The 70278-nt window shown below is 45.2% G+C and overlaps 7 protein-coding genes and 3 pseudogenes across 7 annotated transcripts in view; 3 read left to right on the forward strand and 7 right to left on the reverse strand.

Moving 5' to 3' along the window:
• The window catches only part of LOC147098327 (histone H1-like), a 674-nt gene extending 93 nt beyond the window's left edge, over positions 1 to 581 (forward strand). The window contains exon 1 of the mRNA XM_085969997.1: positions 1 to 581. This exon is cut by the window's left edge and continues 93 nt beyond it. Within this exon, the coding sequence (XP_085826123.1) occupies positions 1 to 564 (564 nt within the window). The 3' untranslated portion in view covers positions 565 to 581.
• Positions 582 to 5293: 4712 nt separating this feature from the next.
• LOC147098328 (histone H2A type 2-C-like) lies at positions 5294 to 5715 on the reverse strand. Its single transcript, XM_085969998.1, has one exon. It carries the CDS (start codon positions 5706 to 5708, stop codon positions 5319 to 5321), a length of 390 nt encoding a protein of 129 aa, XP_085826124.1. The 5' UTR covers positions 5709 to 5715; the 3' UTR covers positions 5294 to 5318.
• Positions 5716 to 6013: 298 nt separating this feature from the next.
• LOC147098329 (histone H2B pseudogene) lies at positions 6014 to 7104 on the reverse strand (annotated as a pseudogene).
• Positions 7105 to 31667: 24563 nt separating this feature from the next.
• On the forward strand, positions 31668 to 32293 carry LOC147098330 (histone H1-like). Its single transcript, XM_085970000.1, has one exon. It carries the CDS (start codon positions 31668 to 31670, stop codon positions 32271 to 32273), a length of 606 nt encoding a protein of 201 aa, XP_085826126.1. The 3' UTR covers positions 32274 to 32293.
• A 5747-nt stretch (positions 32294 to 38040) lies between these two features.
• Positions 38041 to 39048, forward strand: LOC147098331 (histone H3-like). Its single transcript, XM_085970096.1, has one exon. It carries the CDS (start codon positions 38068 to 38070, stop codon positions 38476 to 38478), a length of 411 nt encoding a protein of 136 aa, XP_085826222.1. The 5' UTR covers positions 38041 to 38067; the 3' UTR covers positions 38479 to 39048.
• Positions 39049 to 39206: 158 nt separating this feature from the next.
• Positions 39207 to 39677, reverse strand: LOC147098332 (histone H2A type 2-C-like). Its single transcript, XM_085970095.1, has one exon. The coding sequence runs from the start codon at positions 39646 to 39648 to the stop codon at positions 39259 to 39261; it is 390 nt and encodes a 129-aa protein (XP_085826221.1). The 5' UTR covers positions 39649 to 39677; the 3' UTR covers positions 39207 to 39258.
• Positions 39678 to 39859: 182 nt separating this feature from the next.
• On the reverse strand, positions 39860 to 42161 carry LOC147098333 (histone H2B 1/2-like). The gene has a single exon (XM_085970098.1). The coding sequence runs from the start codon at positions 41034 to 41036 to the stop codon at positions 40662 to 40664; it is 375 nt and encodes a 124-aa protein (XP_085826224.1). The 5' UTR covers positions 41037 to 42161; the 3' UTR covers positions 39860 to 40661.
• A 12698-nt stretch (positions 42162 to 54859) lies between these two features.
• Positions 54860 to 55973, reverse strand: LOC147098334 (histone H2A type 2-A). Its single transcript, XM_085970001.1, has one exon. The coding sequence runs from the start codon at positions 55730 to 55732 to the stop codon at positions 55352 to 55354; it is 381 nt and encodes a 126-aa protein (XP_085826127.1). The 5' UTR covers positions 55733 to 55973; the 3' UTR covers positions 54860 to 55351.
• Positions 55974 to 56584: 611 nt separating this feature from the next.
• LOC147098335 (histone H2B pseudogene) lies at positions 56585 to 57121 on the reverse strand (annotated as a pseudogene).
• Positions 57122 to 66664: 9543 nt separating this feature from the next.
• On the reverse strand, positions 66665 to 67347 carry LOC147098336 (histone H2B pseudogene; annotated as a pseudogene).
• Positions 67348 to 70278: the final 2931 nt, after the last annotated feature.

Consider the following 70278-nt stretch of genomic DNA (forward strand, 5'->3'; position numbering starts at 1 on the left):
AAGCCAGCCGGTCCCACGTTGGGCGAGCAGATCCTCAAGGTTCTGGCGAGTGGCAGCGATCGCAAGGGGATGTCGCTGGTGGCGATAAAGAAGGCTCTGGCTGCCAACGGCGTCGATGTGCAGAAGTTAAGTTCCCAGATCAGGTTAAGTATCAAGAGGAAAGTGGAAAACGGCTCCCTGGAGCAGACCAAGGGCACGGGCGCCTCGGGTTCCTTCAGGCTCGCTAAGGAATCCCAGCCGAAAGAGGGAAAGAAGGTGAAGAAACCAGCAGCCAAGAAATCTGCAGTAAAGAAACCAGCAGCCAAGAAATCTCCAGCCAAGAAACCAACAGCCAAGAAATCTGCAGTAAAGAAACCAGCAGCCAAGAAACCAGCAGCCAAGAAAACGAGCACCAAGAAGGCACCAACGTCAAAAAAGATTGCGAAAACGGCGGCTGGGAAGAAGGCAGCGGTGAAGAAACCCAAGAGCCCCAAGAAGGCCACAAGCGGAAAGGTGAAGGCAGCCAAGAAGGTGGCCAAGCCCAAATCAGCAAAGTCTCCCAAAGCAGCGAGCAAAAGAAAGTAAAAAAGACAACTTGTAAACATCTGAACCCAAAGGCTCTTTTCAGAGCCAGCCACGTCTTTCCAAAAAGAGCTGATCGCGGAATCAGATGATCCATGTCCCGGGGCCGCGCTCAGATTCCAGATTGAAATCATTTCAAATGATCCCCGGCTCCCTGGTGACTCGCTGACATTCGCTGCACCCACCCCTCCCCCAGTGTCTGCAATAAAACACAGAGAGAATGGGATGTCCGGGCCGTCCTCACTCTAACTGGGGGGGTGGGGTTGTTCGGCTCCAGTCTCAGTTCAGGGTCATTTTCAGTTCACAGGTTCAAGGTGAGAGTCTCTGTGAGACTCTGACACTGGCAGAGATACCCCGCGTCACAACTCGAACCCCAACACATGAGATTCTCCTAAACTGCTGAACCCGTCTGTGGAGAAGTGTGGGGAGATGGAATAAGGTCAGAGATTGACATGGAAGGAGATGGGTTGACTTGTGATAGAAGGGACAGTTTACAGGCGGGACTATTACTGATTGTTAATTGTAACAGGATCTTATTTAAAAGATTCTGGTTTCAGGAAACCCTTGAATATGAAGTCCGAGTCTGTAAGGGTTTGTGCGGAGCGCTGTGTTTCGGTTCTACTGTCGATAAACGGTTTGAAATTGGTGGTTGCAGAAAGCTGGAGGTGGAGCTGGAAGATCAGAGGCCGCTCTCTGCTCTGTCTGTCACTCTTTAAACTGTCTCCACCCCTCCCGCTCTCAATTCAATTCAATTCAAATCGCTTTATTGGCATGACAAGGTACATCTTATGTTGCCAAAGCATCGAAAAACATTCATGGTTGTACACAAAAATACAGATCTATCCATACAGTGTATAAACATACATATCCCTGAGTGTATAAATATACATTCATATAATTTGTATATACTCTTTTCTTATATTTAGTGGATGTCCCTCTGTTTATGGCAAGCTGTAACATAGTGTGCCGCTAAGGTTACACAATTTCTCTCTTCCCCTAGTAGGTATGGGAGTTTTTGGTCGTCATTCAAATTTCTGAATTCCGGGCATATTTTTGTGAATTTTGGGTAGAAATTCTCCCTTATGCCCTGATATTTTCTACAAGCTGTGAGGAAGTGCATCTCTGTCTCCACCACTCCCTGACTGCAGTGAGAGCATATCCTGTCCTCTCTTGGTAGCCGGGTCTGCCTGTGTCTACCTTTTTCGATCGCCAGGCTATGTTCACTAAGTCTGTACATTGTCAAGGTTTTTCTCAGTTTGCTATCCTTTACCATGGTCAGGTAATCAGCCATGTTGTATTGTCTGTTTAGGGCCAAGTAGCAATTGCGTTTGCTTTGGGTTTTTGTTGTTTCTGCCCAATATGACAGATATTTTTCCTTTTGCTTAGCGACGATTGTGTTGGGTCGAATTCTTTGTGTTACGCTGTCACTGTCCTGGGGCTGGTTCTTGTTAGTAGTGTTAGTAGTTACTTCACTGAGTCCCAGGACTAGTTGACTGAGGGTATTCTTCTTTATGGTCCTCTCTTTGCATTTCAGGGCTTCGTAATGATAACATTGGGGATTGCTCATTTCTAGGTGTTTCCAAAATTTGGTGGCTCTTTTTTGGATAGTGATTATTAATGGATATTGGCCTAGTTCTGCCCTGCATGCATTGTTTACGGTTTTCCTTTGAGCCTTGGCGGTGTCAAGCGGATCTCGGGTCTGATCTACGAGGAGACCCGCGGGGTGCTGAAGGTTTTCCTGGAGAATGTGATCAGGGATGCGGTCACCTACACTGAGCACGCCAAGCGCAAGACGGTCACTGCCATGGATGTGGTGTACGCTCTGAAACGGCAGGGCCGCACTCTCTATGGATTCGGCGGCTGAACAACTGCACTCTTTCAATCAAACACAACACAAAGGCTCTTTTAAGAGCCACCCACAGCCTCACAGAGAGAGAAGTGACCTGGGAACGGGAGCTGGGGTAGATTTTTCTCAAAAATAGATTGTGGTCAGAAAGATTATTAACAGATATGTGATGTGTTCTGTAATCTTTGAATTTCGCTTTCGGTTGCCCCAGGTTTATGGAGTTATTTCCTCAGACGGAACATTCCCTCTCGGTGTAAAGCCACATCGCGTCTACACATTTGTTCATTGTGCAGTTATACTGTAACGATTATAATTTTTATAATTCGTTGGCTGGTCGGACATAAACCGTTGAATGGGTTACTGAGAAGAATCCAACTTGTGAATTATTTGCAGCCAGACGGTGGTGTCCGGCCCTGATACTGACAGGGTTTGTGAAATTGAAATTTCACTTCAGTCATTCGGGGACCTGAAATTACCGCAGTTTGAGCCGCTCTAACCCGACCTTACTTCTGATTGGGGGTCCGCTCCACAATCCCATTTCGTAACCAATCACAGAGCCACAGATTAGATAGTAATCACATCATTGGTTGAAATTGTCGACCAGGCGAAATGTTTGAATTTTTTTTGATTTTGAAAAAGCCCGCCAATTCCAGTGCCGGAAAGAAGCGAATTAATCTAAAGTCTAGTTTCAAGGGAATGATTTTAAAATCTCGGTCCTTTTGTTCTGTTATTCTGCGCTCACCGTCAGTAATTCCTGGCGCTGTTGTACGAACAGGCTTAATTTGTCAGCCTTTATCTGTAACCGACGCCAATAAGTCTCCATTCAGCAATCTAAAATGTGCCGAGTATCAGATCGCTCACTGCACAGTTACCCAATGACAGATTATTGGCCAAGCCCTTCTCACAGGCTCCACGGGGACAGAGAGAAGCGACTGAATTCTGATCCTCTCCCCTGAAAGCGGCGGCTAACGTCACAATGGGACGGGCGGAGGGAAATTCTGAATGGGCTGGAGAGGAGAGGGAGAGGAATCGAGTGGAAGAGCGGGAGATTGGCGCGGGTCCCTTTCCCCGCTCCTGTCAGCATCAACAGCCCAGAGTGCGGGCAATGGGAAGGGCCCTAAAGCACCAAGCCCAGGAAGTTACATTTAAAACATTCAATGATTCTGGTAATGATCATTTCAATATGTGCAGAATAAAATCGATTCGTGTCTAAACGGTTATTTCCTGCACTAAAATTGACGGGCTTCTTGAAATGGGCGATTAGTCAGAGCTCAGCCAATCGGAGCCTGAGTTTCCAGCGTTTCATTGAATTGGGTTTAAAGTGGGTGGGCGCCGGTCTCCAGCCAATCACTGCTCGGGGCTTTCCCTCACTGAGTATAACAAGGGGGACACACAGCAGACTCCGCATTTACAGTCTGTGTGTTTCAGATTACGTTGAGATCTGTTCAGAAAATGGCCAGGACCAAGCAGACAGCGCGCAAATCCACCGGAGGGAAAGCTCCTCGCAAACAGCTGGCGACCAAAGCGGCCCGGAAGAGCGCTCCAGCCACGGGCGGAGTGAAGAAACCCCATCGCTACAGACCTGGCACTGTGGCTCTGAGGGAGATCCGCCGCTACCAGAAATCCACCGAGCTGCTGATCCGCAAACTGCCCTTCCAGCGCCTGGTGCGGGAGATCGCTCAGGACTTCAAGACCGACCTGCGCTTCCAGGGCTCGGCCGTCATGGCCCTGCAGGAGGCCAGCGAGGCTTACCTGGTGGGGCTCTTTGAGGACACCAACCTGTGCGCCATCCACGCCAAGCGAGTCACCATCATGCCCAAAGACATCCAGCTGGCCCGCCGCATCCGCGGGGAGCGCGCCTAAACTCACCCTGCCCGGCTCCAGACTTCAGCAACAAATACAACAACGGCTCTTTTAAGAGCCACCAAATCAGCAAAAGATCTGCGATCGCCCCAAGGCAAACTGGACTGTACACATCGTGCAGGTCTTGCACTGTTAATGTAATTGGGATTTATAAAGTGGGGGCAGTGAATGTCTGGGTATGGTCTATGTTTAAATGTGAGTGATCTGCCCAGTAAACTGACTGCACCCGCCCTGTAGGAAACTATAAGTGGGAGCACTGATCCAACTCCACATACCGGGATTGATCATCGAGAGAGAACGAGGTGCCTGAAGTCTGAATCACTTTTAAAATCAACTTTAACGCGGGGAGAGGTAGTTACTATTTGGAATATTTTATATTAACCAGAGCTGTAATTCTGGTTCGATGCTGTCTGCAAATTAAAAGGGGAAATGTTAGTATGGATCAATGTGCTCAGGATGTATATGGAATTATTGGCCCAATAAGGAACGGTTAGCCCATCAACCGCTCACTGGCTTTATAACCTCGGAGAAGTGCCGGGCTCGCGGGCCACACACATCAGTGCCGCGGGGGGGTGGTGGAGGAGTCCGGGGAGGGAGGTGCGGGCAGGCGGCCGCCGGGAAAGCAGCCGGCCGCCGCTCCACCTTAATGCGCCGGCGCTACGTGCTGCAACATCCCGTTGAACAATCGTTGGTTGCGGCTGCCACGGGCGAGGCGGCCGCAACTGAATTTGGGCGTCCGGGCAGCGCTACCGGCTAACGCCGATGGTAGGGCCCAACGCAATTTCGATCGCGGTTATAATTCCGGCGCAAGGCCCTCTAACGCCTCTAATTGGGCGCTAACCCCACCGAATTTCTAGGCCAGTCTCTCTGTATTGAATCACTGAACTGAATATTCGGTAACAACAAACCCGCTGAAGTGTTTGTGGATTTACAGTTCTACATGTCCTGTTTATAACCGAGAATGGCTGAACAGCAAACAACCCTTTCACAGATAAAGTGGGTGGCTCTGAAAAGAGCCTTTGGGTTATTAGAGTGAATCTTGTCCGCTTTACTTGCTCTTGGAGCTGGCAGTGCTGGTTTTCTTGGGCAGCAGCACCGCCTGGATATTAGGCAGCACCCCGCCCTGAGCGATGGTCACCTTTCCCAGCAGCTTGTTGAGCTCCTCGTCGTTGCGGATGGCCAGCTGCAAGTGTCTGGGGATGATGCGGCTCTTCTTGTTGTCGCGGGCCGCGTTGCCGGCCAGCTCTAGGATTTCAGCGGTCAGATACTCGAGCACAGCAGCCATGTAGACCGGGGCTCCAGCACCCACACGCTGAGCGTAGTTGCCCTTTCGCAGGAGCCTGTGAACCCGGCCCACAGGGAACTGCAGTCCGGCCCGGGATGAGCGAGACTTGGCCTTGGCCCGAGCTTTACCGCCGGTTTTTCCTCTTCCAGACATTTCCACAATTCACTGGTTCAGCGAAAGAATGAAAGTCTCCTCCCACATCTGCCATTCTTATACCTTCTGGAGGAATGCAGACAGCGTACTTGTGATTGGTCAATCTGTGGTGAATTTCATTGGTGTTTTCCGGTGACCAATCACAGTCTGGTTTTCCCGCCAATGAAAAGAGGGGGAAAATAACTACTCAACGATTTTTTTAATTCAAAAAGCCCGCCAATATTTTCCTAAACGAGTGAATTAAATTAATAAATCACCATAAGCCAAAGACTTGAACAATTTTATAAAATTCATTTTATCTTATTTCATCTGCAAATTCTAGGCTGTTACAATCAGGATTAATTTCGGGTTCAATATTGAGTTTACACGGCCCGGATTAAATTCCCAACGGGACACATTCCAGCTCAATCGGTGTAAAAGTGAGGATTCACAGATTATCGATCGATCCTTTGCACAGGCGCTGCTGCGGGAGTGAAACCAGAAATGGGATTCCTGCTGTGAGAAGAGAAGAGGGACAGAGTGTTCAAACTGCCCCGTTCTAATCTCTAACAACTCCCATTCTGGGTTGTTACAATGCAGCAAATCTCCGGTTGATAAACGGATGGACTTCCAACTTGCTTTAGAAAAATGCAAAGGTCTTGACAGAGAACGAGGTGACTGAAATCGGAATCTCATACCTAAAACAAGCTTTTAATTAGTCGGCTGGCGCTGCAAATAAACGGCTCTGAGAGCAAAGGCAAAGTGCAACCAAGGACCGTGTTTGTGTTTTAGTGGGCGGGAAATACAACATCGACGCTAAGGGCGATCCGGTCAATGAAACTGCTTATCTGAGAATTAAAAACTACATCTACAGCTGGAACTTCAAACGTTCTTAAACACACTTGTTAAGAAAATAATTACAGTAAACTGAATCTACAAGGCGATGCGTTGTGTAGCTCTTTCAGAGAGATAGTGGGTGGCTCTTAAAAGAGCCGTTGTGTTTGGAGTTTGTTCTTTCAGGACAGCGTGCAGTTTTACTTGGAGCTGGTGTATTTGGTCACCGCCTTTGTCCCTTCCGACACGGCGTGCTTGGCCAGCTCCCCGGGCAGCAGCAGGCGCACGGCGGTCTGGATCTCCCGGGAGCTGATGGTGTGCCGCTTGTTGTAATGGGCCAGGCGGGAAGCCTCACCAGCGATGCGCTCGAAAACATCGTTCACAAACGAGTTCATGATGCTCATGGCCTTGGAGGAGATGCCGGTGTCGGGGTGAACCTGCTTCATCACTTTGTATATGTAGATGGAGTAACTCTCCTTCCTCGACTTTCTGCGCTTCTTGCCGCCCTTCGCTGCCGGTTTAGTGACGGTTTTCTTGGCGCCCTTCTTGGCACCTGTCTTCTTTTCATCCACCATTCCCAAGCTCGATTTCAGAAACAAAAATGACGCAAACCCGCTCCGCGTTCGGAATATATAGGCAGCCCCACAGTCCTATGCTAATGAGGGATGGGTGAAGGCAATGATTGTGATTGGCTGGTTAGGAATGATGTCAATTTCCATTCTTCTGCATCTCTCTGATTGGCTTCTTTATGTATCCAATCAGATTGAGTGTTTGCCACCAGCACGCCCCCTGCAGTCAGAAAGGTCATTGCAAGTGCGTGTGTGACATCTGCCCATTCATAATTTCCCAGATCATTTTCCAGGGCCGCAAACACTACTTCCGGACGGGACAGCCATTTCGATAGACTTCCTCCAATTTGTGCACTATATTCACGCATTGCGGTGTGGTATCCGCCACTTTAGTTCTGCATCTGCCAATCTCTAATACTGTGTGTGTGGGCATAGTTCTGTATCACTCAGTCTCTGGTGATTTATGTAAGTGTAGGAACCATTCTCAATCTCAGTCTCTGTTACCGTATGTGAGTGTGGAATCCTTTAGTTTCCTGTCCGTCACTTTTTTTTATTCGTTCATGGGATGTGGGCATCCCTGGCAAGGCCAGCATTTATTGCCCATCCCTAATTGCCCTTTGAGAAGTTTTTGGTGAGACAGGTTCTTGAACTGCTGCAGTCCGTCTGCTGAAGGTACTCCCACAGTGCTGTTAGGGAGGGAGTTCCAGGATTTTGACCCAGCGACGATGAAGGAGCGGCGATAGAATAGACAGTGCTTGATGGCTGGCACGGACACGATGGGCCGAAGGGCCTCTTTCTGTGCTGTATAACTCTATGACTCTATGACTATGACTAATTGTCAGGGTGGGATTCTATCTTGTACCGTGTGTCAGTGTTGGTATTGATTCTGAATCTGTCATTTTCTGGTAGAGTGTGAGTCTGAGATTCATTCTACATCTGCCTGTCTCTAGCACGGTGTGCAAGTCTGAGATTCATTCTACATCTGTCCGTCACTGGCACTGATTGTGAGTATGGGAGTAATTCTGTATCTGTTAGTCTCTGGTACTGATTGTGAGTGTGGGAGTCATTCGTAGCAAGAGGGTTTGAGTACAGGAACAAGGATGTCTTGCTGCAGTTGTACAGGGCCTTGGTGAGACCGCACCTTGAGTATTGTGTGCAGTTTTGGTCACTTTACCTGAGGAAGGACGTTCTTGCCATGGAGGGAGTGCAGCGAAGATTCACCAGGCTGATACCAGGGATGGCAGGAATGACGTATGAGGAGAGAGGGGATCTCATCGAAACCTATAAAATTCTGTCAGGTCTGGACAGACTAGATGCAGGAAGGATGTTTATGATGGCTGGGGAGTCCCAAACCAGGGGTCATAGTCGAAGGATAAGGGGTAAGCCATTTAGGACTGAAATGAGGAGGAACTTCTTCACCCAGAGAGTGGTGAACCTGTGGAATTCTCTGCCACAGAGGGTGGTGGAGGCCAGTTCATTAAATATATTCAAGAAAGAGTAGGATATATTTCTTGAGGCTGAAGGGATCAAGGGATATGGGGAGAAGGCAGGGACGGGGTACTGAATTTGGATGATCAACCATGATCTCATTGAATGGCGGAGCAGGCTCAAAGGGCCGAATGGCCTACTCCTGCTCCTATCTTCTCTGTTTCTATGTTTCTATGTCTCTGGTACTGATTGTGAGTGTGTGAGTCATTCTGTATCTGTCAGTCTCTGGTACTGATTGTGAGTGTGGGACTCATTCTGTATCTGTCAGTCTCTGGTACTGTGTGTGAGTGTGGGACTCATTCTGTATCTGTCAGTCTCTGGTACTGATTGTGATTGTGGGACTCATTCTGGATCTGTCAGTCTCTGGTACTATATGTTAGTGTCCAACTAGTTCTGAATCAGTCTATCTCTTGTACTGTCCTTCAGCGAAGTATTCTGCATGAATCTGCTACTCACTCGGATTATGAAAGTGGGAATCGTACTGCATCTATCAGTCTCTGCTACTTGATGTTAGTTTGAGATTAATTCCATTTCTGCTAGTACCTGGTACTGTATGTGAGTGTGGGACTAACTCTACCTGTAAATCAATTGTACTGCATGTAATTGTGGCCTCATTCTGTATCTGCCAGGCCCTCTGATGCACTGTCTGTCAGTCTCTGTTCTGTATGTGTGTGCTAGAGTATTATATATCTTTCAATCTCTGGTCCTGTATGTGAGAGTGAGATTCATTTTGCACCAATCAGTCTTTAATGTGGGGTTCACTTTGTCTCTATCATTTGCTGGTACTGTGTACGAGTGTGTATTAATTCTGGGTCTGTCACCGTCTGATAATCTGTGTCAGTGTGAGATTCGTTCTCTTTCTCTGCCAATCTATGGTACTGTATGTGAGTTTGAGATTTATTCTATATCTGTCAGTTCCTGGCATGGCATGTGAGTTTGGGATTTATTCTGTACTTGTCAGTCACTGATACTGTATGTGAGATTTAGATTAATTCTGTCTCTGTCATTATCTGGTACTGTATAAGGAGAGATTGGGTTGATTGTGCTTATATTCACTAGAGGTTAGAAGAATGAGAGGGGATCTCATTGTAACTCATAAAGTTCTAACAGGACTGGACATACTAGATGCAGGGGTCACAGTCTAAGGATAAGGGGAGAGCCATTTAGGACTGAGCTGAGGAGGGATTTCTTAACTCAGAGAGTGGTGAACCTGTGGAATTCTCTGCCACACAGGGCAGTTGAGGCCAATTCATTAAATATATTAAAGAAGGAGTTGGATATATTTCTTGAGGCTAAAGGGATCAAGGGATATGTGGAGAAAGCAGAGACAGGGTACTGAATTTGGATGATTAGCCATGATCTCATTAAATGGCGGAGTGGGCTCGAGGGGCCGAATTGCCGACTCCTGCACCAAAATCTAAGTTTCTATGTATGAGAGTGTGAGATTCATGCTGAGTATCTGCCATCTCTGAAACTGTATGTGAATTTCAGTTTAATTCTGTCTGTCACTGTCTGGTACTGTATGTGAGTGTGAGATTTATTCTGTGTGTCTGTCGCTGATACAGTATGTGAGTGTGAGATTTATTCTGTGTGTCTGTCTCTGATACAGTATGTGAGTGAGATTTATTCTGTGTGTCTGTCTCTGATACAGTATGTGAGTGTGAGATTTATCCTGCAACTCTCAGTCTCTGATAATCTGTTTCCGTGCGGATTGTTTCTGTATTAGTCAGTGTCTGATGCTCTATGTGACAGTGAGGTACATTCTGTGTCTGTCAGTTTCTGGTACTGTGTGTGGGAGTGAGATTCATTCCACTTGGACTGAGCCCTCACCCCATGATGCCGAGAATTTGAACCCGAGTCAGCTCGCTAGGAAGGGCAGCTGGGCTCATCACTGTACCACCATCGCCCTAATTTTAAAATGAAAGCCTCTGTATTTACAGATCACTCGCCAAAGGTCTTTGGAGCTTTAGTCAGGACGAATAACACTTGCAATCATCTTAATCTGAACGTAAACAAGATGTTCAGTTTATATCTCTCCAATTTAAAATAGTTGCTGATGAATGGTTATCTTGTTGCAGTATAGGCTGGCGGCCAGGAGATGGCACCAACCTCTAATAGTTTGGAGTGTGCGGATTGTGTCCACACATCCAGGCCGCCGTGAGTCCGGTGCTGCCCAGGGAGCTGGCCAAGTACGGGGTGTCGGAAGGGACAATGCCGGAGGCCATTGCAAATACATTTCACAACGCTCTGAAACAGCATTAATTTAGTCGAATAATTCATTCCGGCCATCGTCCTTTTATAGAATCACAGAACTTTAATGTGAGCGCGGGTTTTTTCTGTATCTCTCAGTTTCTGGTATGTGAATGTGGGTTATTTCTGTACCTGTCTATTTCTGGCATGGAACAATGGGTAAAATGCTGTAGCTCTCAGTCTCTAGTATGTTAGTGGGGGTTTCTTTTGTATTACGAAGTCTCTGGTATGTGAATGCGGTTTTTAGCTGTCATAAATTCATGGAGTCAAAACGGCACAGAAGGAGGTCATTCGGCCCATCGAGTCCATGCCGGCTATCTCAAGAGCAATCCGGTCAGTCCCATTCCTCCGCTCTATCCCCGTAGCCCTGCAAGTTTATTTCCCTCAAGCGCCTATCCAGTCTCCCCTTAAAAACATTGAGTGCCTCCGCTTTCACTACTTCCGTCGGCAGCGAGTTCCAGGTCCTCACCAATCGCTGCGTAAAAAAGTTTTTGGTCACATCCCCCCTGTCTCTCTTGCCCAAAATCTTAAATCTGTGTCCCCTCGTCCTTTGACCATCAACTAGTGGGACCAGCCTTTCCCCGTCTAGCCTGTCCAAATCCATCATAATTTGTACACCTCGATCAATTCACCCCTCAACCTCCTTTGCTCTCATGAAAACAAATCCAGCTTCTCCAACCTGTCCTTGTAGCTAAGATCCCCCATTCCTGGGACCATTCTGGTAAATCTCCTCTGCAGCCTCGCAAGTGACTTCACATCCTTTCTAAAGTGTGGCGACCAGAACTGGACGCAATATTCCAGTTGTGGCCTAACTAGCACTTTATAAAGGTTGAGCATAACTTCTGTACTTTTGTACGAATACCTCTATTTATGAATGTAAGAAGTCACACAACACCAGGTTATAGTCCAACAACTTTATTTGAAATCACAAGCTTTCGGAGCGCTGCTCCTTCGTCAGGTGAGCAGCGCTCCGAAAGCTTGTGATTTCAAATAAAGCTGTTGGACTATAACCTGGTGTTGTGTGACTTCTTACATTTGTCCACCCCAGTCCAACTCCGGCATCTCCACACCATGTCTATTTATGAAGCCCAAGATCCCATATGCTTTGCTAACCACTCTCTCAAAATGTCCCCCCACCTTCAGAGGGACCTATGCACGTTAACTCCCAGGTCCCTCTGAACCTGCACACTCTTTAAAACTGTGCCATGAAGTGTATATTGCCTCTCCCTGTTCCTGCTGCCAAAATGCATCACCTCACACTTCTCTGTATTAAATTCTTTCAGATTCTGGTATGTGAGTATGGATTTCACTCTGTACCTGTCAGTCTCTGGTATGTAAGTGTGTTTCTCCTCTGTATCGTTCATGCTCTGGGATGTGAGTGTGTACACTGCAACTTTCATTTCCTCGTATTTGAGGGCGATTTATTTCTGTACCTTTCAGTTTCTGATGAGTTACCCCAGGTTTTGCACTGTACTTGTCAATTTCTGTTATGTGAGAGTGAAATTTAATCAGTACCTTTCAGTTTCTTGTATGTCAGTGTCTATTTGAATCTGCATTGTCAGTTTCTGGTATGTGAGTGGGATGTTGTGCTGTACCTGTCAGTTACTGGTATGTCAGTGCTTTTTCCTTCTACCTGCCAGCTTCAGGTAAGTTATGTTGAGTGGGATGTTGTTCTGTACCTGTCAGTTTCTGATATGTGAGTGGGGTTTTGTCCTGTACCTGTCAGTTTCTGGTATGTGAGTGTGGTTTCGTTCTGCACCTGTCAGTTTCTGGTATGTTTGTGCGATTTTGCCCTGTACTTGTCAGATTCTGGTATGTTAGTGGGATTTTGCCCTGAACTTGTCAGTTTCTGTTATGTGAATGGGGTTTTGTCCTGTACCTCTCAGTTTCTGGTATGTGAGTGTGGTTTCGTTCGGTACCTGTCAGTTTCTGGTATGTTTGTGGGATTTTGCCCTGTACTTGTCAGTTTCTGGTATGTGAGTGGTATTTTGCCCTGTACTTGTCAGTTTCTGGTATGTGAGTGTGGTTATATCCTGTACCTGTCAGTTTCTGGTATGTGAGTGAGGTTTTGTCCAGTACCTGTCAGTCTCTGGTATGTAAGTGTGGTTATATCAAATACCTGTCAGTTTCTGGTATGTGAGTGTGGTTACATCCTGTCCCTGTCAGTTTCTGGTATGTGAGTGAGGTTTTGTCCAGTACCTGTCAGTCTCTGATATGTAAGTGTGGTTATATCAAATACCTGTCAGTTTCTGGTATGTGAATGGGGTTTTGTCCAGTACCTGTCAGTCTCTGGTATGTAAGTGTGGTTATATCAAATACCTGTCAGTTTCTGGTATGTGAATGGGGTTTTGTCCAGTACCTGTCAGTTTCTGGTATGTGAGTGGTATTTTGCCCTGTACTTGTCAGTTTCTGGCATGTGAGTGGGGTTTTGTCCTGTACCTGTCAGTTTCCAGTATGTGAGTGAGGTTTTGTCCTGTACCTGTCAGTTTCTGGTATGTGAGTGTGGTTATATCCTGTACCTCTCAATTTCTGGTGAGTGTGTTTTATCCTGTGCCTGTTAGCTTCTGGTATGCGAGTTGAGTTTTGTCCTGTACCTGTCAGTTTCTGGTATGTGAGTGTGATTTTACACTGTACTTGTCAGTTTCTGGTATGTGAGTTGGGTTTTGTCCTGTACCTGTCAGTTTCTGGTATCTGAGTGAGGTTTTGTCCTGTACCTGTCCATTTCTGGTATGTGAATGGGGTTCTGTCCTGTACCTGTCAGTTTCTGGTATCTGTGTGGATTTTGTTCTGTACCTGTCTGATTATTGTATGTTTGTGCGGGTTTTGTGCTGTCGCTCTCAGTTTGTGTTATATGAGTAAAGGTTTTATTCAGTACAGTACCAGCAAGTTCCTGGTAAGGGAGTGTAGATTTTAGTCATTAGCTGTCACTCTCTGGGATATGAGTGTAGCTTTATTCTCTATCTCTCAGTTTCTGGTATGTGTGTGTGGGTTTTTTATGTATCTGTCAATCTCTATTACATGAATGTGGATTTTACTCTGTGTCTGTCAGTCGCTGCTGTGTGAGGTTGTGTTTGACTCTATAGCTTTCAATCTCTGGGATGTGAGAGTGGATGTATTTCTGTTAATATAGTCTCTGGAATGTGCATGCGGATTTTCCTCTGTAACTGTCAGTTTCTGTCAGAATTTGTGTTTTATTCAAGTGTGTGAGTGTGGATTTCACTCTGGATCTGTCATTAACCGGGATGCAAGTGTGGGTTTTATCTGAAACTTTCAGTTTCTGGTGAATGACTGTGGATTTCACTCTCTACCTGTCTGTATCTGGTATGTGAGTGTAAGTTTCTGTCTATCTGTCTGTGTGTGGTGTGGGAGTATGGATTTTACTCTGTGACCTTCTACCTCTGTTGTGCGAGTGTGGATTTTCCTCTGCATCTGTCAGTCATCAACCTGTTACCGGAAGTGATTGTGTTTCATTCTCAATCTGCCGCTCTGTGAGTGATCATGTACTTACTGTCTGTGAGAAGGAGCTGCCTGCAATGCTCCTTTTGTTCAGGGTGGAGGAATGATCACATTTATTCTGCCTCACTGAAGTATTTTGCTACGAGAATAATAATATGAGAACAATATTAGTTATAAGTTATGGACAGCTGCGGGTAGAATATAAAAATGCTGTTATAATTAATGTGTCTATTTATAATAAAGTAAAATACCTGGAGAGAAGAAACCATGATACAAACAGTGTCATTGTCTGACCTCACTGCAGTACAGCGGCACTCAGATTCTCTACACCAGGTGTGTAGGCCGGTTCTATAGTAAGTTATCAGCATCCAGACACAACCCAAACCCAGCACCGGACCTATTGGCACAGTCCAGGTTTTTATCTCCCATTCCCATGGGACTACCTGTAAATTTCAAGGATTGCTTACTGGAATATAACCACAGGTACCTGGGCTGTACAAAAAATGTTTTTAATCTATTGAAAACGAGTTGAGGGCCTGAGTAGTTAACAGAATGCCTCAGAACTCGAGAATGGCCTCTCCCTTCCCCGACTCACTCCATGTTCCGGAACTGCTTCCTGTTCCACTCTGCCTCTTTCAATCAGTCTCCCGACTGCCGCTGAATTTATCCCGAACCAAAACCATTCTGCGGATACAGATCCAATGTGATGTGCTGTTGTTTGCTCCCTTATTCCCTGGTGTGTTCAGCGATCATCAGCCGAGCACAGAGGAACCGGCCCCCGCTGGCAGAGCTGGGGGAGGGGTGCTCACATGGGCCCTTCCTGTCGCTTTAAACACTGTGCGGGGAGAGGGGGAGGAGCAGACTTCTGTTTAGAGCACAAGCGCAGTGTTTGCGTCTCTTTCGTGTAGAATTAAAATATTTCGCTGTCAGAGAAACGCCCTGCTCCTTGTGAAATCCCCAAGTGCATTATTCCCGCAGGATTTGTAAATTGTCCAATTAAGAAACGGTGAGCCCATCAACCGCTCATTCACTTTATACTCGGTGCTTAACATCCGTTCATATTCGGCTCTTACAACAACCTGTTCAATGAGGCCCGGGCTCACGTTAAGGTTCCGTTTGGTTTGTTATTCTCTGAAGCCGATCCCTCTCTGTACTGAATCACTGATCTGAATACCCACTGCAATGTTTGTCGATCTAGATTTCTACATGTTCGACACTGTCCTGTTTATAATCGAGAATGACAGCGGGTTATTTCTGATCAGGAAATTCCCAGCTTAATTAAAAAGATTTAACATGTTCAATTAGATCTGGGATAATTGTGACCCATAGAACAGAACAGGAACCAGCCCTTTCACAGATAAAGTGGGTGGCTCTGAAAAGAGCCTTTGGGTTATTAGATTGAATCTTGTCCGCTTTACTTGCTCTTGGAGCTGGCAGTGCTGGTTTTCTTGGGCAGCAGCACCGCCTGGATATTAGGCAGCACCCCGCCCTGAGCGATGGTCACCTTTCCCAGCAGCTTGTTGAGCTCCTCGTCGTTGCGGATGGCCATCTGCAGGTGTCTGGGGATGATGCGTGTCTTCTAAGGAGATGGTACTCAGTAAAATAATGGGACTTAAGGCAGATAAATCCCCCGGACCTGATGGCCTACATCCTAGGGTCTTGAGAGAAGTGGCGGTAGGGATTGTGATCATTTTCCAGAACTCCCTGGACTCAGGAAAGGTCCCGGCAGATTGGAAAACTGCTGATGTAACACCCTTATTTAAGAAGGGAAGTAGACAAAAAGCTGGAAACTATAGACCAGTTAGCCTAACATCTGTGGTTGGCAAAATGTTGGAGTCCATTATTAAGGATACAGTAACAGAGCATTTGGATAAACATAATTTAATAGGACAGAGTAAGCATGGTTTTATGAAGGGGAAGTCATGTTTGACAAATTTGCTCGAATTCTTTGAGGATGTAACACACAGGGTGGATAAAGGGGAACCAGTGGCTGTAGTGTATTTGGACTTCCAAAAGGCATTTGACAAGGTTCCACACAAAAGATTACTGATCAAGATAAAAAATCACGGTATTGGGGGTAATATACTGGCATGGGTGGAAGACTGGCTATCTAACAGAAAACAAAGAGTTGGGATAAATGGTTCATTCTCGGGCTGGCAATCAGTAACTAGTGGTGTTCCGCAGGGGTCAGTGCTGGGACCCCAACTCTTTACAATCTATATTAACGATTTGGAGGAAGGGACCGAGTGCAACATATCCAAGTTTGCCGATGATACAAAGATGGGAGGGAAAGCAGTGAGTGAGGAGGACATAAAAAACCTGCAAAAGGACATAGACAGGCTAAGTGAGTGGGCAGAGATTTGGCAGATGCAATATAATGTTGGAAAGTGTGAGGTGATGCACTTTGTCAGAAAAAATCAAAGAGCATGTTATTATCTAAATGGAGAGAAACTGCAAAGTGCTACAGTACAAAGGGATCTGGGGGTCCTGGTGCATGAAACACAAAAAGTTAGTATGCAGGTGCAGCAGGTGATCAGGAAGGCCAATGGAATCTTGGCTTTTATTGCAAGGGGGATGGAGTATAAAAACAGGGAAGTCTTGCTGCTGTTATACAGGGTATTGGTGAGGCCACACCTGGAATACTGCATGCAGTTTTGGTTTCCATATTTAAGAAAAGATATACTTGCTCTCGAGGCGGTTCAGAGAAGGTTCACTCGGTTGATTCCAGAGATGAGGGGGTTGACATATGAGGAAAGGTTGAGTAGGTTGGGACTCTACTCATTGGAGTTCAGAAGAATGAGAGGCGATCTTATCGAAACATATAAGATTGTGAGGGGGCTTGATCGGGTGGATGCAGTGAGGGTGTTTCCACTGATGGGTGAGATTAGAACTAGGGGGCATAATCTTAAAGGCTGCCCTTTCAAAACTGAGATGAGGAGAAACTTCATTCAGAGGGTAGTAAATCTATGGAATTTGCTACCCCAGAGAGCTGCGGAAACTGCAACATTAAATAAATTTAAAATGGAGATAGACATTTTCCTAACAGATCAGGGAATTAGGGGTTACGGGGAGAGGGCAGGGAAGTGGACGCGAGTCTAGGTTCAGATCAGCCATGATCCTATTGAATGGCGGAGCAGGCCCGAGGGGCCGTATGGCCTAATCCTGCTCCTATTTCTTATGTTCTTATGTTCTTGTTGTCGGCCAGCTCCAGGATATCAGCGGTCAGATACTCGAGCACAGCAGCCATGTAGACCGGGGCTCGGGCACCCACACGCTCAGCGTAGCTGCCCTTTTGGAGGAGCCTGTGAACCAGGCCCACAGGGAACTGCAGTCCGGCCCGGGATGATCGAGACTTAGCCTTGGCCCGAGCTTTACCGCCGGTTTTTCCTCTTCCAGACATTTCCACAATTCACTCGTTGAAAGAAATAATGAAAATCTCCTCCCACATCTGCTCTTCTTATACCTTCTGGAGGAATGCAGATAGCGAACTTGTGATTGGTCGCTCTTTGGTAAATTTCATTGGTGTTTTCCGGTGACCAATCAGTCTGTTTTTCCCGCCAGTGAAAAGGATGTGGAAATAACTGTCAACAGTCAGACCGCCAATGATTTTTAAATTTCAAACAGCCCGCCAATATTATCCTATACCAGCGAATTAAGTTAATAAATTCACTATTAGCCAAAGATTTCTCAACATTTTTATACCTTTTGTCTTATTGAATCTCTCCCTTGCAATTCCAAGCTGTTACAATCAGGATTAATTTCGCATTCAATTTCAAACTGTAACGGGCGGGAATCAATTCCCATTGATTCTGTAACGGGACACATTCCAGCTCAATCTGTGTAAAAGTGAGGTTTCACAGGTTATCGATCGATCTTTTACAAAGGCGCTGCTTCCAAAGAGTCCTGTTGTAAAAAGTGAAGAGGGACAGTGTTGAAACTGCCCCCGTCAGGACTCTAACAAAATCACATTCTGGGTTGTTACACTGCAGGAAGGCTCGGGTTAACCGACGGAATAACTCCCAAAGGGCTTTACAAAAAAAATGAAAAGGGTCTCGACCAAGAACGAGGTGCCTGAAATCAGAATCTCATCCACAAAACAAGCTTTTATTCGTCCGGTCTGAGAGCAAAGGGAAATTGCGAGCAGGGACCGTGTTTGTAGTTTACTGGGAGACTTCAACAGCGACACTCAGGTCGAAACGGAATATAAAACTGCTTATCTGAGAATTCCAAACTAAATCTACAGCTGGAATTTTAAAAATGTTCTCAAACTCATTTGTTCAGGATATAATTACAGTAAACTGAGAAAAAAACAGCCAAATCAGTCGAAAGGGACACGCATTTGTGTAGCTCGTTCAGAGATTGTGGGTGGCTCTTAAAAGAGCCGTTGTGTTTGGAGTTTGTTCTTTCAGGACAGCGTGGAGTTTTACTTGGAGCTGGTGTATTTGGTCACCTCCTTTGTCCCTTCTGCAGGGCAGTCTGGATCTCCCGGGAGCTGATGGTGTGCCGCTTGTTGTAATGGGCCAGGCGGGAAGCCTCACTCGCGATGCGCTCGAAAATATCGTTCACAAACGAATTCATGATTCTCATGGCCTTGGAGGAGATGCCGGTGTCGGGGTGAACCTGCTTCATCACTTTGTAGATGTAGATGGAGTAACTCTCCTTCCTCGACTTTCTGCGCTTCTTGCCGCCCTTCACTGCCGGTTTAGTGACGGTTTTCTTGGCGCCTTTCTTGGCAGCTTTTTTCTTTTTGTCCGCCACTCTCCAACTCGATTTCAGAAACAAAATGACGTAAACCCGCTCCGCGCTCGGAATAAATTGGCAGCTCCCACAGCCCTATGCTAATGAGGGATGAGTGAATGCAATGATTTTGATTGGCTGGTTAGGAATGATGACAATTTCCATTGTTCTGCATCTCTCTGATTGGATACATAAAGAAGCCAATCAGATTGACTGTTTGCCACCATAACGCCCCCTGCAGTCAGAAAGAGCCGAGGGAGAATCATCTGCCCATTCCCCATTTCCCAGACCATTATGCAATGCCCCAAGCACAACTTTTCAGACGGGACAGCAATTTAGATGTACTTCCACCAAACTGTGTACTATATTCACGCCTTGCGGTGTGGTCCCCGTCCCATTAGTTCAGTATCTGCCAGTCCTGTACATGTAAATCTTTAATGTGGGGTTAATTTTGTTTCTATCATTTGCAGGTTCTGTGTACAAGTGTGTATTTATTCTGGTTCTGTCACCGTCTGATACTTTGTGTCAGTGTGAGATTAATTCGCTTTCTCTGCAAATCTGTGGTACTGTATGTGAGATTGAGATTTATTCTATGTCTGTCAGTTCCTGGTATGGCATGTGAGATTGAGATTTATTCTGTACCTGTCAGTCACTGATACGGTAGGTGACAGTTAGATTAATTCTGTCTCTGTCACTATCTGGTACTCTATCAGAGTGTGAGATTCATTTTGTGCCTATGTCAGTCTTTCCTACCGTATGTGAGTGCGATATTTATTCTGTACCTGTTAGTCTCTGATAATCTGTGCCAGTGTGGGCTGATTCTTTATTAGTCAGTCTCTGATACTCTACATGACCGTGAGGTACATTCTGTATCTGTCAGTCTCTGGTATTATGTTTGAAAGTGAGATTCATTCTCTATCAGTCAGTCTTTAATAATCTTTATCAGAGTGGGATTCATTTTCTCTATCATTTTCTGGTACTGTATATGAGTTTTGGATTCATTCTGTACCTGTCTGTCTCTGATTCTGAGTTAGTGTGAGATTCATTATTTCGTTGTCAGTCTATGATTCTGTATGAGAGTTAAATTAATTCTGTAACTGTCAGTCTCTTATACTGTATGCATGAGTGAGATTTGTGCTACATATATCAGTCTCTTGTGGTCTAACTTGGAATTAGATTCGTTCTGTGTCCCTCAGCCTCTAGTACTTTGTGTGAGAGTGAGATTCATTCTGTATATCTGTCTCTGATACACTTGTCATTGTCTGATTGTGTGACTGATGTGTCGAGTACTGTATGTGACAGTGAGGTCTCTAGATTTTGTGTGAGAGTGAGATTCATTCTGTACCAGTCAGTCTTTAATATTCGGTGTCAGTGAGTAATTCAACCTGTACCTGTCAGTCTCTGGTACGTGGATGTGGATTTTACCCTGTACCTGCCAGTCTCTGATGAGAGAGCCTGACATTCAACTGTGCTTTCAATGCCTCCAATGTCTGCAGCTCTGCTACCCCGCCTGGTGGACTATTCTGGTCATTTCTCATCCTTTGTGTGAGGAAGTTCCCACCGCCATCTGCAGTAAATTAATTCTTCTGTAGTTCATATGAATGTTCAATCTAATTGTTTTTAAGTGCGCAGTCTCTTTAGCAGGGTGTGCAGACCATTCAAATTTTTGTTGAGTATCTGGGATGTAAGTGTGAGTAATATTCTGTATCTGTCAGTCTCTGGGACTGTAAAGATCCGGACATTACAACAGGTACCTGGGCTGTACACCATTGTTTTCAATCTAATGAAACTGAGTTGAGTACCTGAATAGTTAACAGAATGTCACAGAGCCCGGATTCTGATGTATCTGAGGGAGCAACAATTTATCTCCCGATCACCAGCAGCATGGTTCTGGAGAACTGAACACACCAAAACAAAGTTTTTGAAATGTGTTCTTTCACAAGCCTCCCTAATCTCTGAATTACTACATTCTGCCACTTCAATGCTGCTATCATGTGGTCTGTAGAAAACTTCCATTTCAGTTTCAAGTCCTCTCTGACCCTCAATTTTAACCATGGAGTCTTCATTGATTGCTTTCCCTTACCTATATCTTCTCTGACTAATGCTGAAATAGTATATTAAATCAATAAGGGTACCCCTCCTCCTCTTTCAGTTGCCCTGTCCTTTCTAAAGACATTCTAACCTGGAATATTAAACACCCAATCATGACCAGCTAGCAGCCATGTCTCTGTAACGGCCACCATCTCCTCCCCTCTCAGCTGTATTTGAGCTTCTAATTCACTCAGTGTATTTCTTATACTCCATGCATCAGTCGGTACATTTTTTCCCTGTGCAAGAGACCCTCTCTGTACCTTTCATTTCTAGTTATGCGAGCGTAGGTTTTATTCGGTACCTGTCAGTTTCTGATATCTGAGTGTGGGTGTTTCTTTGTACCTGTCAGCATCTGGTATATGAATGTAGATTTTATTCTGTACCTGTCATTTCTGAAATGTGAGTGTGGGTTTTCCTCTGCTCTTGACATTTTCTGTATGTTAGTGTGGATTTTAATCAGTACCTGTCAGTTTCTGGGATGGGAGTGCGGATTTTACTCGGTATCTGTCAGTCTCTGGTTTGTGAGTGAGTGTTTGACTCTGTTTCTGTCAGCCTGACATCCAACAGTTTTAAATGCCTCTGAAGTCGGCAGCTCTACTACCCCACCTGGTGGACTATTCTGGACATTTCCCATCCTTTGTGTGAGGAAGTTACCACCGCCCTCTGTTGTAAATTAATTCTTCTGTAGTTCACATCAAGTGTGCGGTCTCTTTAACAGGGTGCGAGGACCTTTCAATTTTTTGTTGAGTCCCTGGGATGTGAGTGTGAGTTGTATTCTGCAGGGGGGCACGGTGGCATAGTGGTTAGCACTGTTGCCTCACAGCGCCAGGGACCCGGGTTCAAATCTGGCCTCGGGCGACTGTCTGTGTGGAGTTTGCACATTCTCCCTGTGTCTGCGTGGGTTTCCTCCGGGTGCTCCGGTTTCCTCCCACAGTCCAAAGATGTGCAGGTTAGGTTGATTTGGCTATGATAAATTGACCCTTAGTGTTAGGGGATTAATTACGTGGGGTTACGGGGATAGGGTGGGATATGTGTCAGTGCAGGCTCGATGGGCCGAAATGGCCTCTATCTGCACTGTGAGGATTCTGTGATCTGTCAGTCTCTGGGATGTGAGTGTGGGTTTTACACTGTATCAGATATTCCCTGGGGTGTGAGCGTGTACCACCCGATTAACACAGTTATATCTCCCACTCTCATGGGAGTAATTGTAAAGTTCCGGATCGCTTCCTGGAATATAACTGCAGGTACCTGGTCTGTACAACATTGTATTCAGTCTATTGAAACCGAGTTGAGGGATTGTGTAGTTAACAGAATGTCACAGAGCCCGGATCCTGGTGTATCTTGAAGGAGCGACAATGTATCTCGGTTCTGGAGAACTCAACGCACCGAAACAAAATAACCAATTTTACTTGTTGCAGGAGATGGGACCAACCTCTAATAGTTTGGAGTGTGTGGATTGTGTACAGACATCCAGACCGCCGTGAGTCCGGTGCTGCCCGGGGGAGCTGGCCAAGCACGGTGTGTCGGGCAATGCCGGAGGCCATTACAAATACATTTCACAATGCACTGAAACAGCATTAATTTAGTAGAATAATTCATTCCGGCCATCGTCCAATAGAATCACCGAGCATTAATGTGAGCGCGGGTTTTTTCTGTATCTCTCAGTTTCTGGTATGTGAATGTGGGTTTTATTCTGTGCCTGTCTATTTCTGGCATGGAAGAGTGGGTAAAATGTTGAGCTCTCAGTCTCTAGTATGTTAGGGTGGGTTTATTTTGTATTACGAAGTCTCTGGTGTGTGAATGCGGTTTTTAGCTGTCAGTCATAATGGCACAGAATGCAACAGTACCCATGGATTGGAGGGTAGCTAATGTTACCCCACTATTCAAAAAAGGTGGTAGAGAGTAAATGGGAAATTATAGACCGGTAAGCCTGACATCGGTAGTGGGGAAAATGCTACATAAAAGATGTAATAGCAGAGCACGTGGAAAACAGTGACAGGATCGGACAAAGTCAACATGGATGAGGAGAGATTGGGTCGATTGTGCTTATACTCGCTGGAGTTTAGAAGAATGAGAGGGGATCTCATTGAAACTTATAAAATTCTAACAGGACTGCACAAACTAGATGCAGGAAGGATGTTCCCGATGGTCGGGGAGTCCAGAACCAGGGGTCACAGTCTAAGGAAAAGGGGTAAGCCATTTAGGACAGAGATGAGGAGGAATTTCTTCACCCAGAGAGTGGTGAACCTGTGGAAATCTCTACCACTGAAGACAGTAGAGGCCAATTCATTAAATATATTCAAGAAGGAGTTCGATATATTTCTTAAGGCTAAAGGGATCAAGGGATATGGGGAGAAAGCAGGAGTTTGGATGATCAGCCATGATTTTATTGAATGGTGGAGCAGGCTCGAGGGGCCAAATGGCCTACTCCTGCTCCTATCTTCTATGCTTCTATGAAGGAGTACATTCGGCCCATCGAGTGCATGCCGGCTCTTTGTAGAGCAATCCAGTCAGTCCCATTCCCCCGCTCTATCCCCGTAGCCCTGCAAGTTTATTTCCCTCAAGTGCCTATCCAGTCTCCCCTTGAAAACATTGAGTGCCTCAGCTTTCACCACTTCCATCGGCAGCGAGTTCCAGGTCCTCACCAATCACTGTGTAAATAAGTTTTTGGTCACATTCCCCCTGTATCTCTTGCCCAAAACCTTAATTCTTAAATCTGTGTCCCCTAGTCCTTGTATCATCAACTAGTGGGAACAGCCTTTCCCCGTCTAGCCTGTCATAATTCATCATAATCTTGTACACCTCTATCAAATCACACCACATCCTCCTTTGCTCTAATGAAAACAAATCCAGCTTCTCCAACCTGCCCTTGTAAATAGGATCTGCGATCCCCGGAACCATTTGTTAAATCTCCTCTGCATCCTCTCAAGGGCCTTCACATCCTTCCTAAAGTGCGGTGACCAGAACTGGATGCAGTACTCCAGTTGTGGACTAACCAGTGCTTTATAAAGTTCAGCATAACTTCTCTACTTTTGTACTCAATACCTCTAGTTATGAAGCCCAAGATCCCATATGCTTTGCTAACCACTCTCTCAAAATGTCCCCCCACCTTCAGAGGGACCTATGCACATTAACTCCCAGGTCCCTCTGACCCTGCACACTCTTTAAAACTGTCTCATTAAGTGTATATTGCCTCTCCCTGATCCTGCTACCAAAATGCATCCACCTCACACTTCTCTGTATTAAATTCTTTCAGTTTCTGTTATGTGAGTGTGGATTTTACCCTATACCTGTGAGTTTCTGGTATGTGAGTATGGATTTCACTCTGTACCTGTCAGTCTCTGGTATGTGAGTGTGGTTTTCCTCTGTATTGTTCATGCTCTGGGATGTGAGCAGTACAAATTTCATTTCCTCTTATTTGAGGGGGACTTTATACTTTACCTATCAGTTTCTGGTGTGTTAGCCTTGGTTCTTGCACTGCATCTGTCAATTTATGTTCTGTGAGTGTGGGTTTTAATCAGTACCTCTCAGTTTCTGGTATGTGTGTGTTTGTTTGACACTGTATCTGTCAGTGTCTTTTATGTGAGAATTGATTTTACTCTACAGTTGCCACTCTCTGGGATGGGAGTGCAGGTTTGACTCTGTATCTGTCAGTTTCTGATTTGTGAGTTTGGGGTTTTTTCTGTACCTGTCAGTTTCAAGTACGTGAATTCTGTATCTATCAGTTTCTCCTATGGAAGAGCTTGTAAACGTTTACACCTGCCTGTTTTTGTGATGTGAGTGTGGGTTTTACTCTGTATCTGTAATTTTCTAGTACGTGAATGTGTGTATTATTCAGTATCTGCCAGTTTCTGGTATTTGTGAGTGAGTGTTACTCTCTAACTGTCAGTTTCCAGTATGTGATTGTGTGTTTTAATCAGTACCTGGCAGTTTCTGGTATTTGTGAGTGAGTGTTACTCTCTAACTGTAAGTTTCCAGTATGTGATTGTGTGTTTTAATCAGTACCTGCCAGTTTCTGGTATTTGTGAGTGAGTGTTACTCTCTAACTGTCAGTTTCCAATATGTGATAATGGGTTTTAATCAGTACCTGCCAGTTTCTGGTACAGAAATGTGGATTTTAATCATATCTGCCGGTCTCTGTTATATGAGTGCATGGTTTACTCTGTATCTGCCAGGCAGTCATTCTCAGGTATCGTAATTGATTGTGATTCGTTCTCAATCTGTCATTCACTGTGTCTGAATGTATGACTCACTCTGTGACTATCAGTCTCTGCTACTGTCTGTGAGTGTGGGATTAATTCTGTCGTTGTCAGTCTCTGGTACTGTTTGTGAGTGTGGGATTGATTATACACCAGTTGCACTGGTAGCGTGAGTGAGTGGGAGATTCATTATGTAATTGACAGGCTGTTTACTGTACTATTCTTGTTCTGTGTGACTGTTGGATCCCATTCCTTCTCCACATTGTGTAGGCCAATGCTAGTTTGAGATTATCTGTGACTGTCTCAGGATGAGGTTTGGTTCAGTCCATTAGCCCTGTCTCTCTGGTCTTGTATGGTAGTTGTTGGGTTTGATGGTCCGTTTCCGTGCACTAGAGAGGGTACAGAGGAGATTTACAAGGGTGTTGCCGGGAGTAGAGAATCTTAGCTTTGAGGAGAGACTGGATAGGCTGGGTCTGTTTTCCTTGGAACAGAGGAGGCTGAGGGGAGACCTTATTGAGGTGTATAAAATTATTGGGGGCATAGATAAAGTGGATAGAAAGGACCTATGTCCCTGAGCAGAGGGGTCAAAAACCAGGGGGCACAGATTTAAAGTAATTGGGGGAAAGTTTAGAGGAGATTTGAGGGGAAATGTCTTCACCCAGAGGGTTGCAGGGGTCTGGAAGTCACTGCCTGAAAGGGTGGTAGAAGCAGGAACCCTAACCACATTTAAAAAGTACTGGATGTGCACTTGGGATGCTGTAACCTGCAGGGCTACGGACCAAGAGCCGGGAAGTGGGATTACGCTGGATAGCTCTTTGTTGGCCGGCACGGACATGATGGGATGAAATGGCCTCCTTCCATGCTGTAACTTTCTATGATTCTATACAGCCAGCAGCGGGCATTGACTCCATATCAGTGTCTGTCTGTTTGTGTGTGTGTGAGGGAGTGAAACTGGATCTGCCTGTCAGTGCAATATGTTTGGACATTGAAACAACATCTTATTCTACTGCTGCAAGTGACTGTGGGATTTATAATGTAACTCTGGGAATTCGGATCACTGTGGGACTGACTGCTTCTGCTGCCTGTGATAATAAGATTGAGGCCAGTTCTGTGTCTCTGCGCTCTGTGAGTGATAATGTACTTACTGTGTTTGAGAAGGAGCTGCCTGCACTGTTCCTTGTGTTCTGGGTGGAGGAAAGATTACGTTTATTCTGGCTCGTTGAAATATTTTGCTACGAGATTAATAAAAGAACAATATTCGTTATAATATATGGACAGGTGCCGGTAGAATATAAAAATAAAGTTATAATTAACCTGTATGTTTATAATAAATAAAAATATCTGTAGAGGGACAACCACGATACAAACAGTGTCATTGGCTGACCTCACTGCAGCACAGCGGCACTCAGATTCTCCACACCAGGTGTGTAGGACGGTTCTATATTAAGTTATCAGCATCCAGACACAACACAAACCCAGCACTGGATCATGAATGGGACCGTCCAATTGGCACCCTTAGTGTTAGGGGGATTAAATACGTGGGGTTATGGGGATAGGGTGTGATATGTGTTGGTGTAGGGGTTACGGGGATCGGGTGGGATATGTGTCGGTGCAGGCTTGATGGGCCGAAATGGCCTCTATCTGTACTGTGAGGATTCTGTGATTCAGGAACATTCACTCCTGATTTGGGGGAAGAAAGCAGCAATGATTTGAAAGAGCGAGGTGATGTACTTTCTCTGTTACCTTACACTGTACGCAGAGCCCAAGAATGGCCTCTCCCTTCCCCCTACTCTCTCCATGTTCCGGAACTAGTTCCCGCTCCAATCTCTCTCTTACAAAGAGCCCCCGGTTGCCGCTGAACTTACCCTGACTCAAAGCCCATCTGTGGACACAGTCCCAATGCGATGTGCTGCTGTGATGAGGCTGCTGTTTGCTCCCTTACTCGGGCCCGTGATATCTCCGCTCCCTGATGTGTTCAGCGATTATCAGCCGAGCACAGAGGAAACGGCTCCCGCTGGCAGAGCTGGGGGAGGGGAGCTCGCATGGGCCCTTCCTGTCAATTTAAACACTCTGCGGGGAGAGGGGGAGGAGTAGGCAAGTGTTTGTCATGCATTTTCAGACCTGTCTTCCTGAACCTCAAATTAAATAAAGCAACAACAACAAAATCTTGAATCTATATAGCGCCTTTAGCGAAATATATCGTCCCAATGAGCTTGAAAGAAGGCTTATCAAAGAAACATTGACACCGAGACAGATAAGGAGCTATTAGGAGTCGAGAAAGCGACTCTGGACACACGTCAGTTGCTGCGGTGAGTGTGAGAGTGACTGGAATCCTGTCCCTTAGAGCGATTTGTTTCCCCAATACTGTATGGAACAATGGAGAGGAACAGGCTCTGTCAATCTCTGATACTGAACTGCTGGTGAGTGCGGAGTTTAATCGGTCTCTGCCTGTCTCCGCTGGGTGAGCCGCCGACAGATAAGAGACAAGTTCCCGGGCCTGTGCGAATGTCACCCCCTGTGTCTGTCTCTGTGCCTTGTGTACAGGATCAATCCCCAGTCCCTCTGTCCCCCAGCCCTGCCTGTTATATCTGGATCGATGCTGAACCTCTCAGTTTTCGCTCTATTGAAACCGAGTTCAAGGCACGTGTGGTGAACAGAATGTCTCACTATTTCTGTGAATAATTCTATCATCTAAAAGCAAACGGTGACAAGTTCATAAGAACATAAGAAATAGGAGCAGGAGTAGGCCAATCGGCCCCTCGAGCCTGCTCCACCATTCAATAAGATCATTGCTGATCTGATCCTAAACTCAAATCTTCTATCACTCTCCATCCCACCCGAACCCATGTGATCTCCCGGGAGAGGCGAAAAACCAGATAAAAAACCCAATGGCCAATTTGGGAGAAAAAATCTGGGAAATTCCTCTCCGACCCATCTAGGCGATCGAAACTCGCCCAGGAGATCACTCTGTCCCTATATTTTCTACAGTACTTAAGTTCTGTAAAGACGATCTCCACCCCAGCCAGGAACAGGAATAAAACCATCTCCTGAAATCTAACACAGAATTAGAACACAAGAAGTTGGAGCAGAACCAGGCTACGTGGCCCCTGGGCCCGCTCCACTATCCACAGTGCCATGACCATTCCGAACCTAGACTCATGCCCAATTTCCTGCCCGCTCCCCATAACCCTTAATTCCCTTTACTTCTAGGAAACTATCTATTTCTGTTTTAAATTTATTTAATGATGTAGCTTCCACATCTTTCTGGGGCAGCAAATTCCACAAACTGACCACCCTCTGAGTGAAGAAGTTTCTCCTCATCTCAGTTTTGAAAGAGCAGCCCCTTATTCTAAGATTATGTCCCCTAGTTCTAGTTTCACCCATCTTTGGGAACATCCTCACCACATCCACCCGATCAAGCCCCTTCACAATCTTTATATGTTTCAATAAGATCGCCTCTCATTCTTCTGAACTCCAACGAGTAGAGTCCCAATCTACTCAACCTCTCCTCATATGACCACCTCCTCATCCCCAGGATTAACCGAGTGAACTTTCTTTGTACTGACTCGAGAGCAAGTATGTCTTTTCTTAAGTATGGACACCAAAACTGTATGCAGTATTCCAGATGTGGTCTCACCAATACCTTGTATAACTGCAGCAATACTTCCCTGCTTTTATATTCTATCCCCCTAACAATAAAAGCCAACATTACATTGGCCTTCTTGATCACTTACTGCACCTGCATACTAACTTTTAGAGTTTCGTGCACCAGGACCCCCAGATCCCTTTGTACTACAGTACTTTCCAGTTTCTTGCCATTAAGATAATAACTTGCTCTATGATTTTTCCTGCCAAAGTGCATAACCTCACACTTTCCAGTATTGTATTCCATCTGCCAGATCTCTGCCCACTTACTTAGCCTGTCTATGTCACTTTGCAGGTTTTTTATGTCCTCCTCACTCAGTACTTTTCCTCCCATCTTAGTATCATCTGCAAACTTTGATGTGTTACACTCGGTCCCCTCCTCCAAATCGTTAATATAGATTGTAAAGAGTTGGGGACCCAGCACTGACCCCTGCGGAACACCACTAGTTACTGATTGCCAGTCTGAGAATGAACCATTTATCCCAACTCTCTGCTTTCTGTTAGAGAGCCAATCCTCCACCCACGCCAGAATATTACCCCCAATCCCGTGATTTTTTATCTTGAGCAATAACCTTTTGTGTGGCACCTTGTCAAATGCCTTTTGGAAGTCTAAATACTGGTTCTCCTTTATCCACCCTGTATGTTACATCCTCAAAGAATTCAAGCAAATTTGTCAAACATGACTTCCCCTTCATGAAACCATACTGAGTTTGTCCTATTAAATTATGTTTATCCAAATGTCCCGTTACTGTCTCCTGAATAATGGACTCTAACATTTTAGCAACCACAGATGTTAGGCGAACAGGTCTATAGTTTCCAGCCTTCTGTCTACTACCCTTTTTAAATAAGGGTGTTACATTAGCAGTTTTCCAATCTGCCGGGACATTTGCTGAATCCAGGGAGTTTTGGAAAATTATTACCAATGCATCCACAATCCCTACCGCCACTTCCCTCAAGACCCTAGGATGTAAGCCATCAGGTCCAGGGGATTTATCTGGCTTGAATCTCATTATTTTACCAAGTACCACTACCTTAGTGATTTTAATCGTATTTAGCTCCTCTCCTCCGAGAGCCCCCTGTCTGTCCAGTGTTGGGATATTCTTAGTGTCCTCTACCATAAAGACTGATACAAAATATTTGTTCAGCGATTTTGCTATCTCCATGTTTCCCACCATTAATTTCCTGGTCTCATCCTCTAAGGGACCAACATTTACTTTAGCCACCCTTTTTCTTTTTATATAACTATAGAAACTTTTGCTATCTGTTTTTATATTTTTTGCTAATTTACGTTCATAATTATCTTCCCTTTCTTAATCAATCTTTTAGTTATTTTTTGCTGTCTTTTAAAGACTTCCCAATCTTCTATCCTCCCACTAGATTTGGCTACCTTATATGTCCTTGTTTTTAGTCGAATACTATCCTTAATTACTTTACTTAGCCACGGATGGCTATCTTTTCTTTTACACCCTTTTTTCCTCAGTGGAATATATATTTTTTCGATGTTGTAAAATAACTCCTTAAATGTACACCACTGATCACCCTTTAATCTATTTTCCCAGTCCACTCTAATCAATTCCGCTCTCATACCTTCATAGTCTCCTTTATTCAAGCTCAGCATGCTTCTTTGAGATCCAACCTTCTCACCCTCTACTTGAATATGGAATTCAACCATTCCTGCCCCCAAATCTCGGTAGCAGAGAGTGCGTCAACCGCTTGACTCAGAGTATGTACTTTAAGACTGATACAGTCTCTCTCGCTCTCTGGTTGCTGTCTCTGTGTGTTGATAATTGAATGCATTGAACACCGGTTGCTCTGTTCTATTCCTCAGTTTCGAAGGAGAGAGAGAGAGAGACTAGAGGGACAGTGAGCTCACAATTTCTACTTTCCTATAAATCAAACATATTTCTGCCTGCGAACAATATAATCCCTTCAAACCAGATATGAGTGAACACAGCCACAGCTGTGATTGGCTCCTGCCCCTGAATCTGGGGAACAGACACTGTGAGGAGCGCCGGCCTCAGAGTGTTTAACACTGACTGAGCTGGGAAACTCCAACTAACCCCGAGAATCGGCAGCACAGGCCGAGCGGAGAGGAAAACCTGTCCTGTGAACAGTAAATCTGGGAACAGATTGTGCTGTGAATGAGCAGAGTGAACATTGTGTCAGCGAGAGTGTGCTAAAGGGGCGGGTGGGTTAGACTAATGTCACTGTGTTTGTGTGCCCGCTCTCATCGAGGGTTTCAGAGACCCTCTTGTGTAAAATTCAAAGATTTCCCGGTCATAGGATCGCCCTGCCCCCCTGCTCAGCTCTCAAGTGGGAATTAAACGTGAAGCTTTATTTGATTTCAAATTTCAGTCAAAAAACAGAGAACATGTCGGCGATGGGGTGAGCGAGCGCGATCAGTGCAGCAATGAAACGGCTTTAAATGGAAATTGATGCCTTTAATTCTGATGAAACTTTCTCGACAGCAAACATCCCGGTCTTCGAGACAGAAAGAGGCCAGTCTGGGAATCTGGAGTGCCTGAGTTTAATTGGAATCGGAGAGTAAATGAGGAGAGAGAAACACAGAGAGGCTTGAGGGGCCGGGAGCTGACAGCAAGATGTCTCCGCCCCGTCCGCTCGCTGCCTATAAGTTGCTCTGTGCCGCCGCCTCTCGTTTCATTTCTGACCCAGCTCTGACTGTCAGAGAGATTTTCTACAGAGTCGCGGACATGACTGAGACTGCAGCCGCCGAAACGGCTCCTCCTGCCGCCGCCGCTCAAACCAAGTCTCCCAGCAAGAAGAAGGCGGCTCCCCGCTCCAAGCCAGCCGGTCCCATGTTGGGCGAGCAGATCCTCAAGGTTGTGGCGAGTGGCAGCGATCGCAAGGGGATGTCGCTGGTGGCGATAAAGAAGGCTCTGGCTGCCAACGGCGTCGATGTGCTGAAGCTCCGGACCCAGATCAAGTTAAGCATCAAGAGGAAAGTGGAAAACGGCTCCCTGGAGCAGACCAAGGGCACGGGCGCCGCGGGCTCCTTCAGGCTCGCTAAGAAGGAACCCCAGCGGAAAGAGGGAAAGAAGGTGAAGAAACCGGCAACCAAGAAATCTGCAGTAAAGAAACCAGCAGCCAAGAAATCTCCAGCCAAGAAACCAGTAGCCAAGAAATCTGCAGTAAAGAAACCAGCAGCCAAGAAACCAGCAGCCAAGAAGAAGGCGGCGTTGAAGAAGCCCAAGAGCCCCAAGAAGGCCACAGGCGGAAAGGTGAAGGCGGCCAAGAAGGTAGAAAAACCCAAGGCCAAATCAGCAAAGTCTCAGAAAGCAGCGTCCAAAAGAAAATAAAAAGGACAACTTGTAAACATCTGAACCCAAAGGCTCTTTTCAGAGCCACTCACGTCATTCCAAAAAGAGCTAAGCGCGGAATCGGATGATCCATGTCCCGGGGCCGGGATCAGATTCCAGATTGAAATCATTTCAAATGATCCCTGGTGACTCGCTGACATTCGTTGCACCCACCCCTCCCCCAGTGTCTGTAATAAAACAGAATGGGATGTCCGGCCGGGCCTCACTCTAACTGGGGGTGTTCGGCTCCAGTCTCAGTTCAGGGTCATTTTCAGTTCACAGGTCCAGGGTGAGAGTCTCTGTGAGACTCTGACACTGGCGGAGATACCCCGCGTCACAACTCGAACCCCAACACATGAGATTCTCCAAATCAGCTGAAATAAGGTGTTTATAAACTGCTGAACCCTTCTGTGTGGGGAGATGGAATAAGGTCAGAGATTGACATGGAAGGAGACTTGTGATCGAAGGGGCTGTATATAAGCGGGAATATTACTGCTTTTTAATTGTAACGGGACCTTATTTAAAAGATTCTGGTTTCAGGAAACCCTTGAATATGAAGTCCGAGTCTGTAAGGGTTTGTGCGGAGCGCTGTGTTTCGGTTCTACTGTCGATAAACGGTTTGAAATTGGCGGTTACAGAAAGCTGGAGGTGGAGCTGGAAGATCAGAGGCCGCTCTCTGCTCTGTCTGTCACTCTTGAAATTGTCTCCTCCCCTCCCGCTCTCTCTGTTTAACCTCTCACTCTGTCTCCTCCCCTCCCCGCCTCTCACTGCGCTTTCTCAGTCTGGTCGGAGTCGGCTGTATATAATAGCAGCCAGAAGCAGTTCGTTTTTCATTCAGCAGAAGTTTGATTGAAGAATCATCATGAATGGACGAGGTAAAGGAGGAAAAGGCCTGAGCAAAGGCTGAGCCAAGCGCCACCGTAACAACATCCAGGGCATCACCAAACCAGCCATCCGCCGCCTGGCTCGCCGTGGCGGTGTCAAGCGGATCTCGGGTCTGATCTACGAGGAGACCCGCGGGGTGCTGAAGGTTTTCCTGGAGAATGTGATCAGGGATGCGGTCACCTACACTGAGCACGCCAAGCGCAAGACGGTCACTGCCATGGATGTGGTGTACGCTCTGAAACGGCAGGGCCGCACTCTCTATGGATTCGGCGCTGAACAACTCCACTCTTTCAATCCCCCTAGCAACAAAGGTTCTTTCAAGAGCCACCCACCGCCTCACAGATAGAGCAGTGACACGGGAGCTGGGGTAGATTGTTCTCAAAAATAGATTGTGGTCAGAAAGATTATTAACAGATATGTGATGTGTTCTGTAATCTTTGAATTTCGTTTTCGGTTGCACCAGGTTTATGGAGAGTTATTTCCTCAGACGGAACATTCCCTCTCGGTGTAAAGCCACATCGCGTCTACACATTTGTTCATTGTGCAGTTATACTGTAACGATTATAATTTAATAATTAGTTGGCTGGTCGGACATAAACCGTTGAATGGGTTACTGAGAAGAATCCAACTTGTGAATTATTTGCAGCCAGACGGTGGTGTCCGGCACTGATACTGACAGGGTTTGCGAAATTGAAATTTCAGTTCAGTCATTCGGGGACCTGAAATTACCGCAGTTTGAGCCGCTCTAACCCGACCTTACTTCTGATTGGGGGTCCGCGCCACAATCCCATTTCGTAACCAATCACAGAGCCACAGATTAGAAAGTAATCACATCATTGGTTGAAATTGTCGGTCAGTCGAACTGTTTGATTTTTTTTGTTTTTGAAATACCCGCCAATTCCAGTGCCGGAAAGAAGCGAATTAATCTAAAGTCGAGTTTCAAGGGAATGATTTTAAAATCTCGGTCCTTTTGTTCTGTGTTCACCGTCAGTAATTCCTGGCGCTGTTGTACGAACAGGTTTAATTTGTCAGCCTCTTATCAGTAACCGGCGCCAATAAGTCTCCATTCAGCAATCTAAAATGTGCCGAGTGTCATAAGAACATAAGAAATAGGAGTAGGCCAATCCGCCCCTCGAGCCGGCTCCGCCATTCAATAAGATCATGGCTGATCTGATCCTAACCGCCAATCCACTATCACAGAACCATCTCCTGAATCTAACAGAATTAGACACACGAAATAGGAGCAGTATCAGGCTATACGGCCCCTGGGCCCGCTCCGCTACCCACAGGGCCATGACTGATCCGAACCTAGACTCATGTCCAAATTCCTGCCCGCTCCCCATAACCCTTAATTCCCTTTACTTCTAGGACACTGTCTATTTCTGTTTTAAATTTATGTAATGATGTAGCTTCTACAGCTTTTTGGGGCAGCATATTCCATGGACCTACCACCCTCTGAGTGAAGTAGTTCCTCCTCATCTCAGTTTTGAAAGAGCAGCCCCTTATTCTAAGATTATGTCCCCTAGTTCTAGTTTCACCCATCATCTGGAACATCCTCCCCGCATCCACCCGATCAAGCCCCTTCACAATCTTATATGTTTCAATAAGATCGCCTCTCATTCTTCTGAACTCCAACGAGTAGAGTCCCAATCTACTCAACCTGTCCTCATATGACCACCTCCTCATCCCCGGGATTAACCGAGTGAACCTTCTTTGTACTGACTCGAGAGCAAGTATGTCTTTTCTTAAGTATGGACACCAAAACTGTATGCAGTATTCCAGATGCGGTCTCACCAATACCTTGTATAACTGCAGCAATACCTCCCTGCTTTTATATTCTATCCCCCTAGCAATAAAAGCCAACATTACATTGGCTTTCTTGATCACTTACTGCACCTGCATACTAACTTTTTGAGTTTCGTGCACCAGGACCCCCAGATCCCTTTGTACTACAGTACTTTCCAGTTTCTTGCCATTAAGATAATAACTTGCTCTATGATTTTTCCTGCCAAAGTGCATAACCTCACACTTTCCAGTATTGTATTCCATCTGCCAGATCTCTGCCCACTTACTTAGCCTGTCTATGTCACTTTGCAGGTTTTTTATGTCCTCCTCACCTATTACTTTTCCTCCCATCTTAGTATCATCTGCAAACTTTGATATGTTACACTTGGTCCCCTCCTCCAAATCGTTAATATAGATTGTAAAGAGTTGGGGACGCAGCACTGACCCCTGCGGAACACCACTAGTTACTGATTGCCAGTCTGAGAATGAACCATTTATCCCAACTCTCTGCTTTCTGTTAGATAGCCAATCCTCTATCCATGCCAGGATATTACCCCCAATCCCGTGATTTTTTATCTTAAGCAATAAACTTCTGTGTGGCACCTTGACAAATGCCTTTTGGAAGTCTAAATACACTACGTCCACTGGTTCCCCTTTATCCACCCTATATGTTACTTCCTCAAAGAACTCCAGCAAATTTGTCAAACATGACTTCCCCTTCATAAAACCATACTGACTTCGTCCTATTAAATTATGATTATCCAAATGTCCTGTTACTGTCTCCTTAATAATGGACTCCAAAATTTTACCTACCACAGGTGTTAGGCTAACCGGTCTATAGTTTCCAGCCTTCTGTCTACTGCCCTTTTTAAAGAAGGGTGTTACATTAGCAGTTCTTCAGTCTGCCGGGACCTTTGCCGAGTCCAGGGAGTTTTGGAAAATTATTACCAATGCATCCACAATCCCTACCGCCACTTCCCTCAAGACCCTAGGATGTAAGCCATCAGGTCCAGGTGATTTATCTGCCTTGAGTCCCATTATATTATCGAGTACCACTTCCTTAGTGATTTTGATCGTGTTTAGCCCCCTGTTTGTCCAGTGTTGGGATATTCTTAGTGTCTTCTACTGTGAAGACTGATACAAAATATTCAATCAGTGTTTTTGCCATCTCCATATTTCCCACCATTAATTTCCCAGTCTCATCCTCTAAGGGACCAACATTTACTTTAGCCACCCTTTTTCTTTTTATATAACTATAAAAACTCTTACTATCTGTTTTTATATTTTTTGCTAATTTACTTTCATAATCTATCTTCCCTTTCTTAATCAATCTTTTTGTTATTTTTTGCTGTCTTTTAAAGTTTTCCCAATCCTCTATCCTCCCACTAGATTTGGTTACCTTATATGCCCTTGTTTTTAGTCGAATACTATCCTTAATTTCTTTACGTAGCCACGGATGGCTGTCTTTTCTTTTACACCCTTTTCTTCTCAGTGGAATATATATTTTTTGGAAGTTGTAAAATAACTCCTTAAATGTACACCACTGATCATGTATCGTCTTACACTTTAATCTATTTCCCCAATCCACTCTACTCAATTCCGCTCTCATACCTTCATAGTCTCCTTTATTCAAACTTAGCACGCTTGTTTGACATCCAACCTTCTCACCCTCTAATTGAATATGGAATTCAACCATGTTATGGTCACTCATTGATTTGATTTGTCCAATTAATATGATAGATAAAATCCCCCATAATTATAGATGTTCCCTTATTACAAGCCTCAACTATTTCCTGATTGATACTCCGTCCAAGAGTTGCCACTGTTCGGAGGCCTATAGACTACGCCCACTAGTGTTTTTTTCCCCTTATTATTCCTTACCTCCACCCAAACTGTTTCATTATCCTGATCTTTTGACCCAATATCATTTCTCTGTATTACAGTGATTCCTTCCTTTATTAACATAGCCACCCCAACTCCCCTTCCTTCCTGCCTGTCCTTCCTGATCGTTAAATAACCTGGTATGCTTAATTCCCAGGCATTGTCACCCTGCAGCCATGTTTCTGTAATGGCCACAAGGTCATACCCATATGTACTTATTTGTGCCATTAACTCATCTATTTTGTTACGAATGCTACGTGCATTCAGATAGAGAACTTTCAAAGATGTTTTGTGACACTTAGTTCCTGCTTATGCCCTTTTTATTACTTTACCTTTTACTCCATACCTTCTGCCCCTTCCTGACACGCTCTGGTTTTCAATTTCCCCACTGCTACCTAAGTCTATGACCTTCTCTGTTGTCATTTTTATTATTTGCTCTCTAGGAACCTCCCCCCCACTAGTTAGTTTAAAGCCCTCTCTACAGCCCTAGTTATATGATCCGCCAGGACTCTAGTCCCAGCACTGGCCAAGTGAAGCCCGTCCCAACGGAACAGCTCCCTCCTGCCCCAGTACTGGTGCCAGTGTCCCAGGAAGCAAAACCCATTTCTCCCACACCAGTCTTTGAGCCACGCATCAGATCGCTCACTGCACAGTTACCCAATAGATTATTGGCCAAGCCCTTCCCACAGGCTCCACGGGGACAGAGAGAAGCGACTGAATTCTGATCCTCTCCCCTGAAAGCGGCAGCTAACGTCACAATGGGACGGGCGGAGGGAAATTCTGAATGGGCTGGAGAGGAGAGGGAGAGGAATCGAGTGGAAGAGCGGGAGATTGGCGCGGGTCCCTTTCCCCGCTCCTGTCAGCATCAACAGCCCAGAGTGCGGGCAATGGGAAGGGCCCTAAAGCACCAAGCCCAGGAAGTTACATTTAAAACCTTCAATCATTCTGGTAATGACCGTCTCAATATGTGCAGAATAAAATCGATTCGTGTCTAAACGGTTATTTCCTGCACTAAAATTGGCGGGCTTTTTGAAATGGGCGATTAAGCCTAGCTCAGCCAATCGGTGCCTGAGTTTCCAGCGTTTCATTGATTGGTCAGAGTTGGGTTTAAAGTGGGTGGGCGCCGGTCTCCAGCCAATCACTTTTCGGGGCGGTCCCTCAGTGATTATAACAAGGGGGACACACAGCAGACTCCGCATTAACAGTCCGTGTGTTTCAGATTACGTTGAGATCAGTTCAGAAAATGGCCAGGACAAAGCAGACAGCGCGCAAATCGACCGGAGGGAAAGCTCCTCGCAAACAGCTGGCGACCAAAGCGGCCCGAAAGAGCGCTCCAGCCACGGGCGGAGTGAAGAAACCCCATCGCTACAGACCCGGCACTGTGGCTCTGAGGGAGATCCGCCGCTACCAGAAATCCACCGAGCTGCTGATCCGCAAACTGCCCTTCCAGCGCCTGGTGCGGGAGATCGCTCAGGACTTCAAGACCGACCTGCGCTTCCAGAGCTCGGCCATCATGGCCCTGCAGGAGGCCAGCGAGGCTTACCTGGTGGGGCTCTTTGAGGACACCAACCTGTGCGCCATCCACGCCAAGCGAGTCACCATCATGCCCAAAGACATCCAGCTGGCCCGCCGCATCCGCGGGGAGCGCGCCTAAACTCACCCTGCCCGGCTCCAGACTTTAACACCAGATACAACAACGGCTCTTTTAAGAGCCACCAAATCAGCTAAGGAAAGAGCTGCGATCGGCGCAACGCAAACTGGACTTTACACATCGTGCAGGTCTTGCAGTGTTCATGTAATTGGGATTTATAAAGTGGGGGCAGTGACTAGGTTTAAATGTGAGTGATTGCCCAGTAAACTGACTGCACCCGCCCAGTAGGAAACTATAAGTGGGAGCACTGATCCAACTCCACATACCGGGATTGATCATCGAGAGAGAACGAGGTGCCTGAAGTCTGAATCTCACTTTTAAAATCAACTCTAAATGTGGGGAGAGGTAGTTACTATTTGGAATATTTTATATTAACCAGAGCTGTAATTCTGGTTCGATGCTGTCTGCAAATTAAAAGGGGAAAAGTTAATATGGATCAATGTGCTCAGGATGTATATGGAATTATTGGCCCAATAAGGAACGGTTAGCCCTTTATAATCGTTTAACATGCGTTCATATTCGGCTCTCCCAATGTGTTCAATGAGGGCCGGTCTCACGTTAAGTTTCCGTGTGTTTTGTTTTTCTCTGATGCCAGTCCCCCTCTGTATTGAATCGCTGATCTGAATATTCGGTAACAACAAACCCGCTGCAGTGTTTGCGGATTTGCCGTTCTACATGTCCTGTTTATAACCGAGGATGGCTGAACAGTAAACAACCCTTTCATAGATAAATTGGGTGGCTCTGAAAAGAGCCTTTGGGTTATTAGAGTGAATCTTGTCCGCTTTACTTGCTCTTGGAGCTGGCAGTGCTGGTTTTCTTGGGCAGCAGCACCGCCTGGATATTAGGCAGCACTCCGCCCTGAGCGATGGTCACCTTTCCCAGCAGCTTGTTGAGCTCCTCGTCGTTGCGGATGGCCAGCTGCAGGTGTCTGGGGATGATGCGGCTCTTCTTGTTGTCGCGGGCCGCGTTGCCGGCCAGCTCCAGGATTTCAGCGGTCAGGTACTCGAGCACAGCAGCCATGTAGACCGGGGCTCCGGCACCCACACGCTGAGCGTAGTTGCCCTTTCGCAGGAGCCTGTGAACCCGGCCCACAGGGAACTGCAGTCCGGCCCGGGATGAGCGAGACTTGGCCTTGGCCCGAGCTTTACCGCCGGTTTTTCCTCTTCCAGACATTTCCACAATCCACTCGTTCAGCGAAAGAATGAAAGTCTCCTCCCACATCTGCCATTCTTATACATTCTAGAGGAATGCAAACAGATTTCTTGTGATTGGTCAAGCTGTGGTGAATTTCATTGGTGTTTTCCAGTGACCAATCACAGTCTGGTTATTCCGCCAATGAAAAGAGGGGGAAAATAACTAATCAACGATTTTTTAAATTCAAAAAGCCCGCCAATATTTTCCTAAACGAGCGAATTAAATTAATAAATCACCATAAACCAAAGACTTGAACAATTTTATAAAATTCATTTTATCTTATTTCATCTGCAAATTCTAGGCTGTTACAATCAGGATTAATTTCGGGTTCAATATTGAATTTACACGGCCCGGATTAAATTCCCAACGGGACACATTCCAGCTCAATCTGTGTAAAAGTGAGGATTCACAGATTATCGATCGATCCTTTGCACAGGCGCTGCTGCGGGAGTGAAACCAGAAATGGGATTCCTGCTGTGAGAAGAGAAGAGGGACAAAGTGTTCAAACTGCCCCGTTCTAATCTCTAACAACTCCCATTCTGGGTTGTTACAATGCAGCAAATCTCCGGTTGATAAACGGATGGACTTCCAACTTGCTTTAGAAAAATGCAAAGGTCTTGACAGAGAACGAGGTGACTGAAATCGGAATCTCATACCTAAAACAAGCTTTTAATTAGTCGGCTGGCGCTGCAAATAAACGGGTCTGAGAGCAAAGACAAAGTGCGACCAAGGACCGTGTTTGTGTTTTAGTGCGCGGGAAATACAACTTCGACGCTAAGGGCGATCCGGTCAATGAAACTGCTCATCTGAGAATTAAAAGCTACATCTACAGCTGGAACTTCAAACGTTCTTAAACACACTTGTTAAGAAAATAATTACAGTAAACTGATTCTACAAGGCGATGCGTTGTGTAGCTCTTTCAGAGAGATAGTGGGTGGCTCTTAAAAGAGCCGTTGTGTTTAGAATTTGTTCTTTAAGGACAGCGTGGAGTTTTACTTGGAGCTGGTGTATTTGGTCACCGCCTTTGTCCCTTCCGACACGGCGTGCTTGGCCAGCTCCCCGGGCAGCAGCAGGCGCACGGCGGTCTGGATCTCCCGGGAGCTGATGGTGTGCCGCTTGTTGTAATGGGCCAAGCGGGAAGCCTCACTCGCGATGCGCTCGAAAACATCATTCACAAACGAGTTCATGATGCTCATGGCCTTGGAGGAGATGCCGGTGTCGGGGTGAACCTGCTTCATCACTTTGTAGATGTAGATAGAGTAACTCTCCTTCCTCGACTTTCTGCGCTTCTTCCCGCTCTTCGTTGGCGGTTTAGTGACGGTTTTCTTGGCGCCCTTCTTGGCAGCTGTCTTCTTTTCATCCACCATTCTCAAACTCGATTTCAGAAACAAAAATGACGCAAACCCGCTCCGCGCTCGGAATATATAGGCAGCCCCACAGTCCTATGCTAATGAGGGATGGGTGAAGGCAATGATTGTGATTGGCTGGGTAAGAATGATGTCAATTTCCATTCTTCTGCTTCTCTGATTGGCTTCTTTCTGTATCCAATCAGATTGAGTGTTTGCCACCAGCACGCCCCCTGCAGTCAGAAAGGTCATTTGCAAGTGCGTGTGTGACATCTGCCCATTCACCATTTTCCAGGGCCTTCCGGACGGGACAGCCATTTAGATAGACTTCCTCCAATTTGTGCACTATATTCACGCATTGCGGTGTGGTCTCCACCACTTTAGTTCTGCATCTGCCAGTCTCTAATACTGTGTGTGTGGGGATAGTTCTGTATCACTCAGTCTCTGGTGATTTATGTAAGTGTAGGAATCATTCTCAATCTCAGTCTCTGTTACCGTATGCGAGTGTGGAATCCTTTAGAGTCCTGTCCGTCACTTTTTTTTTATTCGTTCATGGGATGTGGGCATCGCTGGCAAGGCCAGCATTTATTGCCCATAGGGAATTGCCCTTTGAGAAGTTTGTGGTGAGACAGGTTCTTGAACCGCTGCAGTCCGTGTGGTGAAGGTACTCCCACAGCGCTGTTAGGGAGGGAGTTCCAGGATTTTGACCCAGCAACGATGAAGGAGTGGCGATAGAATAGACAGTGCTTGATGGCTGGCGCAGACACGATGGGCCGAAGGGCCTCATTCTGTGCTGTATAACTCTATGTCAGGGTGGGATTCTATCTTGTACTGTGTGTCAGTGTTGGTATTGATTCTGAATCTGTCATTTTCTGGTAGAGTGCGAGTCTGAGATTCATTCTACATCTACCTGTCACTAGCACGGTGTGCAAGTCTGAGATTCATTCTACATCTGTCCGTCACTGGCACTGATTGTGAGTGTGGGAGTAATTCTGTATCTGTCAGTCTCTGGTACTGATTGTGAGTGTGGGAGTCATTCGTAGCAAGAGGGTTCGAGTACAGGAACAAGGATGTCTTGCTGCAGTTGTGCAGGGCCATGGTGAGACCGCACCTTGAGTATTGTGTGCAGTTTTGTTCACCTTACCTGAGGAAGGATGTTCTTGCCATGGAGGGAGTGCAGCGAAGATTCACCAGGCTGATACCTGGGATTGCAGGAATGACGTATGAGGAGAGATTGTGTCGATTGGGCTTATACTCAGTGGAGTTTAGAAGATTGAGAGGGGATCTCATCGAAACCTATAAAATTCTGTCAGGTCTGGACATACTAGATGCAGGAAGGATGTTTATGATGGCCGGGGAGTCCAGAACCAGGGGTCATAGTCTAAGGATAAGGGGTAAGCCATTTAGGACTGAAATGAGGAGGAACTTCTTCACCCAGAGAGTGGTGAACCTGTGGAATTCTCTGCCACAGAGGGTGGTGGAGGCCAGTTCATTAAATATATTCAAGAAAGAGTTGGATATATTTCCTGAGGCTAAAGGGATCAAGGGATATGGGGAGAAGGCAGGGACAGGGTACTGAATTTGGATGATCAGCCATGATCTCATTGAATGGCGGCGCAGGCTCGAAGGGCCGAATGGCCTACTCCTGCTCCTATCTTCTATGTTTCTATGTCTCTGGTACTGATTGTGAGTGTGTGAGTCATTCTGGATCTGTCAGTCTCTGGTACTGTGTGTGGGATTCATTCTGTATCTGTCAGTCTCTGGTACTGATTGTGATTGTGGGACCCATTCTGGATCTGTCAGTCTTTGGTACTATATGTCAGTGTCCAATTAGTTCTGAATCAGTCTATCTCTTGTACTGTCTTTCAGCGAAGTATTCTGCATGAATCTGCTACTCACTCGGATTATGAAAGTGGGAATCGTACTGCATTTATCAGTCTCTGCTACCTGATGTTAGTTTGAGATTAATTCCATTTCTGCTAGTACCTGGTACTGTGTGTGAGTGTGGGACTAACTCTACCTGTAAATCAATTGTACTGCATGTAATTGTGGCCTCATTCTGTATCTGTCAGGCCCTCTGATGCACTGTCTGTCAGTCTCTGTTCTGTATGTGTGTGCTAGAGTATTATATATCTGTCAATCTCAGGTACTGTATGTGAGAGTGAGATTCATTTTGCACCAATCAGTCTTTAATGTGGGGTTCACTTTGTCTCTATCATTTGCTGGTACTGTGTACGAGTGTGTATTAATTCTGGGTCTGTCACCATCTGATAATCTGTGTCAGTGTGAGATTCATTCTCTTTCTCTGCCAATCTATGATACTGTATGTGAGTTTGAGATTTATCTTATACCTGTCAGTTCCTGGCATGGCATGTGAGTTTGGGATTTATTCTGTACTTGTCAGTCACTGATACTGTATGTGAATTTCAGTTTAATTCTGTCTGTCACTGTCTGGTACTGTATGTGAGTGTGAGATTTATTCTGTGTGTCTGTCGCTGATACAGTACGTGAGTGTGAGATTTATTCTGTGTGTCTGTCTCTGATACAGTATGTGAGTGAGATTTATTCTGTGTGTCTGTCTCTGATACAGTGTGTGAGTGTGAGATTTATCCTGCAACTCTCAGTCTCTGATAATCTGTTTCCGTGCGGATTGTTTCTGTATTAGTCAGTTTCTGATGCTCTATGTGACAGTGAGGTACATTCTGTATCTGTCAGTTTCTGGTACTGTGTGAGAGTGAGATTCATTCCACTTGGACTGAGCCCTCACCCCATGATGCCGAGAATTTGAACCCGAGTCAGCTCGCTAGGAAGGGCAGCTGGGCTCATCACTGTACCACCATCGCCCTAATTTTAAAATGAAAGCCGCTTTATTTACAGATCACTCGCCAAAGGTCTTTGGAGCTTTAGTCAGGATGAATAACACTTGCAATCACCTTAATCTGAAAGTAAACAAGATGTTCAGTTTATTTCTCTCCAATTTAAAATACTTGCTGATGAATGGTTATCGTGTTGCAGTACAGGCTGGCAGCCAGGAGATGGCACCAACCTCTAATAGTTTGGAGTGTGCGGATTGTGTCCGCACATCCAGACCGCCGTGAGTCCGGTGGTGCCCGGGGAGCTGGCCAAGCACGGGGTGTCGGAAGGGACAATGCCGGAGGCCATTGCAAATACATTTCACAACGCTCTGAAACAGCATTAATTTAGTCGAATAATTCATTCCGGCCATCGTCCTTTTATAGAATCACAGAACATTAATGTGAGCGCGGGTTTTTTCTGTATCTCTCAGTTTCTGGCATGTGAATGTGGGTTTCATTCTGTACCTGTCTATTTCTGGCATGGAACAATGGGTAAAATGCTGTAGCTCTCAGTCTCTAGTATGTTAGTGTGGGTTTATTTTGTATTACGAAGTCTCTGGTGTGTGAATGCGATTTTTAGCTGTCATAAATTCATGGAGTCAAAACGGCACAGAAGGAGGTCATTCGGCCCATCGAGTCCATGCCGGCTATCTCAAGAGCAATCCGGTCAGTCCCATTCCTCCGCTCTATCCCCATAGCCCTGCAAGTTTATTTCCCTCAAGCGCCTATCCAGTCTCCCCTTAAAAACATTGAGTGCCTCCGCTTTCACTACTTCCGTCGGCAGCGAGTTCCAGGTCCTCACCAATCGCTGCGTAAAAAAGTTTTTGGTCACATCCCCCCTATATCTCTTGCCCAAAACCTTAAATCTGTGTCCCCTCGTCCTTGGACCATCAACTAGTGGGACCAGCCTTTCCCCGTCTAGCCTGTCCAAATCCATCATAATCTTGTACACCTCCATCAATTCACCCCTCAACCTCCTTTGCTCTAATGAAAACAAATCCAGCTTCTCCAACCTGTCCTTGTAGCTAAGATCCCCCATTCCTGGGACCATTCTGGTAAATCTCCTCTGCAGCCTCGCAAGTGACTTCACATCCTTTCTAAACTGTGGTGACCAGAACTGGATGCAATATTCCAGTTGTGGCCTAACTAGCCCTTTATAAAGGTTTAGCATAACTTCTGTACTTTTGTACGAATACCTCTATTTATGAATGTAAGAAGTCACACAACACCAGGTTATAGTCCAACAGCTTTATTTGAAATCACAAGCTTTCGGAGCACTGCTCTTTCGTCAGGTGAGCAGCACTCCGAAAGCTTGTGATTTCAAATAAAGCTGTTGGGCTATAACCTGGTGTTGTGTGACTTCTTACATTTGTCTACCCCAGTCCAACTCCGGCATCTCCACACCATGTGTATTTATGAAGCCCAAGATCCCATATGCTTTGCTAACCACTCTCTCAAAATGTCCCCCCACCTTCAGAGGGACCTATGCACGTTAACTCCCAGGTCCCTCTGTCCCCGCACACTCTTTAAAACTGTGCCATGAAGTGTATATTGCCTCTCCCTGTTCCTGCTGCCAAAATGCATCACCTCATTAAATTCTTTCAGATTCTGGCATGTGAGTGTGGATCTTATTTTGTATCTGTCAGTCTTTGTTGTGTGTGTGGCTTTATTCTGTATCTTTCAGTATCTGCTAAGTGAGTGGTGTTTTCGTTTGTATCATTCAGATTCTGCTATGTGAGTGGGATTTTATTCTGTGTCTGTCAGTTTTGGTTATGAAATGTGGGTTTTAATCAGTCCATGCCAGTTTCTGGTATGTGAGAGTGGCTATTTCTCTGTATCTGTAAGTTTATGATATGTGAGTGTATGTTTCATTCGGTATCTCTCAGTTTCTTTTATGTAAGTATGAGTTTTACTCTGTATCTCTCAGTCTGTGGTATGCGAGTTTGGTTTTTACTGTCTATTTCTTAATCTCTGGTACGTGATTGTGGATTTTACCCTATACCTGTGAGTTTCTGGTATGTGAGTATGGATTTCACTCTGTACCTGTCAGTCTCTGGTATGTAAGTGTGGTTTTCCTCTGTATCGTTCATGCTCTGGGATGTGAGTGTGTACACTGCAACTTTCATTTCCTCGTATTTGAGGGCGATTTTTTTCTGTACCTTTCAGTTTCTGATGAATTACCCCAGGTTTTGCACTGTACTTGTCAATTTCTGTTATGTGAGAGTGAATTTTAATCAGTACCTGTCAGTTTCTTGTATGTCAGTGTCTATTTGAATCTGCATTGTCAGTTTCTGGTATGTGAGTGGGATGTTGTGCTGTACCTGTCAGTTACTGGTATGTCAGTGCTTTTTCCCTCTACCTGCCAGCTTCAGGTAAGTTAGTGAAATGTTGTTCTGTACCTATCAGTTTCTGATATGTGAGTGGGGTTTTGTCCTGTACCTGTCAGTTTCTGGTATGTGAGTGTGGTTTCATTCTGCACCTGTCAGTTTCTGGTATGTTTGTGGGATTTTGCCCTGTACTTGTCAGATTCTGGTATGTTAGTGGGATTTTGCCCTGAACTTGTCAGTTTCTGTTATGTGAATGGGGTTTTGTCCTGTACCTCTCAGTTTCTGGTATGTGAGTGTGGTTTCATTCTGTACCTGTCAGTTTCTGGTATGTTTGTGGGATTTTGCCCTGAACTTGTCAGTTTCTGTTATGTGAATGGGGTTTTGTCCAGTACCTGTCAGTTTCTGGTATGTGAGCGGTATTTTGCCCTGTACTTGTCAGTTTCTGGTATGTGAGTGTGGTTATATCCTGTACCTGTCAGTTTCTGGTATGTGAGTGGGGTTTTGTTCAGTACCTGTCAGTTTCTGGTATGTAAGTGTGGTTATATCAAATACCTGTCAGTTTCTGCTATGTGAGTGTGGTTATATCAAATACCTGTCAGTTTCTGGTATGTGAATGGGGTTTTGTCCAGTACCTGTCAGTTTCTGGTATGTGAGTGTGGTTTCATTCTGCACCTGTCAGTTTCTGGTATGATTGTGGGATTTTGCCCTGTACTTGTCAGATTCTGGTATGTTAGTGGGATTTTGCCCTGAACTTGTCAGTTTCTGGTATGTTAGTGGGATTTTGCCCTGAACTTGTCAGTTTCTGTTGTGTGAATGGGGTTTTGTCCTGTACCTGTCAGTCTCTGGTATGTGAGTGTGGTTATATCAAATACCTGTCAGTTTCTGGTATGTGAATGGGGTTTTGTCCAGTACCTGTCAGTTTCTGGTATGTGAGTGGTATTTTGCCCTGTACTTGTCAGTTTCTGGTATGTGAGTGTGGTTTTGTCCTGTACCTGTCAGTTTCCAATATGTGAGTAAGGCTTTGTCCTGTACCTGTCAGTTTCTGGTATGTGAGATTTTCTACAGCAGGTGTGTAGACCGGTTCTATAGTAAGTTATCAGCATCCAGACACAACCCAAATCCAGCACTGGACCATGAATGGGACCACCCTATTGGCAGTCCAGGTTTTTATCTCCCATTCCCATGGAACGACCTGTAAATTTCATGGATCGCTTACTGGAATATAACCACAGGTACCTGGACTGTACAACAATTGTTTTTAATCTATTGAAAACGAGTTGAGGGCCTGAGTAGTTAACAGAATGCCTCAGAACTCGAGAATGGCGTCTCCCTTCCCCCACTCACTCCATGTTCCAGAACTACTTCCTGTTCCACTCTGCCTCTTTCAATCAGTCTCCCGACTGCCGTTGAATTTATCCCAAACCAAAACCATTCTGCGGACACAGACCCAATGTGATGTGCTGTTGTTTGCTCCCTTATTCCCTGGTGTGTTCAACGATCATCAGCCGCGCACAGAGGAAACGGCCCCTGCTGGCACAGCTGGGGGAGGGGAGCTCGCATGGGGCTTCCTGTCGCTTTAAACACTGTGCGGGGAGAGGGGGAGGAGCAGACTTCTGTTTGCGTCTCTTTCATGTAGAATTAAAATATTTCGCTGTGTGAGAAACGCCCTGCTCCTTGTGAAATCCCCAAATGTATTATTCCCGCAGGATTTGTAAATTGTCCAATTAAGAAACAGTGAGCCCATCAACGGTCATTCACTTTATACTCGGTGGTTAACATCCGTTCATATCCGTCATAAGCAACAACCTATTCAATGACGTCCGGTCTCATGTTAAGGTTCCGTTTGTTTTGTTTTTCTCTGAAGCCGGTCCCTCTCTGTATTGAATCACTGATCTGAATATCCGCTAACAGCAAACCCGCTGCAATGTTTGTCGATCTAGATTTCTACATATTCGACACTGTGTCCTGTTTATAACCAAGAATAACTGCGGGTTATTTCTGATCAGGAAACTCCCAGCTCAATTAAAAATATTTGACATGTTAAATTAGGCTGAAACCTGGGATGGCAGGAATGACATATGAGGAAAGATTGGGTCGATTGGGCTTACACTCGCTTGAGTTTAGAAGAATGAGAGGGGATCTCATTGAAACTTATAAAATTCTGACAGGACTGGACAGACTAGATGTTCCCGATGTTCGGGGAGTCCACAACCAGGGGTCACAGTCTAAGGATAAGGGGTAAGCCATTTAGGACAGAGATGAGGAGGAATTTCTTCACCCAGAGTGGTGAACCTGTGGAATTCTCTACCACAGAAGGCAGTAGAGGCCAATTCATTAAATATATTCAAGAAGGAGTTAGATATATTTCTTAAGGCTAAAGGGATCAAGGGATATGGGGAGAAAGCAGGGACAGGGTACTGAATTTGGATGATCAGCCATGATCTCATTGAATGGCGGAGCAGGCTCGAGGAGTTCATTTGGCCCATCGAGTGCATGCTGGATATCTGAAGAGCAATCCGGTCAGGCCCATTCCCCCGCTCTATGCCCGTAGCCCTGCAAGTTTATTTCCCTCAAGTGCCTATCCAGTCTCCCCTTGAAAACTTTGAGTGCCTCCGCTTTCACTACTTCCATCAGCAGCGAGTGGAAACAGCCTTTCCCCGTCTAGCCTGTCATAATTCATCATAATCTTGTACACCTCCATCAAATCACACCACATCCTCCTTTGCTCTATTGAAAACAAATCCAGCTTCTCCAACCTGTCCTTGTAGCTGGTTTTTTCTGTACCTGTCAGTTTCAAGTACGTGAATGTGGGTTTAATTCTGTATCTATCAGTTTCTCCTATGGAAGAGATTGTAAACGTTTACACCTGCCTGTTTTTGTGATGTGAGTGTGGGTTTTACTCTGCATCTGTAATTTTCTAGTACGTGAATGTGTATTATTCAGTATCTGCCAGTTTCTGGTATTTGTGAGTGAGTGTTACTCTCTAACTGTCAGTTTCCAGTATGTGATTGTGTGTTTTAATCAGTACCTGGCAGTTTCTGATATTTATGAGTGAGTGTTACTCTCTGTCAGTTTCCAGTATGTGATTGTGTGTTTTAATCAGTACCTGGCAGTTTCTGGTATTTGTGAGTGAGTGTTACTCTCTAACTGTCAGTTTCCAGTATGTGATTGTGTGTTTTAATCAGAACCTGCCAGTTTCTGGTATTTGTGAGTGAGTGTTACTCTCTAACTGTCAGTTTCCAATATGTGATAATGGGTTTTAATCAGTACCTGCCAGTTTCTGGTACAGAAATGTGGATTTTAGTCATATCTGCCGGTCTCTGTTATATGAGTGCATGGTTTACTCTGTATCTGCCAGGCAGTCATTCTCAGGTACCGTAATTGATTGTGATTCGTTCTCAATCTGTCATTCACTGTGTCTGAATGTATGACTCACTCTGTGACTATCAGTCTCTGCTACTGTCTGTGAGTGTGGGATTAATTCTGTCGTTGTCAGTCTCTGGTACTGTTTGTGAGTGTGGGATTGATTATACACCAGTTGCACTGGTAACGTGAGTGAGTGGGAGATTCATTATGTAATTGACAGGCTGTTTACTGTACTATTCTTGTTCTGTGTGACTGTTGGATCCCATTCCTTCTCCACATTGTGTAGGCCAATGCTAGTTTGAGATTATCTGTGACTGTCTCAGGATGAGGTTTGGTTCAGTCCATTAGCCCTGTCTCTCTGGTCTTGTATGGTAGTTGTTGGGTTTGATGGTCCGTTTCCGTGCACTCGAGAGGGTACAGAGGAGATTTACAAGGATGTTGCCGGGAGTAGAGAATCTTAGCGCTGAGGAAAGACTGGATAGGCTGGGTCTGTTTTCCTTGGAACAGAGGAGGCTGAGGGGAGACCTTATTGAGGTGTATAAAATTATTGGGGGCATAGATAAAGTGGATAGAAAGGACCTATGTCCCTGAGCAGAGGGGTCAAAAACCAGGGGGCACAGATTTAAAGTAATTGGGGGAAAGTTTAGAGGAGATTTGAGGGGAAATGTCTTCACCCAGAGGGTTGCAGGGGTCTGGAAGTCACTGCCTGAAAGGGTGGTAGAAGCAGGAACCCTAACCACATTTAAAAAGTACTGGATGTGCACTTGGGATGCTGTAACCTGCAGGGCTACGGACCAGGAGCTGGGAAGTGGGATTACGCTGGATAGCTCTTTGTTGGCCGGCACGGACATGATGGGCCGAAATGGCCTCCTTCCATGCTGTAACTTTCTGTGATTCTATGATTCTATACAGCCAGCAGCGGGCATTGACTCCATATCAGTGTCTGTCTGTTTGTGTGTGAGGGAGTGAAACTGGATCTGCCTGTCAGTGCGATATGTTTGGACATTGAAATAACATCTTATTCTACTGCTGCAAGTGACTGTGGGATTTATAATGTAACTCTGGGAATTCGGATCACTGTGGGACTGACTGCTTCTGCTGCCTGTGATAATAAGATTGAGGCCAGTTCTGTGTCTCTGCGCTCTGTGAGTGATAATGTACTTACTGTGTTTGAGAAGGAGCTGCCTGCACTGTTCCTTGTGTTCTGGGTGGAGGAAAGATTACGTTTATTCTGGCTCGTTGAAGTATTTTGCTACGAGATTAATAAAAGAACAATATTCATTATAATATATGGACAGGTGCCGGTAGAATATAAAAATAAAGTTATAATTAACCTGTATGTTTATAATAAATAAAAATATCTGTAGTACAGCGGCACTCAGATTCTCCACACCAGGTGTGTAGGACGGTTCTATATTAAGTTATCAGCATCCAGACACAACACAAACCCAGCACTGGATCATGAATGGGACCGTCCGATTGGCACAGTCCAGGTTTCTATCTCCCATTCCCAAGGGGCTACATATAAATTTCAGGAACGCTTCTTGGAATATAACCACAGGCACCTGGTCTGTACAAACAATTGTTTTCAGTCTATTGAAAGCGAGTTGAGGGCCTGTGTAGTTAACAGACTGCCACAGAGCCCAAGGGACTATATATAAAATTCTGGATCGCTTCCTGCAATATAGCCACAGGTACCTGGTCTGTACAAACAATTGTTTCCAGTCTATTGAAACCGAGTTGAGGGCCTGTGTAGATAAAAGACTGCCACAGAACCCGTATCCATGTGAATTTGACGGAGCTTATCCATATGTATTTGGCGGAGCGACAATGTATCTTTCGATCACCAGCAACACCTTTCTGGAGAACACAATGCACCGAAACAAAATAACCGATTTTAGAAATGTATTCTTTCACACTTCTCACCTGCTGCCGGGTGTACTTTGTGAAACTCCTCACAGTCAGGCTGTGTTTCCACTGTTCCCTGTCCTGGAACAACACACGGTGAGATTGGAAATGATTCAGGAACATTCACTCCTGATTTGGGGGGAAGAAAGCAGCAATGATTTTAAAGAGCGAGGTGATGTACTTTCTCTGTTACCTTCTTATGTAGGGTTCTGTGTGTATTGTTTTTCGCTGAAGCCAGACCTTCTCCATATTGAATTATTGATCTGAATATTAGCTAACAGCAAGCCCGCTGTAGTGTTTGTGGATCTAGATTTCTACATGTTCGACAGTTTACTGAAAATGGCTAAATAGTAAGCGACCTTTTCACAGCATGGTGGCATAGTGGTTAGCATGGTTGCCTCACAGTGCCAGGGACCTGGGTTCAAATCCGGCCTCGGGTGACTGCCTGTGTGGAGTTTGCACATTCTCCCCATGTTTGCGTGGGTTTCCTCCGGGTGCTCCGGTTTCCTCCCACAGTCCAAAGGTGTGCGGGTTAGATTGATTGGACATGATAAAAATTGACCCTTAGTGTTAGGGGGGATTAAATACGTGGGGTTACGGGGATAGGGCTTGGGTGGGATGGCTGTCGGTGTAGGGACCGGGTGCTAGGGTTTGGATGATCAGCCATGATCTCGTTGAATGGCGGAGCAGGCTCGAAGGGCCGAATGGCCTACTTCTGCTCCTTTCTTCTATGTTTCTATGTGGGTGTCTCTGAAAAGAGCCTTTAGGTATTAGAGTGAATCTTGTCCGCTTTACTTGCTCTTGGAGCTGGCAGTGCTGGTTTTCTTGGGCAGCAGCACCACCTGGATATTAGGCAGCACCCCGCCCTGAGCGATGGTCACCTTTTCCAGCAGCATGTTGAGCTCCTCGTCGTTGCGGATGGCCAGCTGTAGGTGTCTGGGGATGATGCGGGTCTTCTTGTTGTCGCGGGCCGCGTTGCCAGCCAGCTCCAGGATTTCAGCGGTCAGATACTCGAGCACAGAAGCCATGTAGACCGGGGCTCCGGCACCCACACGCTCAGCGTAGTTGCCCTTTCGGAGGAGCCTGTGAACACGGCCTACAAGGAACTGCAGTCCGGCCCGGGATGAGCAGGCCTTGGTCCGACCTTTGCCGCCGCCGCTTTTCCTCTTCCAGACAATTCCACAACCCACTCGTTCAGAGAAAGAATGAAAGTCTACGCCCACATATGCCCTTCTTATACCTACTGGAGGAATGCAGAGAGCGAACTTGTGATTGGTCACTCTGTGGTGAATTTCATTGGTGTTTTCCGGTGACCAATCACTGTCTGTTTTTCCCGCCAATGAAAAGTGTGTGGAAATAAATGTCCTCAACAGTCAGACTGCCAACCATATTTTAAGCTCAAAAAGCCCGCCAATATTTTCCAAAACCAGCGAATTAAGTTAATAAATTCACTTTTAGCCAAAGATTTCCGGACAGTTTTTTTATTCCTTTTGTCTTATTCCATCTCTCCCTTGCAAATTCTAGGCTGTTACAATTAGTATTAATTTCGGCTTCAATTTCAAACTGTATCGGGCAGGCCTCAATTTGCATTGATTCTGTAACGGGACACATTCCAGCTCAATCTGTGTAAAAGTGAGGATTCACAGATTATCGATCGATCCTTTGCACAGGCGCTGCTGCGGGAATGCAACCAGAACTGGGATTCCTGCTGTAAGAGAAGAGGGACAGTGTTCAAACTGCTCCCATTCTGGTCTCTAAGAAACCCCGTTCTGGGTTGTTATACTGCAGGAATTCTCGGGTTAATAAAAGGATTGACTGCCAACTGGCATTAAAAAAAATGAAAATGTTTTTGCAGAGATTGAGGTGAATGAAATCCGAGTCTCATCTCGAAAACAAGCTTTTAATTCGTCGAAAGGCGCTGCAAGTGAACGGGTCTGAGAACAAAGGGAAAGAACGACCAGGGAACGTGTTTGTAGTTTACTGGACGGGAAATACAACGGCGACGCTAAGGTCGATCAGGTTAGTGAAACTGCTTATCTGAAAATTTAAAACTTAATCTACTGCTGGAACTTCAAACGTTCTCAAACACACTTGTTCAGGAAATAATTACAGTAAATTGATTCTAAAGGGATATGCGATTGTGTAGATCCTTCAGAGAAGTTGTGGGTGGATCTTAAAAGAGCCGTTGTGGTTGGAGTTTGTTCTTTCAGGACAGCGTGGAGTTTTACTTGGAGCTGGTGTATTTGGTCACCGCCTTTGTCCCTTCCGACACGGCGTGCTTGGCCAGCTCCCCGGGCAGCAGCAGGCGCACGCCTGTCTGTATCTCCCGGGAGCTGATGGTGTGCCCGGGAGCTGATGGTGTGCCGCTTGTTGTAATGGGCCAGGCGGGAAGCCTCACCCGCGATGCGCTCGAAAATATCGTTCACAAACGAGTTCATGATGCTCATGGCCTTGGAGGAGATGCCGGTATCGGGGTGAACCTGCTTCATCACTTTGTATATGTAGATGGAGTAACTCTCCTTCCTCGACCTTCTGCGCTTCTTGCCGCCCTTCGGTGCCGCTTTCTTCACGATTTTCTTTGCGCCTTTCTTGGCAGCTGATTTCTTCTCGTCAGCAATTATCTCTTTCAAGCAGCAATAGATATAAGGAAACGCTGCTATCAGCTCGCCTTATATAGGCAGCCGCACGGTCCGTCCCACAGAGCTATGCTAATGAGGGATGAGTGAAGGCAACGATTCTGATTGGTTTATTGGCAGTATCAATATCCTTTGTTCTTTAACTCTCCGATTGGCCTCTTTACACATCCAATCAGATTTAGCGCTCACCACAATCTCACATTCTTGAATGCTGTCATGAATTACAACACACCCTCATTTATACTCTGTTCTTAATGTATTTCTAATCTGCTCTCAATAAAAATGGTCACTGACGGCCTGTCTTACGAGGATGGTTCATTAATATATTGCCTATATATCTATATATATATTCAATAATCTGAACAGCAAACTCGCTGCTGTGTATGTCGATCTAGATTTCTAAATGTTTAACAGACATTGACCGTTCTATGACCGAAATTGTCTGAGGGTCACTTCTAATCCGGACATTTCCAGCTTAACAACTGTAGGGATTTAATATTAAAACACAGCTGGGATAATTGTGATCAATAGGTCAGTTTCCTCAGACAGTAAGCAACCCTTTCACAGATACAATGGGTGGCTCTGAAACGAGCCTTTATGTTATTAGATTAAATCTTTTCCCCTTTACTTGCTCTTGCTGGGCCCAGCCCTGAATTTCTTCGGCAGAAGCACCGCCTGGAAACTAGGCAGTTCAGCAATGATCTTAGTGAATGGTGCAGCAAACTCGAGTGGCCTTATGGCATGCTCCTTTTTCTTATATTCTTATAGCGGTCAGTCTCTGGTATGTGAGCGTTGCTTTTTTCTTCAGTTTCTGATTTGGGTTTTATTACACACCCTGACAGCATCTGGGATCTAAGTGTGTGTTTCACTCTATATCTGTCAGTTTCTGGCATGTGAATGTGGGAATTACTCTGTACCTGTCAGTTTCTGGCATTGAATCTAGGAATTACTCTGTACCTGTCAGTTTCTGGCACGTTATTTCGGCTTTATTCTGTACTTGTCAGTTTCTGGTATGTCATTGTGATTTTATGCTGTACTTGCCGGTTTCTGATATGTAAGTGATATGCATTGAATCGCTCATCTGAATATTCGGTAACAGAAAACCCGCTGTAGTGTTTGTGGATTTACAATTCTACATGTCCTGTTTATAACCGAGAATGGCTGAACAGTAAACAACCCTTTCACAGATAAAGTGGGTGGCTCTGAAAAGAGCCTTTGGGTTATTAGAATGAATCTTGTCCGCTTTACTTGCTTTTGGAGCTGGTTTTCTTGGGCAGCAGCACCGCCTGGATATTAGGCAGCACCCCGCCCTGAGCGATGGTCACCTTTCCCAGCAGCTTGTTGAGCTCCTCGTCGTTGCGGATGGCCAGCTGCAGGTGTCTGGGGATGATGCGGCTCTTCTTGTTGTCGCGGGCCGCGTTGCCGGCCAGCTCCAGGATTTCAGCGGTCAGGTACTCGAGCACAGCAGCCATGTAGACCGGGGCTCCGGCACCCACACGCTGAGCGTAGTTGCCCTTTCGAAGGAGCCTGTGAACCCGGCCCACAGGGAACTGCAGTCCGGCCCGGGATGAGCGAGACTTGGCCTTGGCCCGAGCTTTACCGCCGGTTTTTCCTCTTCCAGACATTTCCACAATTCACTGGTTCAGCGAAAGAATGAAAGTCTCCTCCCACATCTGCCATTCTTATACATTCTGGAGGAATGCAGACAGCCTTCTTGTGATTGGTCTCTCTGTGGTGAATTTCATTGGTATTTTCCGGTGACCAATCACAGTCTGCATTTCCCGCCAATGAAAAGAGGGGGAAAATAACTACTCAACGATTTTTTAAATTCGAAAAGCCCGCCAATATTTTCCTAAACGAGCGAATTAAATTAATAAATCACCATAAGCCAAAGATTTGCACAATTTTATAAAATTCATTTGATCTTATTTCATCTGCAAATTCTAGGCTGTTACAATCAGGATTAGTTTCGGGTTCAATATTGAGTTTACACGGCCCGGTGTAAATTCCCAACGGGACACATTCCAGCTCAATCTGTGTAAAAGTGAGGATTCAGATTATCGATCGATCCTTTGCACAGGCGCTGCTGCGGGAGTGAAACCAGAAATGGGATTCCTGCTGTGAGAAGAGAAGAGGGACAAAGTGTTCAAACTGCCCCGTTCTAATCTCTAACAACTCCCATTCTGGGTTGTTACAATGCAGCAAATCTCCGGTTGATAAACGGATGGACTTCCAACTTGCTTTAGAAAAATGCAAAGGTCTTGACAGAGAACGAGGTGACTGAAATCGGAATCTCATACCTAAAACAAGCTTTTAATTAGTCGGCTGGCGCTGCAAATAAACGGCTCTGAGAGCAAAGGCAAAGTGCAACCAAGGACCGTGTTTGTGTTTTAGTGGGCGGGAAATACAACATCGACGCTAAGGGCGATCCGGTCAATGAAACTGCTTATCTGAGAATTAAAAACTACATCAACAGCTGGAACTTCAAACGTTCTTTAACACACTTGTTAAAATAATTACAGTAAACTGAATCTATAAGGCGATGCGTTGTGTAGCTCTTGCAGAGAGATTGTGGGTGGCTCTTAAAAGAGCCGTTGTGTTTGGACTTTGTTCTTTCAGGACAGCGTGGAGTTTTACTTGGAGCTGGTATATTTGGTCACCGCCTTTGTCCCTTCCGACACGGCGTGCTTGGCCAGCTCCCCAGGCAGCAGCAGGCGCACAGCGGTCTGGATCTCCCGGGAGCTGATGGTGTGCCGCTTGTTGTAATGGGCCAGGCGGGAAGCCTCACCAGCGATGCGCTCGAAAATATCGTTCACAAACGAGTTCATGATGCTCATGGCCTTGGAGGAGATGCCGGTGTCGGGGTGAACCTGCTTCATCACTTTGTAGATGTAGATGGAGTAACTCTCCTTCCTCGACTTTCTGCGCTTCTTGCCGCCCTTCGCTGCCGGTTTAGTGACGGTTTTCTTGGCGCCCTTCTTAGCAGCTTTTTTCTTTTCATCCACCATTCTCAAACTCGATTTCAGAAACAAAGTGACGCAAACCCACTCCGCGCTCGGAATATATAGGCAGCCTCACAGTCCTATGCTAATGAGGGATGGGTGAAGGCAATGATTGTGATTGGCTGGTTAGGAATGATGTCAATCTCCATTCTTCTGCATATCTCTGATTGGCTTCTTTATGTATCCAATCAGATTGAGTGTTTGCCACCAGCACGCCCCCTGCAGTCAGAAAGGTCATTCCAAGTGCGTGTGTGACATCTGCCCATTCACAATTTCCCAGACCATTTTCGAGGGCCGCAAACACTCCGTCCGGACGGGACAGACATTTAGATAGACTTCCTCCAATTTGTGCACTATATTCACGCATTGCGGTGTGGTCTCCGCCACTTTAGTTCTGCATCTGCCAATCTCTAATACTGTGTGTGTGGGGATAGTTCTATATCACTCAGTCTCTGCCGTCCTTGCGGGCTCCATGCGTACCAGGCAGCTGAGTGTCCTTTGCTGATTGGTGCGCTCGGCTCGTTAAGAAAAAAGCATTTCACTGACTGGATTTCACTTGTTGTATTTGGTTATGTGACAAATAAAATTGAAATAGAATTGATTTATGTAAGTGTAGGAATCATTCTCAATCTCAGTCTCTATTACGGTATGTGGGTGTGGAATCCTTTAGTTTCCTGTCCGTCACTTTTTTTTTATTCGTTCATGGGATGTGGGCATCACTGGCAAGGCCAGCATTTATTGCCCATCCCTAATTGCCCTTTGAGAAGTTTTTGGTGAGACAGGTTCTTGAACCGCTGCAGTCCGTGTGATGAAGTTACTCCCACAGTGCTGTTAGGGAGGGAGTTCCATGATTTTGAACCAGTGACGATGAAGGAGCGGCGATAGAATAGACAGTGCTTGATGGCTGGCATGGACACGATGGGCCAAAGGGCCTCTTTCTGTGCTGTATAACTCTATGACTATGACTAAGTATCAGGGTGGGATTTTATCCTGTACCGTGTGTCAGTGTTGGTATTGATTCTGAATCTGTCATTTTCTGGTAGAGTGCGAGCCTGAGATTCATTCTACATCTGCCTATCACTAGGACGGCATGCAAGTCTGAGATTCATTCTACATCTGTCCATCACTGGTACTCATTGTGAGTGTGGGAGTCGTTCTGTATCTGTCAGTCTCTGGTACTGTGTGTGAGTGTGGGAGTCATTCTGTATCTGTCAGTCTCTGGTACTGATTGTGAGTGTGGGACTCATTCTGTATCTGTCAGTCTCTGGTACTGATTGTGAGTGTGTGAGTCATTCTGTATCTGTCAGTCTCTGGTACTGATTGTGATTGTGGGACTCATTCTGGATCTGTCAGTCTCTGGTACTGTATGTTAGTGTCCAATTAGTTCTGAATCAGTCTGTCTCTTGTACTGTCTTTCAGCGAAGAATTCTGCATGAATCTGCTACTCACTCGGATTATGAACGTGGGAATTGTACTGCATCTATCAGTCTCTGCTTCTTGATGTTAGTTTGAGTTTCATTCCATTTCTGCTAGTACCTGTGAGTGTGGGACGAAATCTACATGTAAATCAATTGTACTGCATCTAATTGTGGCCTTATTTCTGTGCCTGCCAGGCCCTCTGATGCACTGTTTGTATGTGAGTGCTAGGGTATTATATATCTGTCAATCTCTGGTACTGTATGTGAGAGTGAGATTCATTTTGCACCAATCAGCCTTTAATGTGGGGTTCACTTTGTCTCTATCATTTGCTGGTACTGTGTACGAGTGTGTATTAATTCTGGTTCTGTCACCGTCTGATAATCTGTGTCAGTGTGAGATTCATTCTCTTTCTCTGCCAATCTGTGATACAGCATGTGAGTTTGAGATTTACTCTATATCTGTCAGTTCCTGGTATGGCATGTGAGTTTGGGATTTATTCTGTACAGTATGCGTGATTTAGATTAATTCTGTCTCTGTCATTATCTGGTACTGTATGAGGAGAGATTGGGTCGATTGGACTTATATTCGCTAGAGTTTAGAAGAATGAGAGGGGATCTCATTGTAACTCATAAAATTCTAAAAGGACTAGACAGACTAGATGCAGGAAGGATGTTCCCAATGGCAGGGGAGTTCAGAATCATGGGTCACAGTCTAAGGATAAGAGGTAAGCCATTTAGGACTGAGCTGAGGAGGGATTGAGCTGGTGAACCTGTGGAATTCTCTGCCACACAGGGCAGTTGAGGCCAATTCATTAAATATATTCAAGAAGGAGTTGGATATATTTCTTGAAGCTAAAGGGATCAAGGGATATGGGGAGAAAGCAGAGACAGGGTACTGAATTTGGATGATTAGCCATGATCTCATTAAATGGCGGAGTGGGCTCGAGGGGCCAAATGGCCTATCCTGCTCCAAAATCTAAGTTTCTATGTATGAGAGTGTGAGATTCATGCTGAGTATCTGTCATCTCTGATACTGTATGTGAATGTCAGTTTAATTCTGTCTGTCACTGTCTGGTACTGTATGTAAGTGTGAGATTTATTCTGTGTGTCTGTCTCTGATACAAATGTAAGAAGTCACACAACACCAGGTTATAGTCCAACAGCTTTATTTGAAATCACAAGCTTTCGGAGCGCTGCTCCTTTGTCAGGTGAAGAGGAGAAATGCATATAGACACAGCATATATAGTCAGAGAATACTGCCAGATGATTACAGGTAATCTTTCTAACTGCCCTTTATCACACCTCGGCAGAAAGATAATCACAGCAATCAAAGGTGTGAATAGTGTCTCTGATACAGTACGTGAGTGTGAGATTTATTCTGTGTGTCTGTCTCTGATACAGAATGTGACTGTGAGATTTATCCTGCACCTGTCAGTCTCTGATAATCTGTTTCAGTGCGGATTGATTCTGTATTAATCAGTGTCTGATGCTCTATGTGACAGTGAGGTACATTCTGTGTCTGTCAGTTTCTGGTATTATGTTTGAGAGTGAGATTCATTCTGTATCAGAAGTCTTTAATACTCTGTATCAGATTGGGATTCACTTTGTCTCGATCATTTTCTGCTTCTGTATATGAGTGTGAGATTCATTCTCTCTTTGTCAGTCTATGATTCTGTATGTGAGAGTTAGATTAATTCTGTCTGTCTCTGGTACTGTGTGTGAGAGTGAGATTCATTCCACTTGGACTGAGCCCTCACCCCATGATGCTGAGAATTTGAACCTGAGTCAGCTCGCTAGGAAGGGCAGCTGGGCTCATGGAGTCAAAACGGCACAGAAGGAGGTCATTCAGCCCATCGAGTGCATGCCGGCTATCTCAAGAGCAATCCAGTCAGTCCCATGCCCCCGCTCTATCCCCGTAGCCCTGCAAGTTTATTTCCCTCAAGCGCCTATCCAGTCACCCCTTAAAAACTTTGAGTGCCTCCGCTTTCACTACTTCCGTCGGCAGTGAGTTCCAGGTCCTCACCAATCGCTGCGTAAAAAAGTTTTTGGTCACATCCCCCCCTGCATCTCTTGTCCAAAACCTTAAATCTTAAATCTGTGTCCCCTAGTCCTTGCATCATCAACGAGTGGGAACAGCCTTTCCCCATCTAGCCTGTCATAATTCATCATAATCTTGTACACCTCTATCAAATCACACCACATCCTCCTTTGCTCCAATGAAAACAAATCCAGCTTCTCCAACCATTCCTTGTAGCTAAGATCTGTGATCCCCGGAACCATTCTGGTAAATCTCCTCTGCACCCTTTCAAGGGCCTTCACAATCTTCCTAAAGTGCGGTGACCAGAACTGGATGCAGTCCTCCAGTTGTGGACTAACCAGTGCTTTATAAAGGTTCAGCATAACTTCTCTACTTTTGTACTCAATACCTCTATTTATGAAGCCCTAGATCCCATATGCTTTGCTAACCACTCTCTCCTATGCACATTAACTCCCAGGTCCCTCTGACCCTGCACACACTTTAAAACTGTGTCATTAAGTGTATATTGCCTCTCCCTATTTCTGCTACCAAAATGCATCACCTCAAACTTCTCTGTATTAAATTATTTCAGTTTCTGTTATGTGAGTGTGGATTTTACCCTATACCTGTGAGTTTCTGGTATGTGAGTATGGATTTCACTCTGTACCTGTCAGTCTCTCGTATGTGAGTACGGTTTTCCTCTGTATCGTTCATGCTCTGGGATGTGAGTAGTACAACTTTCACTTCCTCGTATTTGAGGGGGACTTTATACTTTACCTATCAGTTTCTGGTGTGTTAGCCTTGGCTTTGCACTGCATCGGTCAATTTATGTTCTGTGAGTGTGGGTTTTAATCAGTACCTCTCAGTTTCTGGTATGTGTGTTTGTTTGACACTGTATCTGTCAGTGTCTTTTATGTGAGAATTGATTTTACTCTACAGTTGCCACTCTCTGGGATGGGAGTGCGGGTTTGACTCTGTATCTGTCAGTTTCTGATTTGTGAGTTTGGTATATTTTTCTGTACCTGTCAGTTTCAAGTACGTGAATGTGGGCTTAATTCTGTATCTATCAGTTTCTCCTATGGAAGAGCATGTAAACGTTTACACCTGCCTGTCTTTGTGACAAGTGTCTGCTGCTACAGGAACTCCAGCTCCGTGTTGATGAGCTGGAGTCTGAGCTTCAGACACTGCGACACATCAGGGAGGGGGAGAAGTACCTGGACTCTGTGTTTCAGGAGGTGGTCACACCTATGAAGTTAATTAATTCGGATGTAGCCCATGATCAGGGACAGAACGGTGTGACTAGGAGTGAGGCAGGTATGGGGATCCAGGAGGTAGAGCTGGAGGAGCCGCAGCCCTTGCTCTTGTCCAACAGGTTCGAGGTTCTTACTCCCTGTGGGGACAGGAGCAGGGACTGCAGGGAGGATGAGCAACCTGGCCAAAGCACCGTGGAACAGGGGGCCATTCAAGAAGGGGGAGTAAATAGAAATGTTGTAGTGGTAGGGGATAGTATTATTAGGGGGATAGATAGAGTTCTCTGCAGCCGAGAGCGAGAGTCCCGAAGGCTGTGTTGCCTACCCGGTGCCAAGGTTAAGGACATCTCCTCTGGGCTGGAAAGAAACTTGCAGTGGGAGGGGGTGGATCCAATTGTCGTGGTCCATGTTGGTACAAACGATGTAGATAGGACTAGGAAGCCAGTTCTGTTAAAGGAGTATGAGCAGCTAGGGGTCAAATTAAAAAACAGAACCTCAAGGGTAATAATCTCTGGATTATTACCTGAGCCACGAGCGAATTTGGCTAGGACAAATAAAATTAGAGAGTTAAATGCGTGGCTCAAAGACTGGTGTGGGAGAAATGGGTTTTGCTCCCTGGGACACTGGCACCAGTACTGGGGCAGGAGGGAGCTGTTCCATTGGGATGGGCTTCACTTGGCCAGTGCTGGGACTAGAGTCCTGTCGGATCATATAACTAGGGCTGTAGAGAGGGCTTTAAACTAACTAGTGGGGGGGAGGTTCCTCGAGAGCAAATAATAAAAGTGACAACAGAGAAGGTCATAGACTTAGGTAGCAGTGGGGAAATTAAAAACCAGAGCGTGTCAAGAAGGGGCAGAAGGTATGGAGTAAAAGGTAAAATAATAAAAAGGGCAAAAGCAGGAACTAAGTGTCACAAAACATATTTGAAAGTTCTCTATCTGAATGCACGTAGCATTCGTAACAAAATAGATGAGTTAATGGCACAAATAACTACATATGGGTATGATCTTGTGGCCATTATAGAAACATGGCTGCAGGGTGACAATGCCTGGGAATTAAAGTTATCCACTTTGGGGGTAAAAACAGGAGGGTAGATTATTATCTAAATGGCAATAGATTGGGAGATGGGGAAGTGCAGAGGGACCTGGGTGTTCTTGTGCACCAGTCACTGAAGGAGAGCATGCAGGTGCAACAGGCGATTAAGAAGGCAAATGGTATGTTGGCCTTCATATCAAGGGGGTTCGAGTATAGGAATAGGGATACCTTACTACAGCTGTACAAGGTGCTGGTGAGACCGCATCTGGAGTATTGTGTACAGTTTTGGTCGCCCCATCTGCGGAAGGATGTTCTTGCCATGGAAAGAGTGCAACGGCGATTCACCAGGCTGATACCTGGAATGGCGGGAATGACCTACGAAGAGAGATTAAATAGTTTGGGCTTGTACTCACTGGAGCTTAGAAGATTGAGAGGGGATCTCATCGAAACATATAAAATTATGGCAGGCCTGGACAGGCTGAATTCAGAGAGAATGTTTCCAATGGCCGGGGAGCACAGAACCAGGGGCCACAGTCTAAAAATAGCGGGCAAATCATTTAAAACAGAGATGAGGAAGAATTTCTTCACTCAAAGAGTGGTGAGCCTGTGGAATTCCCTGCCACAGAGGGCTGTGAAGGCTAATTCAATAAATATTTTCAAGAGAGAATTGGATATATTTCTGAAGGCTAAGGGGATTAAGGGTTACGGAGAAAAGGCGGGGACGGGGTACTGAACTGGTAAGATCAGCCATGATCTCATTGAATGGCGGAGCAGGCTCGAAGGGCCGAATGGCCTACTCCTGTTCCTATCTCTATGTTTCTATGTTTAAACATACCAGGTTATTTAACGATCAGGAAGGACAGGCAGGAAGGAAGGGGAGTTGGGGTGGCTATGTTAATAAAGGAAGGAATCACTGTAATACAGAGAAAAGATATTGGGTCAAAAGATCAGGATAATGAAACAATTTGGGTGGATGTAAGGAATAATAAGGGGAAAAAAGCACTAGTGGGTGTAGTCTATAGGCCTCCGAACAGTTGCAACTCTGTTGGATGGAGTATCAATCAGGAAATAGTTGAGGCTTGTAATAAGGGAACATCTATAATTATGGGGGATTTTAACTATCATATTAATTGGACAAATCAAATGGGGCAGGGCTGCCTTGAGGATGAGTTCATTGAGTGTATTAGGGATGGGTTTCATGAGCAGTATGTAACTGAACCGACCAGGGGGCAAGCAACCTTAGATCTGGCCCAGTGTAACGAGACAGGATTAATTAAAATTGTCCTAGTAAAGGATCCCCTTGGAATGAGTGACCATAACATGGTTGAATTACATATTCAATTAGAGGGTGAGAAGGTTGGATCTCAAACAAGTGTGCTAAGCTTGAATAAAGGAGACTATGAAGGTATGAGAGCGGAATTGAGTAGAGTGGATTGGGAAAATAGATTAAAGGGTAAGACGATACATGATCAGTGGTGTACATTTAAGGAGTTATTTTACAACTTCCAAAAAATATATATTCCACTGAGAAGAAAAGGGTGTAAAAGAAAAGACAGCCATCCATGGCTAAGTAAAGAAATTAAGGATAGTATTCGACTAAAAACAAGGGCATATAAGGTAGCCAAATCTAGTGGGAGGATAGAGGATTGGGAAAACTTTAAAAGACAGCAAAAAATAACAAAAAGATTGATTAAGAAAGGGAAGATAGATTATGTAAGTAAATTAGCAAAAAATATAAAAACAGATAGTAAGAGTTTTTATAGTTATATAAAAAGAAAAAGGGTGGCTGAAGTAAATGTTGGTCCCTTAGAGGATGAGACCGGGAAATTAATGGTGGGAAATATGGAGAGGGCAAAAACACTGAATGAATATTTTGTATCAGTCTTTACAGTAGAGGACAATATGAATATCCCAACACTGGACAAACAGGGGGGGAGGAGCTAAACATGATCAAAATCACTAAGGAAGTGGTACTCGGTAAAATAATGGGACTCAAGGCGAATAAATCACCTGGACCTGATGGCTTACATCCTAGGGTCTTGAGGGAAGTGGCGGTAGGGATTGTGGATGCATTGGTAATAATTTTTCAAAACTCCCTGAACTCAGCAAAGGTCCCGGCAGATTGGAAAACTGCTAATGTAACACCCTTATTTAAAAAGGGCAGTAGACGGAAGGCTGGAAACTATAGACCGGTTAGCCTAACATCTGTGGTAGGTAAAATTTTGGAGTCCATTATTAAGGAGACAGTAACAGGGCATTTGGATAATCATAATTTAATAGGACAAAGTCAGCATGGTTTTATGAAGGGGAAGTCATGTTTGACAAATTTGCTGGAGTTCTTTGAGGAAGTAACATATAGGGTGGATAAAGGGGAACCAGTGGACGTAGTGTATTTAGACTTCCAAAAGGCATTTGGCAAGGTGCCACACAAAAGATTATTGCTTAAGTTAAAAAATCACGGGATTGGGGGTAATATTCTGGCATGGATAAAGGATTGGCTATCTAACAGAAGTCAGAGAGTTGGGATAAATGGTTCATTCTCAGATTGGCAATCAGTAACTAGTGGTGTTCCGCAGGGGTCAGTGCTGGGTCCCCAACTCTTTACAATCTATATTAACGATTTGGAGGAGGGGACCAAGTGTAACATATCAAAGTTTGCAGATGATACTAAGATGGGAGGGAAAGTAGTGAGTGAGGAGAACATAAAAAACCTGCAAGGGGACATAGACAGGCTAAGTAAGTGGGCAGAGATTTGGCAGATGGAATACAATACTGGAAAGTGTGAGGTTATGCACTTTGGCAGGAAAAATCGTAGAGCAAGTTATTATCTTAATGGCAAGAAACTGGAAAGTACTGAAGTACAAAGGGATCTGGGGGTCCTGGTGCACGAAACTCCAAAGGTTAGTATGCAGGTGCAGCAAGTGATTAAGGAGGCCAATGGAATGTTGGCTTTCATTGCTAGGGGGATAGAATATTAAATAGGGAGGTATTGCTTCAGTTGTACAAGGTGAGACCGCACCTGGAATACAGTTTTGGTGTCCATACATAAGAAAAGACATACTTGCTCTCGAGTCAGTACAAAGAAGGTTCACTCGGTTAATCCCGGGGATGAGGGGATGGACATATGAGGAGAGGTTGAGTAGATTGGGACTCTGCTCATTGGAGTTCAGAAGAATGAGAGGGAACACTGGCTTTGATGTGAGCCAGGACCAGTCTCTCGAAACACTTCATTATGATGGGTGTGAGTGTGACAGTTCGATAGTCGTTCAGACACGTCACAGCCATTTGCTTTGGCACAGGAATAATGGTAGTGGTCTTGAAGCATGTAGGAACTACTGCCTGGGCCAATGACAGATTGAAGATGGCGGTGAAGACATCAGCCAGCTGATCAGCACATTCCTTGAGTACCCGTCCAGGGATGCTATCAGGTCCTGCAGCAAACCTCCGGTGAATAAACAGATTGACTCCCAACTGGCTTTTAAAAAAAAGAAAAGGTCTTGACAGGGAACGAGGTGACTGAAATCCGAGTCTCATCCCCAAAACAAATAAACTGGTCTGAGAGCAAAGTGCTACCAAGGACCCTGTTTGTAGTTTACTGGGCGGGAAATACAACAGCGACGCTAAGGTCGTTCCGGTCAATGAAACTGCTTATCTGAAAATTCAAAACTAAATCTACAGCTGGAACTTTAAACGTTCTCAAACACACTTGTTATGAAAATAATTACAGTAAATTGAATCTACAAGGCGATGCGTTGTGTAGCTCTTTCAGAGAGATAGTGGGTGGCTCTTAAAAGAGCCGTGTTTGGAGTTTGTTCTTTCAGGACAGCGTGGAGTTTTACTTGAAGCTGGTGTATTTGGTCACTGCCTTTGTCCCTTCTGACACGGCGTGCTTGGCCAGCTCCGGGCAGCAGCAGGCGCACGGCGGTCTGGATCTCCTGGGAGCTGATGGTGTGCCACTTGTTGTAATGGGCCAGGCGGGAAGCCTCACCCGCGATGCGCTCGAAAATATCGTTCACAAACGAGTTCATGATGCTCATGGCCTTGGAGGAGATGCCGGTGTCGGGGTGAACCTGCTTCATCACTTTGTAGATGTAGATGGAGTAACTCTCCTTCCTCGACCTTCTGCGCTTCTTGCCGCCCTTTGCTGCTGGTTTAGTGACGGTTTTCTTGCCGCCCTTCTTGGCAGCTGATTTCTTCTCATCAGCCATTGTCTCCTTCAGGGAGCAATAGATTTAAGGAAACGTTGTTCCGAGCTCGTATTATATAGGCAGCCCCACAGTCCGTCCCACAGAGCTATGCTAATGAGCGATTGGCGAAAGCAATGCTTGTGATTGGTTTATTGGAAGCGTTGTCAATATCCTTTGTTGTCTAACTCTCTGATTGGTATATTTACACATCCAATCAGATATAGCGCTCACCATCTCAGGTTCTTGATTGCTGTCATGAATTACAACCCCCTCCTTATTTATACTCATTTCTTTATGTGTTTCTCTTCTTCTCTCAGTCAAAAATGGTCACTGACAGTCTATCCTACGAGGCAGGTTCTTTAAATTATTTCCTAAACATATATATATATAGATATGTTTAGGAAATAATTTACATAACTCTCTTATCATATTACTTCCTATATATATATATATATATATAGATAGATATATATTCAATAATCTGAATAGCAAACTCGCTGCTGTGTTTCTTGATCTAGATTTCTACATGTTTAACAGACCGGTTTAAGACCGAGATTGTCTGAGGGTTAATTCTGATCTGGAAAGTGCCAGTTTAACAACTGTAGGGATTTAGTATTAAATCACAGCTGGAATAATTATGGTCAACAGGTCAGTTTCTTCAGACTGTAAGCAGCCCTTTCACAGATACAGTGGGTGGCTCTGAAATGAGCCTTTGGATTATTGGATTAAATCTTATCCCCTTTACTGGCTCTTGCTGGGCCCAGCGCTGGATTTCTTCGGCACAAGCAACGCCTCAAAATTGGGCAGTTCAGCCATGATCTTATTGAATGTGCAGCATGCTCAAGTGGCCTGATGTCCTGCTACTAGTCCTTATTTTCTTATAGCTGTCAGTATCAGGTATGTGAGTGTTGTTTCACTCTGTGTCTGACTGTCTCTTGGATGTGTTTGTGGGTCTTACTCTGCACCTGTCAGTTTCTGGAATGTGGAAATTGCTCTATACCTGTCAGTTTATGGAATGTTATTGGGCTTTTAATCTGTACTTGCCAGTTTCTGGCATGTGATTGGGCTTTTGTTCCATACCTGTCAGTTTCTGAAATGTAAGTGTGTGTTTTCCTCTGTTTCTGTCATTTTCTGTCTGATAATGTGGGTTTTACTCAGTACCTGCCAGTTTCTGGGATGCGAGTGAGTGTTTTCAGTTGCATCTGACAGTCGCTGGCATGTGAGTGTGTGTTTTACTCTGTATCTGACAGTCTCTGTTATGTGAGTGTGTGTTTAACTCTGTATCTGATAGTCTCTGATATGTGAGTGTGGGTTTTACTCTGTATCTGTCAGCCTCTGGTATGTGAGTGTGTGTTTTACTCTGTATCTGTTAGTCTCTGGTATGTGAGTGTGGGTCTTACTCTGTATCTGATAGTCTCTGATATGTGAGTGTGGGTTTTACTCTGTATTTGTCAGTCTCTGATATGTGAGTGTGGGTTTTACTCTGTATCTGTCAGTCTCTGGTATGTGAGTGCATGTTTTACACTGTATCTGATAGTCTCTGGTATGTGAGTGTGGGTTTTACTCTGTATCTGACAGTCTCTGATATGTGAGTGTGTGTGTTACTCTGTATCTGTCAGTCTCTGGTATGTGAGTGTGAGTTTTACTCTGTATCTGTCAGTCTCTGGTATGTGAGTGTGGAATTTACTCTGTATCTGTCAGTCTCTGGTATGTGAGTGTGTGTTTTACTTTGTATCTGTCAGTCTCTGGTATGTGAGTGTGGGTTTTACTCTGAATCTGTCAGTCTCTGGTATGTGAGTGTGTGTTTTGCTCTGTATCTGTTAGTCTCTGGTATGTGAGTGTGTGTTTTACTCCGTATCTGTTAGTCTCTGGTATGTGAGTGTAGAATTTACTCTGTATCTGTCAGTCGCTGGTATGTGAGTGTGTGTTTTACTTTGTATCTGTCAGTCTCTGGTATGTGAGTGTTGGTTTTAATCTGTATCTGTCAGTCTCTGGTATGTGAGTGAGTGTTTTACTCTGTATCTGTTAGTCTCTGGTATGTGAGTGTGGGTTTTACTCTGAATCTGTCAGTCTCTGGTATGTGAGTGTGTGTTTTACTCTGTATCTGTTAGTCTCTGGTATGTGAGTGTGTGTTCTACTCTGTATCTGTCAGTCTCTGGTATGTGAATGTGGGTTTTACTCTGAATCTGTCAGTCTCTGGTATGTGAGTGTGTGTTTTACTCTGTATCTGTTAGTCTCTGGTATGTGAGTGTGTGTTTTACTCTGTATCTGTCAGTCTCTGGTATGTGAGTGTTTTTATTTTACTCTGTATCTGTTAGTCTCTGGTTTGTGAGTTTTGGTTTTACACTGTATCTGTCAGTCTCTGGTATGCGAGTGTGTGTTTTACTTTGTATCTGTTAGTCTCTGGTATGTGAGTGTGGGTTTTACTCTGTATCTGACAGTCTCTGGTATGTGAGTCTGTGTTTTACTCTGTATCTGTTAGTCTCTGCTATGTGAGTGTTGGTTATACATCTGTATCTGTTAGTCTCTGGTATGTGAGTGTGGGTTTTACTCTGTATCTGTTAGTCTCTGGTATGTGAGTGTGTGTTTTACTCTGTATCTGTTAGTCTCTGGTATGTGAGTGTCTGTTTTACTCTGTATCTGTCAGTCTCTGGTATGTGAGTGTGTGTTTTACTCTGTATCTGTTAGTCTCTGGTATGTGAGTGTGGAATTTACACTGTATCTGTCAGTCACTGGTATGTAAGTGTGTGTTTTACTCTGTATCTGTCAGTCTCTGGTATGTGAGTGTGGGTTTTACTCTGAATCTGTCAGTCTCTGGTATGTGAGTGTATGTTTTACTCTGCATCTGTCAGTCTCTGGTATGTGAGTGTTTTTATTTTACTCTGTATCTGTTAGTCTCTGGTATGTGAGTTTTGGTTTTACACTGTATCTGTCAGTCTCTGGTATGTGAGTTTTGGTTTTACACTGTATCTGTCAGTCTCTGGTATGTGAGTGTGTGTTTTACTCTGTATCTGACAGTCTCTGGTATGTGAGTCTGTGTTTTACTCTGTATCTGTTAGTCTCTGGTATGTGAGTGTTGGTTTTAATCTGTATCTGTCAGTCTCTGGTATGTGAGTGAGTGCTTTACTCTGTATCTGTTAGTCTCTGGTATGTGAGTGTGTGTTTTACTCTGTATCTGTCAGTCTCTGGTATGTGAGTGTGTGTTTTACTCTGTATCTGTTAGTCTCTGGTATGTGAGTGTGTGTTTTACTCTGTATCTGTC

The sequence above is a fragment of the Somniosus microcephalus genome, chromosome 29 (genome assembly GCF_052327205.1).
Source record: "Somniosus microcephalus isolate GS21.2 chromosome 29, FLI_Smic_1.0, whole genome shotgun sequence".
In the NCBI taxonomy this organism is placed as follows: Eukaryota; Metazoa; Chordata; class Chondrichthyes; order Squaliformes; family Somniosidae; genus Somniosus; species Somniosus microcephalus.

What these genes read in the sequence shown, in the direction of transcription:
- LOC147098333 (XM_085970098.1), bottom strand. Translation starts at nt 41,036, where the DNA reads ATGGTGGATGAAAAGAAGACAGCTGCCAAGAAGGGCGCCAAGAAAACC.
- LOC147098334 (XM_085970001.1), bottom strand. Translation starts at nt 55,732, where the DNA reads ATGTCTGGAAGAGGAAAAACCGGCGGTAAAGCTCGGGCCAAGGCCAAG.
- LOC147098331 (XM_085970096.1), top strand. Translation starts at nt 38,068, where the DNA reads ATGGCCAGGACAAAGCAGACAGCGCGCAAATCGACCGGAGGGAAAGCT.
- LOC147098328 (XM_085969998.1), bottom strand. Translation starts at nt 5,708, where the DNA reads ATGTCTGGAAGAGGAAAAACCGGCGGTAAAGCTCGGGCCAAGGCCAAG.
- LOC147098330 (XM_085970000.1), top strand. Translation starts at nt 31,668, where the DNA reads ATGACTGAGACTGCAGCCGCCGAAACGGCTCCTCCTGCCGCCGCCGCT.
- LOC147098332 (XM_085970095.1), bottom strand. Translation starts at nt 39,648, where the DNA reads ATGTCTGGAAGAGGAAAAACCGGCGGTAAAGCTCGGGCCAAGGCCAAG.